We start from the raw sequence: 72089 nt of genomic DNA on the forward strand, positions 1-72089 counted from the left end.
TTATGTGTATTTAGAGCTCAGGAAAACACTTGTAGATAATGACGGTCAACATGGTGAAGTTATCAACAACTCGTGTAATCAGCAGTGTAATCAGTTGACACTTGAGTAATCAGTAACTGATCGATGGATCAAGGCGATTCCACGACAAAACAAATCAGCGAACAACGAACAGTCCTGTGCAAAACCAGGCCTTCCAGCCAACAAGTCAATGCTGACATATGATACCTTACAAAATTCAATTTTACGCTTTCATGGCCTGTTTTCCCAGCCCATTCATGTATCTTTCAAGATGTCTGCCAAATCTGCCACCAATTCCTCTGGTAGCACACTCAAGTCATATGCCATCCTCTGTGCAACGCACCTGCCTCTCACTTATCGTTAAAATTTAATCCATTTTATCTTAAACCTACGTTGTATAGGAATTGACATTGCTAAACTAGGAAAACACTGCAGCTGTACAGTCGAAACGTGCCTCTGCTCCTTCTGCAAACTTCTTTCAGATCGTTCTGTTGGCCTCTGAATTTCAAGTGACAATGAAATGAATTTGCCCAATCTCTCCTTGTGGATAATACATCCCCAACCAGGCAATATCTGGTTTATCTGTAGCCTCACCAAAGCCTCCATGTCACTTCGGTGGAGTGGCAACCAGAACCGTTTGTCATCTTCCAAGTGTGGCCGAATTAAAGTTCGACAGCACGCAAGCTGACTGCATAAAAATTATACGACGTATTTCCTGACTAATGCAGGGAACCTTGTCGTGTGCCTCCTTGATTACCTTACCCACCTGCGTTGCAACTTTCATGGAAAATGCCGATTGTAAGATATGATCGTTCTGCATGTTAACATTCCAAGTATATTTCCCTCCTGCAATCAGCTTTCCAACGTATTCACAAAAGCACAAGTATTCTCATATTCAGAGATACAGTTGCACAAGGACAACTAATTACAACCACTCTCACTTACTCAGTGACACTCACACACAAACACTGTGGCACTGACATCAATAAAAGGACTGAAAATCCCAAAACAAACTTGTTATCACTGCATTTTTATTGATGAATTGTATTCTACATTTTGCAACATCACTTTCAGAAATATTCCAAGTTCATTGAGGATATGTTCATGGAGAGAACATTTCAGTCAATCAACAGCAAAACACTACTTCATACAACTCTTTGACTTGACAAGTTTAAAAGCCTCCTTCATGCGGTATGAGAAAGCAAAGCAATTACACATGGAATTTCCTCAATACCTCATTGACAAACCACAGGACCATCGTCTCCTATTGTGACTTCAAACTTCCACACTGAGAAATGAATTACATAATATATTCACATATAAAAAATAACTCCGATGCACTCTGTTTATACCCACTTTTAACTCATTAAAACACACAGCATGCAATGTTTCAAGTATATTTCAAATGTATATATATTTGCAAATATATACATTTCAATGCCAAAGTAAATGCTGTTCAATTACGACCAATTGCAGCTTATATTGAGAAGAATATTTTGCAGATTCAAAACGATAGTCGGCGACTTCTCGCAATATGAGGATGTCCCATGTTGAAATAGAATCTAAAATCTACCTGAAATGATAAAGAAAATAATTTGAGTCTACGCATTCAAGTCGCCTCTGGCTCTATTCACAGCACTGAATCAACCAATCCTTAGCTGAAGGTCTCACTCCATGGAGGATGGACAAGACTAATTCTGCCTCTGCAATGTCAGACTGATGACGGGCCATTTTTGGAAGGCACATTGACATGTTTCTCTATCTGTGTGTTCAGCCGGATGCAAACGAGAGCCTGGAAATTACTCTGGAGAGTAGCAGAAATGTGTGCAGCAAGTGATCACTGGGCCAATATTTATTCTACAAACAACAAGCTCACTGAAAATATTATGTAATGATTATTGCCTCTGGTTTGTACGAATATTGGCCTGTCAATATCCTAAAATATAGTAGTTATGAAATGTTCAAAAGTATATCATTGGCCATGCACCATCTTGCAGGTGAGATGTTGATTGAAAGTGCAAGATCAACAAATATCTATGGTTTCTTTCCATCTTCCGAAACAGTTTAATAGATTTCTGTGAAACAAGAAAAGTTACTTTCTTCATTAATTGAAACAAGCCTCATGCATGTATTAAATGTTTAACTGAAAAATAAATGTCAAGTTTCCATGATGATTTTCAACATTACATAATGCTCAAGATATTTCAGAATTTTGCAGAAAACCGAGGCATCCCATTCTCTCCTCTGCATCAGAAACATTGGAACTCAGAGGGAAACGCAGCAATTCTAGGTTTGATGCGTATGTTGTAAAATTTTGGATCGCACATCCAGTGCATGTCAACAGTGAAGGCACAACTGATATGCGAGTTATCAGGGGAAGTCAGATGCATTTTCTGATTGGATAACAGAGGTAACAAGGCAATGGCTGTATCATAGTTCTATCGAATCATGCAGTGCAGTGAAGCTCACTTGGCCATTTGTAATCAGAAACAAACAACGGGAATTGCTAGAAAAACTCAGCATGTCTGGACACATGTTTGAAAGACATCAAAGTTAAAGTTACAGGCCCAGTGACTCTTCTTCAAAGAAGCACAGGAGCTTGGTTGTCAGTGTGGTGACTGTTACATGTAGCAGGAGGGTTCTCACAACAGTAATTAAACAACTCTCTGTGAAAAAGGAGAGAAGGTGGAGAATAATGGAAAAGGATAACGGGGAATACCAGGAACATTGGAGCAGTTTTTCTTTTCCAAAAGGCCATTCGAAAACACTAAAATGGTTAAGCAGCTGATCTGATAGTCTGGGTTTCAAAGGCAGCCGTGAGTTCTTGGCATTTGTCATGTTCTGCTTCAGGAGATGTATTAGTCTTCGGGAATGGGTGTGAGTGCAATTCCTGAAAGCATACCACATCAAACGCGCGTCTCTTTGCACATTACAAGTAAAGGTCCTAAGCTCTGTATTCCCTGTGAGCGACAAGAACTAAACCATTCAAAATGTTCAGCACGGAAAACCCCATCTTTCGTATTCTCCATACAGCCGGTTGATGATGCATTGAAACAGCAATTTTGTAGATTGTAATTACAAAATTGGGTGAAGATCAGCGATTCGAAGAACTGACACGACGCAGTGTATGAAGAATAGCATCGAATTCATTTTTTAAAGACGGTTCTTATGCTATTCAAAAAAAAATCGTTCTCCAACAATACATTTCTTTCTTCGTGACTAGCTGTGGAAATAGGGCACAGGTAGCTTTGGGCGTTGTTCCTGGATTTTCAAGTAAATATAATATTATCATGGAATTAAAAAGAGTTATGGCAGTGTGAATGCATAGAAAGGTGGTTAGAGATGTGAGTATCTGTTATTCAACTCACCGAGGGAACAAAGACCACTGTCATCATCTGTAAGTGTGAGGGGTTCATCAGGATCACTGTCCAATTGTAACTTTCCATCATGGGATTCTGCATCTTCAGTCTCAACATCGTCATAATCACCACGAATTCGACCTAGTGGGAAAGATGAGCATCACTAATACAAATTGAAATACACAACAACGATAACTGGAAAACGAGATTACTGCCTCAGATAAGGCAAGTGCTGGAAACTGAGACCAGAAGAGTTAGGTCGGTCATCGTAATTCTGAAGTTACGGAATGAGAAGAGTTGGTGCAATTTGGAATTGTTTTGCCTGGAAATGAGAATGTGAAAGGTTATCTGGTCGAATTATTCAAGACAATAACCCGGATAAGACAGGGTTTGCAAATAAAACTATTTCAACTGATTAGACTATTTTAGCTCGAGGTATTATGCACAGAATTAATGCCAGACCGTTCAGGGAAGATGGCAAGAAAGGATAAAGCTGTACAAGGGCTCGGAAATATATTTCACAAACATTTGCTGATGTCTGATCAACTCTTAATTTTAAATGTGGCCGAGATTACTATTGGTCAAAGGTATTTATGGACATGTTTCAAAGGCAGGGAGCTGGTATTAGGCCACACCATAGTTTGGAATTATCTCATTGAATGCAGGAAGAGTTACGAAGGGCTGAGAGACCTACCGCTGTATCTATCTTGCAATTGACTGACTTGGAGCTGAGCATGCAGAGTTGCTGCCATGGCTGCGATGAGTCATGAAATGATAACGACTGTCGTTGGGGAAGACAGGAACGAACATTTCACTATGGTAGAGAGATCAAAGATCAGGGATCATACATTTCAGAGAAGTGATGGGAGAAGTAAACAGGAAATCTTCCACTCTCTGCCAGGAAGGTTGATAGAGGCAAAACACACTCATAACACGATTCAGTGGTACACTTGCAATGTCAAGACATACAAGGCTGTGGGCCAAGGTGTGCTGGCAAATACGATTAGAATGATAACCTGGTTGTTTTTGGCCGGCACGAGCCGCAGCAACAATGTCCATGACCATGTGTTATCAAAACAGCGGTTTTCACTTTAACTAACACTCCTCATGAAACAGCCAGTGCTCACACTATCCTGTGAACGCAGTCGCCACATTACCTTGTGAGGGTTGCCATCGTGAAATTTTGGGCAGCATAGACAGTGTAGGACAAAAATGAATTGACTGAAAGTGAAGCCAAACACACCTGGAATGCTGTTGGATTTCACCTCAAGATTTTCAGATCCGGGATTATTGTCAGTCAAGTTGTGGCTGGTGTAGTATTCAATGCGATTGAGTGAGTCAATAGAAGCATAAGTTACTAAAAATAAAAATGGAGAGTTATTTTCATGCTCGAATTCCAAGAGAAGCCAAGACCAAACAGATTTAGAATGAGCTGAAAATGTGTTGCTGGGAAAGCGCAGCAGGTCAGACAGCATCCAAGGAGCAGGAGAATCGACTTTTCGGGCATGAGTCCTGAGGAAGGGCTGATGCCTGAAACGTCGATTCTCCTGCTCCTTGGTTGCTGCCTGACCTGCTGCGCTTTTCCAGCAACACATTTTCAGCTCTGATCTCCAGCATCTGCAATCCTCACTTTCTCCTCGAAGATTTAGAATGAGGCAAGTATTCTTCAGCCAGAGGCTTGCGAATCTATGGAACACAGATGGCTATGGAGGCCAATCAGTGTGTATCTTAAAACAGAAATACAAAGGATATTGATTAATAAAACATCGAAGGAGAAGGCAAAGCAAAGTGGTTGAGAAGCACATCAGCCCTTATTGAATGACAGAATAGACTCGATGGGCCAAATGATCTAATCCTGCTCCTGTATGCCGTAGACTTATGGACTGTAGTTGAAGGTTTTATTTTATTAATTGTAGGGTGACAAGAGAAAGTATTGTTCTTTAATCGTGCCCGGAGAAATATCTAGAATAATGTCAAGTGAACCCACTGCGGGAAAGAATATGATATAAGAACTAAGAGCAGGAGTACTCCATCTGGCCGTTCCAGCCAGCTCTGCAGTTCAATAAGATCATAACTGATCTTTTCATGGCTTCAGTTCGACTTGCTCATGATTTTAATGTTCACAACATCATTCACCCCAGCTCTATAATCATCTGATGAGGCAGGGAATTCCATAAATTCTCAATCCTGTGGGTGAAAATGTTCCTCCTGAATTTTGTCCTAAATCTGCTATCTGTACTTTTCAGGCCACTTCCGTTCAAAAGCAGTCATTTCTAATTTTATTCCAACAAAAAATGGATAATTTCACATTTATCATCTACCAGGCATTTTCTTTCCATTAATTTACACTGTATCTGAACACCTGCAACGTTTCAGAGTCATATGCAGACTTTCAGCACCACTCATCTTCTGTGACTCATCATATTTGTTTATACATTGATCCCTCAATTTTGCTTCCACTCTTTGGTGCTGTGTGATCCATACTTATTGCAAAAGTTATATTATTTTAAAGTCAATGACGAATTGATTAGTTGGCCAGCCATCTGACGGGTCTTGGGTGGAACCAGGGTAGAAGTGAAATTGATAGATCTGTTTACATTTTCAACTACATTCCAGAAATAATCTATCAGGAATGTAGGGCAGTGAGAATTATTATATTGAAATTCTTACATCTCACTAAATGCGGACAGAGACACAGTTAATGAGGTAGCTTCCCACACAAGACGACCGTGTTTTAACTGTTAATCAGGTTCATTCAGTCAGTAATCATGGAAGACTGCAAATTGAATGGAAGCTATACTTATCCAGTCACGATTCACTGTACAATAGGAAATATATATACCTGGTCCATGTTTGTGATCCGTCCTCTTGCCAGGGGGAATATTCTCAATTTCTTCATAAATTCCTTGGTACAAACCAAGACTTGAGCCTCTGTCTCCACGGTAAAGTTCTGTTGAATAAATGATATACTGGTCAGCATTTGTAGTTGACCACTCGCAGAAAAAAGATGTTTATATCTGAAGAACCAGGAGAGAGAAGAACGAGTTCACGCAATGCTGGTGACTAGAATCTTCACACAACATGAACTGTTCGCTGAAGGGAGATCATCTTTGAAAAGCAAATGAACAGGCCATGATTAATTTCCATGGAATGTCAGTTACCGAACCCGAGTATGTCAAACAGAAAGAGTGAGATGTTCTTGTTGGTAAAAATATGGATATTTTGTTCTAATTTTTCTGATTCAAATATTTATTCAAGAAAATTCTCAGCTCGCAATGGTGCATGTGAGTCAATATGTTGAGTGCAGAAAAATGAAACTCTTTAATGCAATGAACAAATGAAAATGCCAATAACCTACTTTTTTTAAAACTTGATAACATTGAGGAGATTACACATTAATGCACAAGATGCCGTGGCGCTGACAAAAAAGGTTGATAACTATGTTGTTAGAATTGGACTACTTTCATTAAACAACTGCATTGTTATGACAATTAGTTAAAAACCAAAACGTGAGACGAATGAAATAAGGTGGACCTTGTTGACATTGTTCGTGATAGACTATGAAGTGCATAGTTTTTATGGCTATATGTAAAGGAAAATTAAGAGCATGTGAAAGGATAGAAAATGATTGTTCTTAGTGTTGATTGTCATTGCCAACTCGTGGAACATGGTTCCCAGGCAAACGCTTTTAAATTACTGTGCAAAGTACAGAAGTATTATTTACTCAGTCAAGGGAAGCCAGTTGTTGCCTCACTGAAAGTTCCCTGAAAAGGACCCTTAATCCTTTCAATGATATTGGGTTGTGGTAGCAGCACCGAGACACTGAAGAACCATGAATAAATAGTAACTAATGAAGAAATATTTGGATGCAGTCTGCAAATAACTGAATAAAACGGAGACACATTGCTGCAATCATTGACTTGCTCTGGAATGTCATGTATATTCAATGAAAGATAAGAAAGTGCAGTCTTTATATTTCTTGCCCAATGATAATGACTGGAGTAACTCAACATTATATGTTATTTCAGTTACACTCCAAATATATTGAACGACTTGGTGAATACTTCACACAGTTAGAATATTCTTTTATTTGCTATTTACAGTTTTGATGGATTTTTTCTGAGTGTTTAATAAAACTCAGCGTTTCATTTCGGCAAAGTCCCTCGAAGAAAACAGACAGCCAAGAAATGCCGCACAATCGTGACCATCTCAGTCAAATGCTGCAAAAGTGCAATAAAAATCTACAGCCCCGAGAACATATGCAACAATGAAAGGGACACAGTGTTAGCTCAGTCGGTAGATGTGATGCTTACCTTTCATTTGCAATTTTCTCTGCATGACCACCAGTAATGCGACCAACTCACAGATTAACAAGACTCCCAAAGATGAACAGACGGCAACAGGCATAGAAATAGGTGGACTTCCCTGCCCTTAAAGGATGGAGTACAAATGGGTTTAGCACAGTTAAAGTCTGCCATGGAAAATTGTAAATAACCATCATTAAGGAAACAATGGCACTAGCTTCCAAACCGTGAAAGTACCAACAGCATCAATGTCACTTTTCAGGAAAGTAACGCGAACACAAATACTAATCTTAGTATCAGTCAGTAATACCTGCAGGTGGAGGTGAAGGGGAGGCCGTCACCAACTCGGATCCTGTGGAACAGAAAGTACGAATAATTATGAAGGGAAATTTAACATAGGAAATCAAATAGTTGCCCTGATTTTTGACATGAATGATCACGGACAGGAGCCAGTCAATCAGTATCAATCTTACCAGAACACTTTACACTGGCAATTTCCTTGTGATGACACTTCCTTTTAGCTGGAGCTGCGGAGAGACAGTCAAACAGAGAGAATTCTCTTCCCTTGCACTTCACATCATTCTGCCAGATAACATCTTTCTCCTGGGAGAGAACGGCCGCATCTCGGGCTGATAGAGCAAAGCCGCATCCCAGCTCTCTGCAGACAACATTAGCATCAGTTATATCCCAGGAATCGCCACACAGCGTTCCCCAGCGTTTATCGCACATGATTTCCACTCTTCCAGAACAGTTGCTGCTTCCTCCATGCAGGTGCACACTGTCTTGCGTATCTGTGGTACAGAACTGATTATTAGTGAATTCAGTACAAAGCAGAATCTCCAAGAGTTGGCACAAAGAGAAAGAAGACGCACCTAGTTGTTGATGGCAGTAAGTTGAACTGAGGGTCTGCTCCTTTGTTCTATTGCTCTCTGTTGGAAGGAGAAAGATGCTCAGTCTATTGGAAATTCATGTTTGAAATGACACCCGAACATTGAGAAGGCTTGTCATGTTACCTGAACAAACTACACCAGCATCGTCCCGGTGTTGACAGTCGTGTTGACCCCACGGATCTGTGTGACATTGCCACAGTGTCGACTCGTGGGACAGACACTCCATCTCATCGAGCCAAATAGTTCCCGTTCCTGCTCCGAATGATTGAGCGTCGTATTCAACATACTGCAATGCACCACAGTGCAGCTGCTTACAAATCACTTTGGCATCGTGTGAATCCAATGTGTCTGAACACACTGTTCCCCAGGTCCCATTGTAGAACACCTCCACTCTTCCCTCACAGCGATGTTTCCCATTCACCAGCCGCAGCTCCTTGTGTTCTGTTCAAACAATAACAGATATCCAGATTGTTAGATTGCTCATGTCTCTGGTGTGTCCTGTGATTGCCATAACGAGCAGGATGCATGATAGGAACAAAGGGAATTGCTGGAGGAACTCAACAGAATCTGTGAAGAGCGAAAGCACAGACTAAACTTCAGGTCCAGTGACGCGTATTCTGAATGGAGGAAGCGTCACTGAACATGAAATGTTGACTCCTCTTTGTCTCGACAGATGCTGAAAGCCATATGACTTTTTCCAGAAATTTTCCTTTTTGTTTTAGATTCGCAGCATCCGCGGATCGTTGTGACCAGTTTTCTAAATAAAGCATAATGCAATGAAAAAAGGAATGAACCAAATGTGCATCGTGCATGGAGGTTAGAAAGACTTCACCAAGACACTACTAGAATCTGGCGAACTGTTTGAGAACCCGAAATGCTCGAGAAGCAGAAACTGACAGAAAACAAAAAGCCTGTGTTACAAAGTAAATTGTCCACTTTGCAGAAGTGACGATCCACTGGAACTGGTTCTGATCTCATGGCTGCACAATTTTATATATACATGCAATCAATTTTAAATTTGTATCACCAGGGAAGTTTCAAACTGCTCAGTTTAAAGCAAATTCCGGAATATTTTTACTGTTCTGAAAAATCATGCAAAACGAAAGTGCACAGTAATAAATAGGCAGTACAGGAATGTACAGGAGCGATGTCTAATGCAGGGAAGTCTGGTCAGAAACAGAAAGAGAAAAAAATCACTCCTTCATTTTCGAGTCACAAATAGTTCGATAGACACACAAACAGGTCTCATATTTCTGGTGGCTCGATACAAAAATAAAGATCATAAATTTGGGATGAACTTTTCGTCAACCCTTTATGAAATTCAGGACAATATTGACATCCACTTGGAGGAGTGACAACAGATCAAAGATGACACTTTTCATGACAAACGCGATTTGTATCAATAGATGGTGACAAAAACTGACAGAAAAGCAATTTAGATTAGAGAAACGAATTGCTCTATCACTTTCTGTGAAGCACGTAAGTGTCAGAGATCATTTCTTTAAATTCCTGCCGCTGCTCTACATCCTTTCGAATTCAGTGAACATATGTCAGCATGACGTCTCACCTACAACCTTCGAGCAAAGTAAAAGCATTGAAAAATGGCCTCACCCGAGCACATAATTCTCACATCCTCTTTATGAGAACAGTCGTCTTGGTGACCCAATGGGACTGAAGGGCATTCCCAGAGAAATGATTCGTTTCCAAAACACTTCACATCCTTCCACCAAATGTGGCCTGAGCCCGGTCCAGAGGAGGAAGGGAGTGTCATGTCCAGTGCTTTTCCACAACCCAGTTGTTTACAAACGACTCCAGCGTCGACCACATCCCATAAATCATCACAAACTGAGCCCTATATTCCATTGTAGTAAATCTCCACTCGACCAGCACAAGGGCTTCCACCATCTGACAGCCTTAGCTGAAAGTGTTCTGTGAAACAATTACACATTCAATGTACATTCCCTTCATCACTCAGGGCAACACAGTGGAGAGATGCAGGGAAGACCGTTTTAAATGTTCTCATGAGAAGTACTTAATGTGCTGAAACATAATTTCTGACAAAACTAATCGATCAAGTGTAACCTTTTAGCACGAATGTCCAGCACATAAATGTTTCAAAATATCTAATTGCACTTGGTACTGCCAGGTTCAGTTTCTCTTTCTATGTTGAACATTCAGTGAAATATTTTGCAAACGGTTGCAGTTGTGCTTTCTCTATCTTGTCACTCCGTTTATGTCTGTCCACACGTTACTTTGTCTAATGCTCACCCTATTTTATAGTGCACATAACTGTACGTTCGTCCATTATAAATACCGTCTCAGCTTTCATTCATCAGCGCACATGGGAATACTATACTTTACGAGAATATAACTGAAAGACAACATATATAGTGGAGTGACAGCAATAGCACTTTGAGTAGTTTTAGAAGTGTAAATACTGAAAGAGGACCAAAAGTCATTTCAGGTTATGATCACGTGTACTTAGATATAAAGGTCCAGAACTAATTCACAGAATCACAGATTTAAGAAGTCTTCAGCGCAGAGAATGAACCTTCGGCCCACCAATTCTGTTTCTGTCAAAAACAAGCTCCGAAATATTTTAATCTCATTTCCCAGCACTTGGGTTCGTCCTTAACTCCTTCACATCGCAAGTGCACATCTAAATATATCTTAGATTTCACTAACGTTTCTGCCTCTACCACACTTACAGACAGTGAATTCCAGACGACTGCCCCTCCCAAGTGGATGAAAAAGAATATCCTCAGGTCCCTCTGAACCTTCTGTCCATCACCTTAACTCTATGCCGCAAGGTAAGCAATTGCATAACATAGGGGAAAGATTCCTTCTTGCTTATTATACACCTCAATTCTGCCCATACTCAGTCGCCTCTATTCAAAGGAAAAGAATCCAAATCTGACCAAGTTGTCTTCATAGCTAAATTTTGTTCATCTCAAAAAAATCTCTCATTCGTTTCCCCCTGCGTTGTCTCCATTACTGTCCAATCCATCCTCTGATGTGGATTCCTTAACTGCACACAGTTTTCTGCTCTGGTCTAAATCATGCTTCTTGCAGTTTGAGAATAAATTAAACTGCATCTCCCACCCCTCGGCATTTTTGCCTGTCTGATCAATATCTGTTTGTATTCATTCTCATCAAAATTTCAAATCGTAACGCCAACGTCACTCTCACAAAATTAGAAATGGCTGGTGAAATGCAGGAGGTTTACTGGCCTCTTTGGGAAGTGGTGTTAGCATTTCAAATCGAGTGACTCTTTATTTGAACTAACGCATTCTTTGTGCACGTGTGTCAACTTTTCCTTTGGGTTCAGAAACTGGAATTGTATTACTGATTAGATTAGATTACTTACAGTGTGGAAACAGGACCTTCGCCCCAACAAGTCCACTCTGACCCTCCAAAGAGCAACCAACCCAGACCCATTCCCCTACATCTCACACTACAGGCAATTTAACACGGCCAATTCGCCTATACTGCACATCTTTGGACTGTGAGACGAAATACACGCAGAAACGGGAGAATGTGCAAGCCACTCAGACAGTTCCTTGAAGTGGGAATTGCACCCGGGTCTCTGGCGCTGTAAGGCAGTAGTGCTAACCACTGTTCCAGCAGGCAATCTAATCTAATCTAAGATTAGGTTCCCTACATTGTGGAAAGTGGCCCTTTGGACCACCTGGTCGATACCGACCTTCCGAAATTTAACCCACCCAGACCCATTTCCCTCTGACTAATGCAAATAACACACTGCGCAATTTAGCATAGCCAATTCACCAGACCTGCCACGTAATGCTTGTATCTGACAACAAAGTGGTGTTAATTTTTCATATTCATCCATCTGCACCCGCCGCCCACCTCAGATCTGCTTTCATCCGAGCAATGAATAAATGGTTTGAGTGACACTGACAAACTCAGTGTACTTCTCAATTTACTCAGTAGATGAACATTTGGCTTGATATATCTGAGCTGGTTTAAATGTGAGATTCTACTTACCTGAACAGAGGACACCTACGCCACTGCCTTCGGTGACAGACGAATTCAATGTGTTGGAGATTCTGCAGTCCTGGAGCTGTGATTCATGTCCATGACATTGGACAACATGTACCCACGAACCACCATCACTCTCCCCGTACTTTGAAGAATTATATATTTCTAAGGCATAACCGCATCCCAGCTGTCTGCAGACAACGTTGGCATCATTCTGATCCCACACGGTGTCCTGCACTCCGCCCCAGCTTCCATTATAGTAAACTTCAACTCGGCCATCACAGCGGCTTTCGCCATTCACTAGTCTAAGCGCCCAATTTTCATCTGCAAAGGAAGAGTTACTGAGAACAGCGATTGATATGAACACAGATATTCGAGAACTGACAATCACAGGAAAATGGATGATTTGCAATCATAAAGATATTTTGTCGATTTACGTTTTCAAATACTTTCATCATGTCATCACATTTCTTCTGTAAACAAAATTGAGAGAGGCGGAGAAATAAAAGTGCTGCTATTCTAGCATTCGTTGAATATAAAGTCTCGACCTCATTCATTCAGGCAGATTCTCACTCTGCAGATGCTACTCCTATGCTTTGACCACTTATATGTTGCCACTACTCTCATTGTTGACGGCAGAGCATGTTGCACTGAGCAAATGACCCGCAACATGACTGAGGCAACGGTCAAGAAGATAATGGAGATTGAGGAACAAGTCTGTTTGAGAATTATAACATTCAAAACACTTGTGAAAATTTGGGATAGCTGATAAATTATACAACTTGATACTGTCACTCACTAACGTAACTGCCAATATTAACCATTTTCTTTTGAAAACTGTCTCCACGCTATTGATACGTCAAAATCTTTTATTAGAAGGTACGAATACATCTGATTTTTGCGGCGCCATTTGTGCAGATTCTGATATTCCCTGCCAGGAGTTGAGGGCAGAATGTCATGTCATAAAAATGTTGACACGAGCAATTCAGATGCGTTATGCATTCTCTGGGGGAATGTTGGAAAATGTATGCTCTTGAATTGGAGCCCAGTTTCAGCTCGTGAACAGGGTAACTATGAAGAAATATTGAAAATAAAACCCATGCAGCTCCAAATGTTTGTCAGTAAATCAAATCCGGTTTCCACATTTGATCTGCCCTACAAGGTCTTCAGGCTCATAAAAGAGTGAGAAAATCATAACTAAAGGCCTGTAAAACCAACTTGGTTAAACTGAAATTAGGCATCAGCACAAACCCTGCCCTCACTAGTCACATCTGCGTTCCCTGAAACACTAAGTATCAGAATAATACTCGTTAAAATGTTCGTGAAATATTCCAAATCTAAAACAGTGCAGAGAGTTGAGAAGCACTAACAGAATTAGTAACCCAGACAGAATGGATGCATTTGTGGAGAGAAAGGGGATTGACATTTGAAGAATGCGGCAGTTACATGCAGAGAGTTCTGAAATTAATTATCATCTTGGATGGCATTCAGAATTTTTTTAAAAGGATAATCTACATTTAATACAAATTAACTTCCGAAAACTCAAGTGTTGCATCTCAGAACATCATTGTGCCAAATCAAACATGGCCTCTTGATTTGCAAAGTGGAGGGAGAAATTAAGACCTGGTGGTGCTGAGGGTGCCCGAAATTCCAGAATGGCAGCTGGTAAAGATCAAACTGAGTTAATAGTCTGGAACGGAAAATTAGTCTGAGCGATGGTGGCAGTCAAACGATCATCAATTCTGCTAACAACTCATCTGGCTAATACTTTTCATTGTGGAAGGACATCTGCCGGTCTAACCTTTTCTGACTGACATATGACTGCAGATTATTCACCATATAGTTGAAAGGTAATGACTTCCTGAAGTGAATTTGTGCACCAGTTAAACCGAGATTCATCACAAAAGGCCAACAGGCCATGGGCTCACCAGTAACATTCCATTAAGTTATTAGTAAAATAATTCCAAACTTTAAGTACACAGAAACACTGTCAAGCAAAAGAACAATTTCTATAAAGGACACACCCGAGCAGATGACATTGGCCATATTTCCATGTGAACAGTTGAAGCTTTCCCCATGTAAAACTGGACAGTTCCACAACCGTCGCTCGTTTCCGTGGCATTCATAGTTTTCCTTCCACACTGGACGGGCTCCCCTCCCAAATCGAGCATCTCTCGGGATCGACTTTACAGTCCCGCATAAAAGGTGCTCACAGACCACATTGGCGTCTTGTAAGCCAAAGTAAACACCGCACAGCGTTCCCCACTCCTCTCCATATAGGACCTCCACTCGCCCAGAGCACCTGTTCTCCCCACCAAACAATCGGGGCCCATTGTTTCCTGTTTTGGATCAAACAAAGAAACAAACGTTTGCAAATATCCACGCACTTGTTCAAGATTCAAAAGAGAAAATAAATCGAATCTCATCCTCCATTGCCCAATACACATGCCAGTTACAATGTCTTCAAAATAATTACGATTATTTTATGAAACTCTTTCCACTATTCACAGTTAAACGGTATTCCCAAGACAGTAATTATGATGATTTACCTCAGTCCTGGAAAACATATGAAACGAGGATGTAAAGGTTTACTTGATGCAGTCCATAGTTTGATAACTGCAGTGTACTTTTGGTCCTGATTGCTCGTGAAGGTTAGAATGACTTTTTCAATCATGCAGTAATGCTTAACTCAATTTACTGATAAATATGTGGCTGCATTCTCGTTAGAGAGATGTGGTTGATGGTGATTTAACCTGATGGTCACTATTCGTCAGCCGAGGAATGAGGTCAGAAGTTTAGGACCATTATGGCAACTTCAGATTGTGTGTGTGTGTGTGTGTTGGGGGGGGGGGGCGGGAATGAACCAACGCTGATGGCATTACCTTATATCAAAGACCAGTCATTCAACCCACTGAGGTAGGCGATTCCATCAGGGTGTTACACTACAGTGCAGCTAACGAGGCGAATGTATTAAATGAATATTTTTGAAGGCAATTTCTGAAACATGGGCAACAAATAAGCTTACAAGTTTGAGGCAATTGGAGTAATTACAATGTTAAAAGTTTTTTTGTACAGTAAGATGTTGAGCGTCCAGGTGACCAAATCATGACCAATGCATCAAATGCTGGCTGCAATATGCAGTTTCAAGACTATTAACCTTTATTCTCCCATCGAACCTTCAGTAATGAAATGAATTATAACCTGAGAATGTGTACCGTTTGGTAGAATGTGACATGGACTTTCCCGAATTTGCATTGAGATGCAAAGTAACACTTCAAAATTAGTCACAGGTACCATGCATCAATGTTTTCAAACCATTATTCATGACATCTCCCAATTTCAGTAGAGCATGCAAAGAGAGCAGAACAGGGAAGTAAATGTCAGATGAAACTTTACGCAAAGAAGTTTCAGGCAGTATATTTTGGCAGCCTGGAAAATGAAGTACAACGTACGAGCATTTAGATGTTTTCACCTTTTCCCTCTTCAAGTTGTGAATAAGTGCACTTAGACAGAAGTGCTGGAGCTTCAAAAGCTGAGATACACCAAGTTGACAGAATACTTGGGAGAGTAGTCAGCAATGCAACTGAAACGTAAAATTAAGAATAGAAGAATTTAGGGCAGAAAGAGAGAAATAATTCCTTTGCGTTTGGGAAGATAGGAAAACCTTGTTTATAATTATGTGGAACACATAATTCACAAAGTGTGTCCTGGCTCTTGAGGAGGTGCATACTCGAAGAGATATGCAAAAAGGCTTCTATTTTCTATTGATGTGTATTGGAGAGGTTATGGATCGTATTGAAGCAATGGAGCTGGAACACATAGAGGTATACGAGAATATTACTTGATGAACAAAGCAGCAAACGAAAGAATTACTGGACCTGACTATTGATCATCGAAAGAGTAACAGGCAATAATGTAACGATTTGGGACAAAAGGTGCACAGTATTACATATTGGAATGTACTGAATTAGACTGCTGACAAAGTGCTTATACCATGCAAAATGCAACGTGTTACGAAGGCAAGATAAATTTACAGCAACGTAAATTTATAGAAAGTTCAGATATTGAGAAGGGTCGCAAGTAAGGGACAGAACGGTGAATAAATTACCATGATAATATCTATCAGCCAACGAGTGTTTGTGAGCTGGAACTTCTTGCTGAAAAAGTTGTTGGCAAGAGTGATCTTCAAAGATGTCTCACAGTCTGTTAGTATTGTTAAAAAATATAATTAGGTCAGGGAGATTCAGAAAATAAACAATTGCCTTGTCATAACTTTAATTGTCTGAGGTTCACGTCAATGTATCTGTATCGACCAACGATTCATATTGTCCTTCATGAACGAAGCATAGTCAATGTCCACACTAACGGATATTGACTGTGGACAGTTGAAGAAATGTATTTCCCAATCCAAACGCCAAAGTTTTCAAATGCTTAAATGTTCAATAATTTCGTCTAAATTTTACCTCATCACTGTTGTGCCAGGGAACATGAGAATCTGGAGGATTAGTTGAGATTTGTCACGGTGAAAGCAATGTCAGGAATGCCAGCGACATTACTCTTACACACATTAACTGGAAATGTGTCTTTCTCCTTTTGGTAAGCTTGTACTCACCTGAACATATCAGGGTGACATTGTTGTGTCCATTGCAATCCTGGTGCGTGGTTGAAGACTGTGGGCACTTCTCCAGCTGAGACTCATTGCCCGTACATTTAAACACCTCAGTAGCCGTGAGAACAGCACTGCCTCCCGAATGCATCGAGCTTGAAACAGACACTGCGACTCCACAATGAAGCTGTGCACAGACCACATTGGCGGTTTTCAAATCCCAGTCAAGCCCACACATTGTTTTCCAGGTGTCACCGAACTGGACCTCCAGTCTGCCAAAGCATTGGGAATTTTGAGGTACCAACCTCGGAGCTCTGTGATCTGAGATGTTAGAAGAGCACAGAATCATAGCAACTTGTAGCAACCGCGACTTAGATTATTTTCTGATAAACATTTATGTGATTAATTACAGGTCTGGCATTTCTCGAAATAAATTGTTCCTACAATCAGTTTGCTGCCCTGTCGATCTCATTCATGTTCACCCACAACCCCGACCCTCAGCTAATCTGACAAAAATCAACTTTCAACCTGAAGATAAATGACAGTAAGTGATTCTGCCAGCCAACTCAATGTCGAATCTCAGTGTGCATTAGGTTGTAAATGTGATCATTCCTGCAGCGCAGTTCTCTCAATGTGGCTTCAAGTGACTTCACTATGGACACCTGTCGTGCCCCTTTACCGGATTGGAAACGGTAACGGGAATTCACCTCTCCCATTGTCTTCAAATATTCACGCATTATATTACAGTACCGAATGAATTGGGCGTTTTGTTATTATCATGTTAATAATATTTGGATAGTTGTCGCTCTGCTATCTTATCCCTTTCTGGTTTCAGGCAGCTCCGGCTTGTGATAAAGCTCCAAAGAAATGGCAATAGATTTTTACCTGAACAGACGACACCAGCATCATTGCTGTGTGAGATGCTGTAGTGACCCCATTCCAGTGATTGACACTCCTTCAGAGCGCGCTCGGTCCCGCTGCACTGAACATTCCAGGTCACAATGGGTCCGGATCCTCGTCCAAAGTGAGCCCCGCCCGGGGCAGAGACCGCGTTCCCGCAGTCCAGCTCCCGACACACAACTGCAGCATCCGAAAGGTCCCAAAGATCATGATCAACTGTCCCCCACTGTCCCCTGTAGTGAATCTCCACTCGGCCAGCGCAAGGACTGCCCCCATTCGCAAGTCTCAGCCTCACCGTCTCTGTAAAATATAGAAATGGTAACCAAAGTGAATACTGCGCAATTGTGAAAGCTCCAATTGCTGTCTGCATTCCCACCTCACAATGCAATGGAAGTGATGGCATGGCAAAAAAATGCAGGCTATCGCAATGTAACTCACAATCCGTATTGTGGATGGTGCAATGCCATTTTAGAAGTGATGCTCACTCACAGAGAGCGAGGGTCAGAAAAATGTTTCCACAGAAACAATTCCCCTAAACCGGCCAACGTGAGGAGGTTTTTTTATTGCTCATTAATGACATATGGGCGCAAAGAATGGCGAGAAAAACACAACTGATCCTCACTGCGAACATCTGAAAACGAAACAGTACTTCCGCCTGTCACAGCCCGAAACATTGTGGGATGTATGGTCACGTGAGCACAATGTCACTGCTCAATAGTGAGTGAAATGGTTTCTACACATTGCTGAAAGCAGCACTGTGTGTGTTACTGAATTTTCACAGTTTCTCCATGTGTTGTCTCTATCTGCGAATGGCAATGTGCGTAGGAACTGATCCTTCACCCTCTCCTCCCCAGCAACCCTGAAATGAGAAAACTTCAGAAGTCATGCAGCCCCATTAGTTATGAACAGACAGCTGTTAAACATGAATTTTAAGGCAAGGAGATTCTTAGCACAACTTCGTTCTTGAACGGAATCATCAGAATATCGAGATTTGACTCCATCTGAAAAGAGCATGCAGTTACCTTTACTGTCGGCCTGAGTGTCAGCAGGTCTGCCTGAAATAGAAGGATGAAATAGAAGGATGAAAATTCAATTTAGCACGGACAGATAAATTAGACAAATGCAACAAATGCGGGCAATAATTATCATTAGCTTGCCAAATAATCATATTTTACACAGAGGGTGCAAGCTTATGGAAGAAGGTGCGAGCGGAAGTGATTTAGGCGGGTACAGTAACAACACTTAAAAGATATTCCGACAATTATATGGATAGGGATAGTTGAGAACGATATGAGTCAAGTGAAGAGAAATGGATTTGACATTTGTTGATTAACATTTGATCAGCCTGGACCAGTTTGGGACAAAGTCCCTATGCCCGTACTATGACTCTATATGATATCTGGAAAGTTCAAATTCTCATTTCATGCAATGCTGACAAAAGCAGGAAATATAATTACTGCAATTATGAAATATTGTCTGCTTTCTTCTAAATTTGACCAAATTGTTTCCACACAGACAGATGCGCTGCCAACTGTCTGACTGGTCTGCTCGTCACTGCGTTGCTACCTTCCTCAACATTGTGGTGATCCCCGCAAACAGGGACAATACTCCCCAGTTTCCAAAGCAAGGCACCCCCATACAAAGCTTTCAGCAGTTTAGAAACTTCAGTCGATCAGCAGTACTGAAGTAAACAATGGCTAACAGTGCTTCGTCAGCAACCCGAAAGTATATTTCTTTTTTTCAGTGTTTACCATCTTTAATATACGGCTTTATTATGTTCCTCTATCGACATGGCGACAGCATGACAAGATTCACTCATCAACAATATCCAGCAGGAATTATCCATTTCCCTAAATCTGGAACATGAAGTTTTATGATGGCTTGAAAAACGAAGATCAATATGTAACTGTCCACAAACCATTCAATGGTCACAACACAGGAAGAAGGTCATTCGGTCCAAGGAGCCGATGCTACCTCTTTGAACACACTGCGTAAAGGTTTTCAATCTCTAACGTCATTGCCAACAAAGTATCACTCTCAGTATTTTTAACCCACGTTCAACTGCACTGGGGACAGGATGGTGATGAACCCGCTTTAAACTTTTTGTAAGTGTTTACTGGTCGGCGAACGTAGTGCCACTGTTGAAGAAGGGTGGTAAGGACAAGCCAGGGAACGAAAGGCCAGTGAGCCTGAGGCAGTGGTGGGCAATCTGTTGGAGGGAATCCTAGGAGCAGGATATATATGTATCTGGAAAGGCAAGGACGATTAGGAATAGTCAGCATGGCTTTGTGCGTGGGAAATCATGTCTCACAAATTTGATTTAGCTTTTGGAAGTAACAAAAAGGATTGATGAAGGCAGAGCGGTCGATGCCATCCATATAGACTTCAGTATGGCGTTCGACAAAGTTCTCTATGGGATACTGATCAGCAAGGTTAGATCTCATGGAATACAGGGAGAACTAGCCATTTGGATACAGAATTAGCTCAAAGGTAGAAGACAGTGGGTGGTGTTGGAGGGTTGGTTTTCAGACTGGAGGCCTGTGACCAATGGAGTGCCACAAGGATCGGTGCTGGGTCCTCTACTATTTTTTTGTCATTTACATAAACGATTTGGATGCGAGCATAAGAGGTACAGTTAGTAAGTTTGCAGCTGACACTAAAATTGGAGGTGCAGTGGACAGTGAAGAGGGTTACCTCAGATTACAACAGGATCTTGGCCAGATGGACCAATGGGCTAAGAAGTGGCAGATGGAGTTTAATTCAGATAAAAGCGAGATGCTGCATTTTGGGAAAGCAAATCACAGCAGGACTTTACACTTAATGGTTTAGGTTCAAGGGAGTGCAGTTGAACAAAGAGAATTCGGAGAGCAGGTTCATAGCTCCTTGAAAGTGGAGTCGCAGTTAGGTCGGATAGTGAAGAAGGGATTTGGTTTGCTTTCCTTTATTGGTCATTGTATTGAGTACAGGAGTTGGGAGGTCATGTTGCGGCTGTACAGGACATTGGTTAGGCCACTGTTGGAATATTGCGTGCAGTTCTGCTCTCCTTCCTATCGGAAAGCTGTTGTGAAACTTGAAATGGTTCAGGAAAGATTTACAAGGATGTTGCCAGGGTTGGAGGATTTGAGTTACATTGAGAGGCTGAACAGGCTGGGGCTGTTTTCCCTGGAGCGTCGGAGGCTGAGTGGTGACCTTATAGAGGTTGACAAAATTATGAGGGACATGGATAGGGTTAATTTGCAAAGTCTTTTCCCTGGAGTCGGGGAGTCCAGAACTAGAGATTTAGGGTGAGAGGGTGAAGATATAAAAGAGACCTAAGGTGCAACGTTTTCACACAGAGTGCGGTACATGTATGGAATGTGCAGCCAGAGGAAGTGGAGGAGGTTGGCACATTTGCAACATTTCAGAGGCATTTGGATGGTTACATGAATACGTAGGGTTTGGAGGGATATGATCCCGCTGCTGGCAGATGGGACGAGATTGGGTTTGGATATCTGGTGGGTATGGACGGGTTGGACCGAAGGGCCTGTTTTCATGCTGTCCATCTCTATGATTCAACTGAGTTTGTCCTGTTATTGATGTTACCACAATATATTTTCCCCCTCTCCCGAGCTGATAGAGGCATCGAAATATATTTTCAATTTTAGTTTAGTTAAAATGTCACGCACTGTGTGGTACAGTTTGATGATTTTTAACTTCATGTGAAAACTTTTCCATACAATTTTTATAAATTCTATCAACCTCGAATTGCTTGTTTTCAATCTTAGAATACTATCATGTAAACTTTCAGATATCATGGGTCATCTGTTCATGTGATAATAGACGGTCGCTCACTATGGATTTATTCAATCCCTGATGTACAACATCTCTCATAAACTGCATTCACCTACTTAACTGATCGTTCACGTCTTTATCATGCGTGTGCAATATCCCTACAATTCAATGTTAAATCTTTATTTTTTAATGTAATGCATCACAGAAAATGAACAGGAAAAATCTAAAACAATGTCTTGCACGCTGGCCCAATCATCAGAAGTTTGAAGATCCTTACTCACTGGAGAGCTTTGGAAAACAACAAATACATATCAGATCAGTGGCATCATTGTGAACATTCTAACTGATGGGAGAACTGGTACAAACTAAATCTACTGAAAGACTGTTCATCGCAATTTCAGACACATGTAACTATCGAATAAATCTGTCTGGTATTGAACACGTATGTTCTTGAAGTACTTTTGCAGCATTTACTGGCTCACATGAAATTTCTCTTGCAACATTGCAGAGGACACAACTTTCAACGTGGAATGACGTGAGAGTCGGTACAATTAGTGTTCTACATATTTCACACCGGTATAAGAATATAAGAACGACGAGCAGGCGTGGGCCATCTGCCCCATCAAGGCTGCACCACCATTCAATGAGAACATGGCTGATCTTTTCGAGGATTCCGTTACACTTACCCGCCGATTCTCAACAACCCATAATTCCAGTACAGTTCAATAATCCATAAACCTACGTTTGATTTCATCCAACAAGTTAATCTCAACTGCTTCACTGGGCAGGGAATTCCACAGATTCACAACAGAATGGCTGGAAAAGTTCCTCTTTCCCTCAGTCTGAAACCTGATCCTCCTTAGTTTAAGGCTACTTTGCCAAGTTCTACTTTCACCCACTAGTGTGGTGAACCTCCATGGTTCCATCATATCGACTCCGTTCATTATTGTCTATCTTTCTGTAAGATTCGCCCCTCATTCTTCTAAATTCAAAATACAGTCATAGTCTTCTTAAGCTGTCCTCTCCAGAATCAGTGCTGTGAACCTTCTCCACAACCTGTCCAGTGCCAGTGCATTATTTAGCTAAGACAGATTACTGCCTACTTCAACCTGAATCTCTGCATCGAGGAAGAAGGCAAGCTGATTTCCAGTCTGCTTCAACTTCACATGAGGGACATGAATACCATTTTTTCTTTTACTGAAGCGTTTATTTAGATTTCAAAAAATCTGAATTTGTCTGAAGTTTTGTAATTCAATTAAGTGTCAATCGACACAGTGAATATAAAGAAACAAAATTATTGACAGTAGCAAAAATGCAGAATACTTGACATTTCTGTTTGCAAATTAAATCTGAACGCATATGAATTACTAAATTTAGAAACTAAACGATGCATTCACCTCGCATTTGATGTGACTTCAATCATTCATTTTTCTTTACATAAAGGATCAATTAGATTTTACGGTCTACTCCAGTAGTAGAATTATGTCCCGAATAACAAATTCAAGTCTTAGTAAAATAGAAAACATTGAGTTGAACATGGGTGCCTGGGAGTGATCCTTGCATTTCTTCTTGACTAATATCGAATTTATAAAAGAGCAATAGTGGATTAAGAAGTCAGCTATTCATTACTTCGGCACGAGGTGAATATTGAAGCGGTTCATGCAACTTGCAATTTCATATTTCATGTACTTTCCTAATTAGGGTCATAGAGTCATAGAGATGTATAGCATGGAAAAAAAACCCTTCGGTCCAACCTCTCCATGCTGACCAGATATCCCAACCCAATCTAGTCCCATCTGCCAGCACTGGGCCCATATCCCTCCAAACCCTTCCTACTCATATCCCCATCCAAGTGCCTCTGAAATGTTGCAATTGTACCAGCCTCCTCCACTTCCTCTGGCAGCTCATTCCATACACATACCACCTTCTGCGTGAAAAAGTTACCCCTTAGGTGTCTTCTATTTTTCCCCTCTCACTGTGAACCTATTCCCTCCAGTTCTGGATTCCCCCACCCAGGGAAAAGACTTTGCATATTTACCCTATCCATGCCACTCATAATCTTATTAACCTCTATAACGTCACCCCACAGCCTCCATTGCTCCAGGGAAAACAGCCCTAGGCTGTTCAGCCTCTTCCTATAGCTCAAATCCTCCAACCCTGGCAAATCCTTGTAAATCTTTTCTGATCCCTTTCAAGTTTCATACCATCTTTCCGAAAGGAAGGAGACCAGAATTGCATGCAATAGTCCAAGAGTGGCCGAACCAATGACTTGTACAGCCGCAACATGACCTCCCAACGCCTGTACTCAATACTCTGACCAGTAATGGAAAGCAAAACAAACGCTTTATTTCACTATCCTATCTACCTGCGACTCCACTTTCAAGGAGCTATGAACCTGCACTCCAAGTTCTCTTTGTTCAGCAACACTCTCTCTGACCTTACCGTGAAGTGTAAAAGTCCTGCTAAGATTTGCAGCACCTCGCATTTATCTGAATTAAACTCCTTCTGCCACTTCTCAGACTGTTGGCCCATCTGGTCAAGATCCTGTTGCAAGCTAAGCTAACCCTCTTCACTGTGCACGACAACTCCAATTTTGGTGTCATCTGCAAACTTACTAACTGTACCTCTTATGCTCGTATCCAAATCATTCATGTAAATGACAAAATGTAGAGGACCCAACACCGATCCTTGTGACACTCCACTGGTCACAGGCACCCAGTCTGAAAAACAACCCTCCACCACCACCCTCTGTCTTCTACTTTTGAACCAGTTCTGCATCCAACTGGCTAGTTCTCCTTGTATTCCACGAGATCTAACCTTGCTAATCAGTCTTCCATGAGGAGCCGTGTCGAACGCCTTACTGAAGTGCATATAGGTCACATCTACTGCTCTGCTCTCATCAATCTTCTTTGATACTTCCTCAAAAAACTCAATCAAGTTTCTGAGACATGATTTCTCCCGCACAAAGCCACGTCAACTATCCCTAATCAGTCTTTGCCTTTCCAAATACATGTGAAACCTGCTCCCCAGGATTCCCTGCAACAACGTGCCCAACACTGAGGTCAGGCTCACTGGTCGATAGTTCACTGGCATATCTTTACCGCTCTTCATAAGCAATGGCACCAGGTTTGCCAACATCCAGTCTTCCGGAACCTCACCTGTTCAACAAAGATCGACTAAACTTAATGATGGAGCCTTTCACCATCTCGTGCTCTATCATCTGATCCAAGAATGTTGCTACTTCTCGATAAATTAATATGGGATAAAGCAATCCAATTTGTCTCACTGTTTCACAAATTGAAACGTTTCAAAGCATGCGATGAAACCAAATAGCTTACAAGCAATGCAGAACCTGAGTAAATTTACTTCTCATTCAAAAAGAATTGTCTCATCTTAGGAGCCACTAAGACTGTTGATCTCGAAGTTACACAAACTCACTCAGAAATCTTTCTTTCAATGGTTCTGAGCAACCTCCATTTCTGTGGGAATTTATTCTTGCATCTGTCCCCAATCGGGTCTCCTTCCAACTGAACCCGAAATGCTTTTTCTTAAATTATATGAAACAACGTCAGGTTACTGTTTCTGGACGTCAAATTCACAACGTAAACAATTTTACAAATTAAGCCAAAATAATTGAGACACCAGGCTGATGGTAGAAAAGAAAAGTGCAAACTGAAAATCTGAAACAAATGTGGAGAATGCTGGAGAACCCCAACACATGCAGAGAGAGGAACAGTGTTAAAATTGCCACTATGTTGTGACTCCTTATTTTCTATCCTTCTGTTCTGAGAGATCGTATCAGACTCTAAACATTTCTGTGTTTCACTCTTCATTGATGTTGACAGATCTCCTGATTTCATCCAACATTTTTGAAGTTTCTTTAAGGTATGGCGCGGTTATGCGTACTCCACAAAATTCATGTCAATAAATTTATATTCAACCTCCTTTGTTGCTATATGAGCTTATAAAATAAATTTGAAAGTGAAATCTAGTCTTTGAGCGACTTGAGCAGTGTTGATGTGCATGTCTTATTTTTATCTTCTGCCATATATCTTAGGACAAAACAGACAGCAACGAAACTTTAAAGGAAATAATACCAGTTTAGTCTTCTGGATATAAAATGCAATTCACTCTCAGTGTCACTGTACCCGTGATTTGGGTGTAAATGGATTGACGAAATGCAGTCCATCAATAGACTCTAGGCACACCAGTTACTCTAACCCGTCATTTCGAGAGGCTGATTTCACTGCCGTGATATGGTTTATGAAAATAATCCACAAGATTCTGATTCAAGCACTTAATTCATTAATGTACATGGAAATACGTACATGGGAAGAATGAAAAACAAGGCTTCAATATCTTGGATAATTCATGTCACTGGATAAATAGGAGAAAATTTTCCAGATATTAAGAAACCCAATTTACCAAAAAGCAATACATTTCTGTGTACATGAACTCTCTTAACATACTACGCCATAGCATAGACAGAATCTTTTTTAGCTAGACTTTCTACGGAGTGGAAACAGGACAAATGGCCCAAAAAGTCCATCTGACCCTCCGAAGAGCAACCCACCCAGACCCATTTCTCTCTGACTAATGCACCTAACGCAGTGTGGACAACTTGGCATGGTCTGCACAGCTTTGGACTGTGGGTGGAAACCGGAGCACCTGGAGGAGAGCCACATCTACACAGGGACAAGTTGCAAACATCAAACAGTCACTCGCCCGTGGCTGGAATCAACTGAGCTGACATGCTGCTCAATATAATAATCTGAACCGGGATGCCCATCCTTTCACTACAAGTGGAGAACAGGTGCCAGATTTTCAGCATTATTCACTTTCTGACTCCTGAAGAGTAATAACTGTGAGCAACACACAAACCAGCGATATTAACAGACAGACATTCGCTGCTTACATTGCTGCATTAAACTGCAACATACACTCACAAGCTGGAAGGCACTTCGCACAAAGTAATCGGCTTCATTTACACACCGCCCATTATCTGAACAACTTGAAGCATTCACCACCAAGATTCAGCCACAGATGTTGCGCCATCAATGTTAACGGCAACAACTCAGCTAACCACCTTCACACAACCGAACAAAACTGCACCCGCACCAGCTAACAAGGTGCACAGAAAATGGAAATTACCAACATCTGCAAATTCCCATCCTGATTGGAATGGTGTCGTTGTTCCTTCACTGATACTTGATCCTGATTCTGTACTTCTCTCCTCACACATGATGATGTACTGAGCCTCAACTAATGCAGTGGACCATGAGTTCAGGTCACCGCCGCCTGGTTGGCTTTTCTGTAACATTGACCAAACCAGACATTCCCACAGTTTTGAACAAAAAGAAAAAGTGTCGTGAAATAAATATCCTAATAATGATTGTCATTATTTGTCACTAAGAATAAAGTTTAGTGAGGAATTTTTTTGAATATTTCATTTTTTAAAGGCTTGCGTGAAGAAAATTGTGATGTAAAACAATATCGAGGTAAACATATAAGTTCCACATCAAATAGTGGAAAAAAACTCGAATGCGGCGAACGTGAATAAAGTAACATATGTAAAAATCACAACTCCAGGTTATAATTGATCCAATTTATTTGGAAGCACTAGCTTGTGGAGTGCTGCTCCTCTGTCAGCACAACGACATGATGAAGGGGCAGCGCTATGAAAGCTCGTGGTTCCAAATAAACCTGTTGGACTCTAACATGATGTTGTGTGATTTTTAACTTTGTCCACCCCAAACCAACACTAGCACCTCCACATAAAAGTCACCTCGTTCCATGAATAATATCACAAAACGGTCACACAGACCATTGGAATAGTCTGAGAGTATAATCCATTTGTGCGTGAGTTGAATCAATGGTGACACAGTGTTGACTGGTGTGTTACTGACACCATATTCACTGTTATCCCAGAATCCGGTGCACTCAAATATAACAGACAACCGTTACAGCTGTTCAGAATTTCTTGAGAAGATTGAAAATTTCTTCCTTCTTGGCTTTCCTTCAGTAATAACACCGTCAGCAAAACAAAATTTCAAACCAAGATAAGACGCCTAAACTGCCTCCACATTCTTATTCAGATCATGTCTGAAAGTAAGTCTGTCACAACTTTCATCAGAGAATGGGTACAACTCTCACCAGAGAATACGAGATACGTTTAAAGTGAGTTCAAATTTTCAAAGCGTTCACTCTGCCAACAAAATGATATTACTGTCAGCCCTGCCTCAATTTGCAGCTCTCTTGCTCCGACACAGAAAGGTAATTGTCTAATCCCGATTCCACCGGTTTGAGCATTATGTCAGCGCTGACGGAGCAGTTTGGTTCACGGGTCAGTTGGTGCACGTTTCTTCACGTCCTCGATTCTCTGTGGGAAAAGGAGAGGGCGGATCCTGTCGGGTTGCTCACTCAGCAGACTGTCCAAGTCATTTGGCAGAATGCTTCACCATTAGAACGTTCTAACAAGCAGGAAGATATCACTTGGGAAGGGCACAAACTGCGAGATCTCTCATGTTAACCTAGCTGGTCTGTGGCTACCCACACTGCTGTCTCAGTGAATGCGGGGTTTGGAAGGGTGGCGGGGACACCGGTAGGGACTTAAAACATATCCTTCTGGAATGGTCCTTTGCAAAGGATGTCTGGAGAAAGATGTCGTACTTTCTGTCGAGGCTCTTCACATGCAGCTCTTTGACTCAGGACACAGTGCTCTACGGTCAGTTCCCCATGACACACCCCAACACTGAAACAAACAACTGCACCTGGAAGGACACCAAATCGCTGAAACATGCACGTTTGTTGCCATTAAACTCTTTGGTATTCCAGAGCAAGTATTTGATCCCGAACGAGGGTTGCACAGTGGCATTTCCAAGGACCATGACTAAGTGTTGAGGGATGTATTAAACGTTGGGGAAGCTGCCACTAAGGCAGTGGAGAAAGACCACTGTCTTAGTTCTTACTGCACAAGCTATATGGGGGTCCGTTCAGTTATCAGACCCTCCTGATGTCTCAAGTATACATATAGTTACAATCTTGTCCATGTAAGACATGCCTTTAGAGTGTTCTGTAGAGAGTCAAATTCCAGTGTTTGTTTGTCCTTCATACAGGATTGTGCAAAAGTAGGAGAAAGTGAGGATTGCAGATGCTGGAGATCAAAGTCAAAAAGGGTGGTGGTGGAAAAGCACATCTGGCCGGGCAGAATCCGAGGAGCTGGAGAGTTGACTTTTGAAGCTTAAGATCTTTATCCTGATGAAGATTTTATGCTCGTAACGTCGAACCTCCTGTTCCTCGTATGATGCCTTACCGGCTCTGCTTTTCCAGCACCACACTTTTTAACGACGGTACAGTAGTGACCTGTTTCAGTGACTCGGTATTTAATTAAATGTATTTTATAAATACAGTTTTTATTTGGAGAGAGAAAAGAAGCATCTTTCTGTAAAATAAGTTTACAATAATTAAACTGAATTTCTTCAACAACTTTCCAAGTACAACAAGAAGAGCTTTTGATACTTGCCTGGCCATTGCCAAACATTCGACCAAATTCTGTGAATAACAAAACTGGCTAACAAAGGAACCGTGTATGTTGGAAATCAGAAACAAAGGAGAAATTGCTGGAAATACTTCGCAGATCTAGCAACATTTGCAGACAGAAAGCAGTATGGATGTTTCGCTTTGGTTATGTGAAGATGACTAGTTAACTGTGCCTTTTATTAGAACGACAATTCTAACAAATTTCTCGGAATAAATTCTGTAATTTCCAAAATTACAGAGACGTCTCAACAATAAAATGTAACAAATTAACACACAGCGCCTTTGTTCCACTGAGAATGTGAACGGCTAACTGCGCCCTTTATCACAGCAATGTTTCTTACACTTTCCTCAGAGGAACTTGCCTGTCGCGTTTCCATAATTACACAACTGCCTCAACAACAAAATGTACCAAATTGGCCCAGAGTCCCTTTGTTTCACTGACATTGCAATGGCTCTGTATAAATGCATCAGTATCGAGAAAGCTTTGGAATATAAAAAGAAGAAATAATAACTAAAATCAGTTGCAAATCAAGCTCCTCGAAACGCAAACATATTCAGTTTCTATTTTACTCTCTCCCAAATATTGACGAATAAATTAGGTAGATATTGTTCAGCAGGTTTCCCCACTACACACACTGTCAAAGCAGCGATGGGCACTGTTTCCAAACACACCCGAATTGTCTGAGGAGGTTTTCAACTCTGTGAGCTGTACGGAAACAACGGATAAGTGCAAGGATTTGGGGTGAATAGAGGTTGTGGTTGGGGAGCTCTGGAGCCTCAGAAACAGTTCCATCAAAAGTGAGAGAATAATGAAGACAAACTGGTTTTCATTTCTTATCATGCCACTATTTTATCTCGCATAGACTGATCATTATATTTTTGCCACATGTATGTTACTAATCATTGAACTATCAATGGTTAAGAAAATGTATTCAAGAGACCATAACTCACAGTTCAATAGCTGCAGAAGAAGTAAGTTCACCAGGGTTACAAACATCGTCCCAGCTGGTGGTTCCAGATCAAATCTGAACATTTGCTGAATGCTGTCTCACATGCTGTCTCACAGACACTGAGCAGCAGTTCACATACCAAGTGACTCCTCGATTTCTCTAACAGTTGGTTCCTTCACCAATACTTGTCCAGGGGCTCGTGTTTCTTTCCATCAACCAATAGATTTTGACGTGAGCGGACTATGAAGTAAACTCTGTCCTCTCCACCAATGAGAAATGATGTGACCATTAATGGGTACAATGAAACCGGTTTCATCTTAACAGATCAATGACGTTTCCGATTTTGACTTGGAAGCGAGTCCCCACTCCAGAATCCATACCACAGAATCACACAACCACAGGAGGTTATTGGTCTCAGATTCTTTGAAGATACTCTGCAACTCAGCATCTCCACGAGCAGCTGGAGAAAGAGCTCAATTTCCGTTTCGTCACTTGACACTCTTCAGGACTAAAAATGGAGACTAACAACTTCAGAGCTGAACCTCTACCCTTCCTTTAGATAACAAGTAACTCCTTTCCTCCCTTATATATTCCTGTCCTGTCGACATTCGTCTCAGCACAGCAGACCCATATTCATCCCATTCCCCGCAATCCTGACACCTATTCTGAGTCATAATTCTGTCCATTACTATAACTATCAGTCCGTTGTCTTATCCTCTGAGCACGCAGACCGCCTGTTTCAGTCTCTTCTCCTCCCCCATTTGTCTACAGTATTAAAAACTGTCATTACCCAGAATAATCACATTTGATTCAAAAAATTTACTCGCTTTGTGTGTCCACACATGCTGCTCAACTTGTTGTTTTATTCAAATGTTGGTCTTGTTTCTTTATAAAATCAGCTTTCCATTATTCTAAAAGTGTTAACCATTGAATTAACTTTTAGAATAACTTAAATAAGTCCACAAAAATCTTATCTTATTTTTACTACAGTTCGTATTTTCTATGTCTCTTCTGCAAACTTCTCCCCTCGTCTCCATCACTATACCTTCCAATATTTAACTCATCAGGATCATTCGGAAGAATTTGTCCAACCCAGTTGCGAGAGGAAATCATTGATTTCTTTTCCTCTTCCTCTGCCAAACCTGCTCAAATTTCAAATCATGTTGATTTCCCTCCTTGGATTGTTATCTCTTATGGGACGGATACAGTGCAATACAACAATGTTTCGCAATTATTCAAATTTGCCAAATAGCAAATTTCCTCTTGATATGCCTCATCTTTCAAACTTGCAGGGCCTGACATCATGGCAACTGTGACTGTACATGTAGAGTATAGAACGTAGAATATCGAACATTTCAGCGCAATACAGGCCCTTTTTTCCCTCCATATTGCGCCAACTTGTGGAATCAATCGGAAGCCGACCTGTGGAATCAGTCTATCGTACAGGAGTCCATTTTCATCCATAAGTCTGTCTAATGACCATTAAAATGCCCTTAAAGTTGTCGGCTCTACTACAGTTACAGGCAGTGCATTCCACGTCATTACGACTCTCTGAGTAAACTAAGTTATACAAAAATGGATCAAGTTTGTCACTTCATCAGAGAAAGGGAGGACTGTAGATTATGGAGATGAGAGTCGAACAGTGTGGCGCTGGAATACCACAAGAGGACAGACACCATCCGAGGAGCTGAAGAATCTACGTTTCAGACTGAAGGCTTTCATTGGGAATTTGTGGAGCCTGATACACTGCATTTTTTGCCAGTAACTGAGAGAGCAATAGATTTAATACATGTTTTGGTTTGTCACAATGCAAAAGTTTCCAAATTCTCAAAAAGAAACAAGTCTGGAAGAATGGGAATGGAAAATATGAACTGTCTGTTCTAAATTCGAGGAAGGGAGAAACAGGGATGTACAGGCTGACGGATTAATTGCAATATTCTGAACATGATAGTGTCCACCATAACCAATGTGATAACAAGCATCAATTGGGGCAGAAAAAATTGAAATTAATTATGGAAAAGAAGTCGTGGTTTGAGAACTCCACAATATTTTGATGGGCTAACTGTTATATTGAATATGGGAAAATCGGTCCATATGGTATCGACAGATCTTTGAACACTTTTGATAAAATCTAACGCAAGAGGTTGGTGTACAGAACTGAAGCCTGCGCTATCATATGTGACATACAGGCCAGGATAGAGAGTTGTCTCACAGAGAGAAAAAGTTGTTCATTTTCAGTGGAAGGAGGTGATAAATGGAGTGTATGGGAAATCGAAGTTGGGACATTTTCAATGTACAACGCACTTCAACGATTTTGCGTGAGGGCATCAAATGTGACTTTGAGAGGTTTGCTGATCAAAACCATACTCACAGGCTTCAAGGCCTTCTGGACAAGTTGAGTCAAAGAGCAAATGCGTGAAAGATGCCATCTAACTAGGATCAGTGTGAGGTTAACGACATTGGACAGAAAACAGGAAAGAATAGAACACCAGTGAGTAAAATAAATATTTAAAGTTATGTTAGTGATAATGAACAAAGATAAACATGATGACCCGGTACACAATTAACTAAGAGCAAAAAAAAACGGCCGGGACTGAAAGGTACGTGCGAAATTGACCTGTGAAAAACACGTTCAGCCCAAAAACAAAGGTTTTTTTTTAAAAGAAGTACTTCTCCAGAAGATTGCAGAGACCGTTGAAGTATTAGGTGCCGTTGTGATCGCCTTGCCTAAGATACAGTGCCTTGCATTGGAATCACTGCAATGAAATCCACCAGATTGATTTCTATCATAGCAGATGTGTCCTGGAAGGAAACATTGTATTCATTGTGTCCACAATCATTGGTGAGGATCTCATTGAAACGCAAATAATTCTAACGGCCTTGACATGCAGGATGCAGGTTTGATGTTCGTCTGGCTTATGGTATCAAGAAAAATGGGTCATGGTCTTGGGTTACAGATTTGCCATTTCGTCGGGTTGCTCAGAGATTTTGTCACTCAGGGAATTGTGAGTGGAATTCTCCAAAAGATTGGGATGTCATTGGGTACACTCAAGAATAAAACCATCAGTTACCTGCCAGCGTGAAAACTGTGGAAGCTAAATGTAAAAGGTAAAGTTAGAACATAGAAGAATACAGCGCAATCAGGCCCTTCGGTCGGTCCTCGGTGTTGCACCAACCGGTGACCTACTCTTAGTTCGTCCCCCTACACTATCCCAAAATCATCCATGTGCTCATCTAAAGATTGTTTAAATCTCCCTAATGTGGCTGAGTTGACTACATTAGCAGGTAGGGCACTCCACGCCCTTACCACTCTCTGCGTAAAGAACCTGCCACTGGCATCTGACTTAAATCTATCAACCCTGAATTAGTAGTTGACTCTTTCATTGCACTTTGTGACATGTGGAGCAGAAAGAGGGATAATCCAGATATTCTAGTGTAATCAATTGTGAAATGGAATACAGATCATGATCTGAACCTCAGACCATTTCCCTGTAATCAACTTCACAGGTTCTGTTTAAAATTCTATCACTGGATACGGGCAGCGCTCTCTCTGCCAGCATTTATTACCCATCGCTTTTTTCCCCTTGAGAAATTCGTCATGAACTGGGTTCTTAAAACTTTAACACGAAATGCTGAAGTTAGACCGACAATGGCGTGAGGAAGGTATTTTCCAGGATTTTGACCCAACGACAAGGAAGAAATGTCGACATACTTCCAAGTCAGGATAATGAATGGCATAGTTGGGAACTTGTTCTGTTCCACATATCTGCCGGCCTTATTCTCTGGGTAGAATGTCTCGTGAGTTTGTAAACTGCTGTCTGGGGCACCTTGGTCAATTTATTCAATGTCTTTTGAAAATAGTGTACATTGCTGTTCCTGAGCAATGGTAGTGAATGTTTGTGGATGTGGTCACAGTCACTTGGCTGCTTTGTTCCGGATGCTTTCAAGGTTATTGAGTTTTGTTGGAGCTGCACCAAGTCCGGCATTTGTGGATTATTCCATCACTATGTTATTCGGTCCACAGATGCAGCGAGACATGGTGAGATTTGCAGCATGTTTGGTGCTTGAAAAAGAGATAAGTGGCCCTGGTGGAACTCAGACTGGGAATCAGTGCGCAGTCTATTGCCATGTGGTACCTGTTTGACAGCATCGTTAATGACCCCTTCAATCACAAGACTACTGACTGAGAGTAAACGGGTTTCGACAATATTTGGCCTGGTTGGATTTGTCCTGTGGTTAACACAAGAACACATCTGGCCCATTTTCCGCTCTACATCTGGACATGAAAAGTGCAGAGACATTGATATAAAGTCATCGTGTCAAATTACCCTTTTGCAGGTGGCCACTTCTTATGGAAGTGTAGATCACAAAATACGTGAAACAAAATTGGATGATCACAGAATGCAAAATGAAGTTGTGGAAGTGTGTGTTTTATTTTCTCTTCCTGAAAGTTCGTGATCAATGTTGTTACAACAGCATCAGTGCTGCAACTCAGTTATTTGTAATATACATAAGTGTTTTGGATGAAACTGTATGTGCTCTGATCAGTGACGTCCTGATCGTCACACTTATCATCAATACCGATTTAGAATCCACATCGCTCCTTTACTGCTATAAGGCCCGTCTCTGTCTTATTCTCTGCTTACTCTCCACATCTCTTTCCCTTGAGCATCTCAGATGAACTGCACATAAATCAGCATTATCCAGCCCTCTTCAAGTCGGAATAACAGTCAATGGAATCGAAATATTAAAATCATATTTATCCCCAACTTTCTGCAGTTCTTCTGTATTCTTAATTCAGATTGCCTACATCATCAGAACTTTGATCGTGCGTCCCTGGTTTCGAAACTGGGTCTAGTTTAGCGTTATTGACTACATTCATTCACATTATCAACAATTTCCATTTTATCCTGTGCTGTTTTGAACTATTCATCTACAAGACAGCGCCTGAGCCATGTCTCACAGATGCGCTGCAGAATGTCACATCATATATGGGTTGTGTTGCGATACAGGGCAAATTGCCAATCATCTGAAGAAATCTGATCTTTCAGACAGAGGCGAAATGCATGAACGTGCATTTTGATATCATAATTGCCGGACATTACCAAGGAATTAATTGCATCGAAGAGCCGTAGCATGATGTTAGAAAACACGCAGAAGCATATTTTACAACAGATTATAATTTGGAATTTGTCAAGATTTATTAAAGGTTCAGTGTATGAAAAGACAGCTTCTCAGTCTGCAGAACCACAGAACCGTCACTGCGCGTCTTGCCTTTCTGTTCAAACAACAGGAAACACCTGGTACCGTGGTAAATTCTGTCCTCTAATGTTGTCGCCTGTTTCTCCTTTAAAAAAAAATCAAATGGAGAAAAGCAGTAAATTCGGAATTAGAGTAGAGACTCTACAGAATCTCAAAGGGTGCTTCATCATGGAAGAGCACATCTCAGCTCCATGCTCATGTCAACTGGGAATCTATAAATATGTTAACACCTTAAATCCTGAACGGTCGCACAAAATTTCTGTAATCGACTTACTGGTAAACAAACGTCTAACAGAATGATTCAGCGTGACAGAAAAGATCAATTTGAGATCCAATCAGTGGGAACATAAGTGAATTAGGGTCAAAGACTGAGGCTATACGTTTGAAGACAGTCTGTCTGTCACAGAATCACTGAGTTGCAATTGCTTTCCAGACTGGAATGAGTTTGTTAGGCCAATCGTGTCTGTACTGGCTGTTCAAACACTCATGATTACCTAATGCTAGTATCCTGTCTTAATCGGATAATCTTACATAGACTTGCTTCCATATTCATCTAATGCTGTGTCAAGTTTCAATCTGAATTCCCCAAATTACTCAAGCAGTGCCTTCCATATCTTGACGTCCATCTTCGCTGCTTTTGCAGATCTCTAAACTATTGTTGTCACCTGCTTGTCCCATTTGTTTTCGGGAATGCTTTCTCCCGATCTACCCTGTCCAGATCTCTTAGGCAGGCAGGAGGGGATATGAAGCATGAACAATACTTAGAAATCATTACCATCGAAATACGCAGAAGAGGGAAAGTTGCACTATGTCAGAGCAGGGATGAAACAATGGGAATTAGACAGAGAAAGACATTGAGCACTGATGTCACTGAATTATATGATCACAACATAGAACATAGGACAGACCTCCAAAGGAACTGACATTTCTGCACAATATGCTTGTGTCCACCATGATGCTGTTCTAAACTGATTCCATTTGCTTGCATATGGTCTGCTTCTCTCTCTATCCTCTACCTGTTCATTCAACTGTCGAATTCATGTTGCTTGTCATCTGCGTGTGTGGCTACGAAGGACAACTGGTCATGTCGTTTCGTGGTTAGTTGGTGTTCATGGATGCGGATCGTTAGCTGTCTTCCTGTTTGTCCTATGTCCAGCAACATGAATTCGACTGGGACAACAATATAATAGGACAAGCCAAACAGAGAACAGCCAGGGAATTCCTAGAGGCATGGCACTCATCCACAGTTTCAATCAATAAGCACATCGATCTGGACCCAATATACCGGCCACTGCAATGGACAGCTGGAACTGACAACCGGAAGTGGCAGATTCAATCCATTACAAATGCCGGAAAAAAGATCACAGAAGCGCTTCACAAGAGGCTCCCAAGCAGTGAGGATGTCACCTGGACAGGGGACGAAACGTCTGCAACACAAATTCCCAGCTCGGCGAAAAGAACCAAAACAATTCTTCAATTTGTGCAGTATTCGGCTAATTTAAACTGGGTCTAATTCTAACGGTAGGTAAGATGTGTGGCTGAAGAGATGAAATAGTTTTATAATTGGTGAATTCGCTGTTCAAAGATCACTCTGTGACTTCATCGATAAAAAATATATTTCTGCATAATACAAAAATAACACCCATCTTTCCTCCACTTCAGATGCAATGTTCTCAAACAAGGACTACACAGAATGTGTTTTCATCACATGGTTGCGGACAATGTAAAACAAAACGCGATATTGAAAAAGGCATTCCCATTCTGTCGATAATTTCTTCTTGTCGTGATTTCTGGTCTCCTTGTCCAGGTTTTATTTCAATCGTAAAAAAAATATACTTTTACAAGAACTTGGTTTGGCAACACGTAGAATGTTGTGTTCAATTTTGGTTACCACATTACAGGACGGATGTGGAGGTTTTGCAAAGGGTTCAGAAAAGGTTTACCAGCATGCTGACTGAATTAGAAGGAACTAGAAGGAGAGGCTACTAATACTTGGCTTGTTATCTCTGGAGTGGCAGATGATGAGAGACACTTGATAGAAGTCTGTACAGTTATGAGATGCATAAATAGGTTTGATGATCACAATCTTTTTTCCCGGAATTGAACTGGATCAAACTCGGGAAATGCATTGAAGATGAGATAGGGAAAGTGCAAAAGATATGTGAAAAGCAGGTTTCTCACACAGGGTGGTCGGAGTGTGCAACTGGTATATTGCCACCTATTTAAAATCATCGTAAATGTCATGTTAAGCGTCATCAACAGTGCTATCAAGCAGTGCCTGACAGCATTAACCTATGCAGTTACTCCCAGCTTGAGTTCCTCCAGGTTCAAACAGGTTCTGACCTCATTACTGCCTTGGTTCAAACATAAACAAAAGATCTGAATTCCAGAATTAAGGTGAGAGTGATAACCGTTGATATCAAAACAACATTCTCGCGAGTGTAGAATCAAGGAGATCTTGCAAAACTGGAATCAATGGATATCTGGATCCAACTCGCCATTATTGGGCCATGACTGACATGTGGGAAAATGGTCATGGTTTATGGACGTGTGGCATATCACCTCAAGCAGCTCTGCGGGAAATACTCAGGGAGAGAGAGGAAGAGGGACAGGGCAGACAGGAACATGAGAAAGTGAAAGAGTGAGAGACAGTGAGGGATTAGAAGGAGGAGAGGAAGGCTTAAAGATGGGGCAGAGGGTGTGGAGAACGGGAAACATATAGAGAGTCATGAAGCAAGGGAGAAATGAAGTAAGAGCGAGGTGAGAGTGGGGCAGGGAGAGAGAGAGAGAGGTGGAGGAGTGAAGAGGAATGAAAAGAAGGCAGAGAGAGAAAGAGGCGAAGAGAAATGTCTCTGTATCAATTGCTCCCTCGTGTTAAAAGTGATACAACGCCACCCTCTGCTGGCCGACCAACGCCACTGCACAGGAGATGCTGCAGCTTGAAATCCATCAAGCTCCCAGCAGAGAGAGAGATGCAGGCATACAGATATGTGCACACTAGTGAGATGATTGCAATTGTACTTCGGGTTCCCTCAGAGTGGAAGATGTTTATGTTGAGAAAATCTATGAGTTTCTTCTGCAATGTCGAATTGATTTATCTTTCGGCTGATTCCTGACATTGTACACATTAAATCGAACATTTGCTCGCAACTGCATTCAGGCACCTCCCAGTGAATTGTTTTTATTTGGAGACACGATTAATTTTCTTCCACGTTGTGCAATTTACAATTCTATGTCATTTATTGAGTCAGATTCTAAGTGACGGAAGAATTTAATATTTGAGAGGGTCAGGCCAACACTGGGTCTGTTCATCTCCTTCTGCTCATATCTCGGGGCACGATCGATTGAACAAAATTTCTACAAGAGCAGGGTTTGAAGGAGAAAGAATCAATGTAACCTGGGAAATTCAGAGGCCTGAATGCTTTAGCCAAGAAAAAAAATCTGTCCGCTTATGGACTGGTATTGGTTGGCATTGTCTCATTTGGAATACAAGAGGAGGACAGGGTTGGGGGAGGGGGTAGAGAGAGAAAGCGAGAGAACGTCCAAGCCTTTGACTCTCGCATTTTTTAGTTTATTGTTTCATTCAAACTTCCCTCCCGGATAAAGCGTATCACATTTCGGGCAGGTACAGACACACAGGTACAAACACAACAAAATGCAAATACACACAAATGGAAACTCGCATCAACATGACCATCAGTGTTATATCACTTTGAACAAAAGGGACAACTGAGAGAAAGTGGGGAATGGCTTAACCCTATTTCAACAGATTCAACATCAAAAATGAACAGAGACTCCACTGCACAGAGACACAGTCACAGATATCGTCTCCGGATGTGTTCTCTAGTTTATAATTTCTGTCCCTTCCTTTTCGTTCTGTCGTTCTCACCCACCACTCCCTGCTTGTTTACACATTAAAATATTACCCGACACATTTCTGACTCTAAAACATGACGTGCCTCAAATCATAGCTTTCCAAAGTTTCCTGCGTTGCTACTTTTACAGAAAAGCAGCTTGTAAACCACGATCCTTCTGTATGTTAACTTTCCCAGTTCCCCTCCATTTCCAGTGTACTTCCTTCCTGCAATCAGCTTTCCAAAGTACTGGCAGAAGCACAAGTATTCTCATATTCAGAGATGCAGTTGCACAAGCACGGCTAATTACAACCACTCTCACTTCCTCACTGACACTCACACACATACACTGCGGCACTGACATCAACAAACGCACTCATAATCCCAAAACAAACTTGTAATCACTGCATTTTTATTGATGAATTGTATCCTACATTTTGCAACATCACTTTCAGAAATATACCCAGGTCATGGACAGAACATTTCATTGTATAAACAGCAAGACAGCACTTCATAGAACTCTGGCTTGACAAGTTTAAAATCCACCTTCATGCGGTATGAGAAAGCAAAGCAATTACACATGGAATTTCCTCAATACCTCATTGACAAGCCACAGGACCATCGTCCACTATTGTGACTTCAAAAATCCACACTGAGAAATGAATTACATAATATATTTTGACATAAAAAATAACTTCGATGCACTCTGTTTATACCCACTTTTAACTCATTAAAACGCATAACATGCAATGTTTCAAGTTTTTTTCAAATGTATATATATTTGCAAATATGTGCATTTCAATGCCAAAGTAAATGCTGGTCAATTACGACCAGTTGCAGCTTTTGTAGAGAAAAATATTTGGCAAATTCAAAACGATAGTCGGCGACTTCTCGCAATATTAGGACGTCCCATGTTGAAATAGCTTCTAAGTTCTACCTGAAATGATAAAGAAAATCATTTGAGTCCACGCATTCAAGTCGCCTTTGGCTCTATTCACAGCACATGAATCAATCAATCCCTAGCTGAAGCTCTCACTCCATGCAGTAGGGACAAGACTAATTCTGCCACTGCAATGTCAGACTGATGACGGGCCATTTTCGGAAGGCACATTGACATGTTTCTCGATCTGTCTGTTCAGCTGGATGCAAACGAGAGCCTGGAAATTACTCTGAAGAGTAGCAGAGATGTGTGCAGCAAGTGATCACTGGGCCAATATTTATTCTACAAACAACAAGCTCACTGAAACTATTACGTAATGATTATCGCCTCTGGTTTTTGCGAATATTGTCTGGGCAATATCCTAAATTATAGTAGTTATGAAATGTTCAAAAGTATATCATTGGCCATGCACGATTTTGCAGGTGGGATTTTGATTGAAAGTGTAAGATCAACAAATATCTATGGTTTCTTTCGTTCTTCTAAAACAATTAAATAAATCTCTGTGAAACAATAAAAGTTGCTTCCTTCATTAATTGAAACAATCCTCCCGCATGTATTAAATGTTTAACTGAAGGCCATTCGAAAACGCTAAAATGGTTAAGCAGCTGATCAGACAGTCTAGGTTTCAAAGGCAACCGTGAGTTATTGGCATTTGTAATGTTCTGCTTCAGGAGACATATTCTTCTTCGGGAATGGGTGTGAGTGCAGTTCCTGAAAACAACCACATCAAACGCACGTCTCTTTGCACATTACAAGTAAAGGTCCTAGACTCTGTATTCCCTGCGATCTACAAGAACTAAACCACTCAAAATGTTGAGCACGGAAAACCCCATCTTTGGTATTCTCCATCCAGCCAGTTGATGACGCATTGAAACAGCGATTTTGTAGATTTGTAATTACAAAATTGGGTGAAGATCAGCGATTCGAATAACTGACACGACGCAGTTTATTATGAATAGCATCGAATTCACTTTTTTAAAGACGGTTCTTATGCTATTGAAATAAAAATCGTTCTCCAATAGCACATTTCTTTCTTTGTGACAAGCTGTGGAGATAAGGCACAGGTAGCTTTGGATGTTGTTCTTGGATTTTAAGTAAATATAATATTATCAGGGAATGGAAAGGAATTATGGCAGTGGTTAAAGATGTGAGTATCTGTTACTCAACTCACCGAGTGAACAAAGACCACTGTCATCATCTGTATGTGTGAGGGGTTCATCAGGATCACTGTCCAATTGTAACTTTCCATCATGAGATTCTGCATCTTCAGTCTCAACATCGTCATACTCACCACGAATTCGACCTAGTGGGAAAGATGAGCATCACTGATACAAATTGAAATACACAATAACGATAACTAGAAAACGAGATTACTGCCTCAGATAAGGCAAGTGCTGCAATCTGAGACCAGAAGAGTTAGGTCGGTCATCGTAATTCTGAAGTGACGGAATGAGCAGAGTTGGTGCAAATTAGGATTGATTTCTCGAGAAATGAGAAGGTGAAAGGTTATCTGATCGAATTGTTCAAGATAATAACACAGATAAGATAGGGTATACAATGAAAACTACTTCAACTCATTAGACTATTTTAGCTCGAGGTGTTATACACAGAATTAATGCCAGGCCGTTCAGTGAAGATGTCAAAAAAGGATAAAGCTGTACAGGGTTTGGAAATATATTTCACAAAACTTCGCTGATACCTGATCAATACTTAATTTTAAATGTGGCCGAGATTACTGTTGGTCAAAGGTATTTATGCACATGTTTCAAAGGCAGGGAGCTGGATTTAGGCCACACTATAGTTTGGAATTATTTCATTGAATGCAGGAAGAGTTACGAAGGGCTGAGAGACCTACCGCTGTATCTATCTTGCAATTGATTGACTTGGAGCTGAGCATGCAGAGTTGCTAGCATGGCTGCGATGAGTCATGAAATGATAACGACTGTAGTTGGGGAAGACAGGAACGAACATTTCACTATGGTGGGGAGATCAAAGATCAGGGATCATACATTTCAGAGAAGTGATTGGAGAAGTAAACAGGAAATCTTCCACTCTCCGCCAGAAAGTTTGATAGAGGCAAAAGACGCTCATAATTCAGTGGTGCACTTGCAATGTCAAGACATACAAGGCTGTGGGCCAAGGTGTGCTGGCAAATACGATTAGAATGATAACCTGGTTGTTTTTGGCCGGCACGAGCCGGACAGACAATGCCCATGACCATGTGGGATCAAAACAGCGGTTTTCACTTTAACTAACACTCCTCATGAAACAGCCAGTGGTCACACGATCTTGTGAACGCAGTCGCCACATTACCTTGTGGGGTTTGCTATCGTTAAATTTTGGACAGCATAGACAGTGTAGGACAAAAATGAATTGACAGAAAGTGAAGCCAGACACACCTGGAATGCTGTTGGATTTCACCTCAAGTTTTTCAGATCCGGGAGTATTGTCAGTCAAGTTGTGGCTGGTGAAGTATTCAATGCGATTGAGTGAGTCAATAGAAGCATAAGTTACTAAAAATAAAAATGGAGAGTTATTTTCATGCTCGAATTCCAAGAGAAGTCAAGACCAAACAGATTTAGAATGAGCTGAAAATGTGTTGCTGGGAAAGCGCAGCAGGTCAGGCAGCATCCAAGGAGCAGGAGAATCGACGTTTCGGGCATGAGTCCTGAGGAAGGGCTGATGCCTGAAACGTCGATTCTCCTGCTCCTTGGTTGCTGCCTGACCTGCTGCGCTTTTCCAGCAACACATTTTCAGCTCTGGTCTCCAGCATCTACAGTCCTCACTTTCTCCTCGAAGAGTTAGAATGAGGCAAGTATTCTTCAGCCAGAGGCTTGCGAATCTATGGAACACAGATGGCTATGGAGGCCAAGCAGTGTGTATCTTAAAACAGAAATACAAAGGTTATTGATTAATAAGGGGATAAAAACATCGAAGGAGAAGGCAAAGCAAAGTGGTTGAGAAGCACATCAGCCCTTATTGAATGACAGAATAGACTCGATGAGCCAAATGATCTAATCCTGCTCCTGTATGCCGTAGACTTCTGGACTGTAGTTGAAGGTTTTATTTTATTAATTGTAGGGTGACAAGAGAAAGTATTGTCCTTTAATCGTGCCCGTAGAAATATCTGGAATAATGTCAAGTGAACCCACTGCGGGAAAGAATATGATATAAGAACTAAGAGCAGGAGTACTCAATCTGGCCGTTCCAGCCAGTTCTGCAGTTCAATAAGATCATAACTGATCTTTTCATGGCTTCAGTTCGACTTGCTCATGATTTTAATGTTCACAACATCATTCACCCCAGCTGCTATCTGTACTTTTCAGGCCACTTCCGTTCAAAAGCAGTAATTTCTAATTTTATTCCAACCAAAATGGATAATTTCACATTTATCATCTACCAGGCATTTTCTTTCCATTAATTTACACTGTATCTGAACACCTGCAACGTTTCAGAGTCATATGCAGACTTTCAGCACCACTCATCTTCTGTGACTCATCATATTTGTTTATACATTGATCCCTCAATTTTGCTTCCACTCTTTGGTGCTGTGTAATCCATACTTATTGCAAAAGTTATATTATTTTAAAATCAATGACGAATTGATTCATTGGCCAGCCATCTGACGGGGTTTGGGTGGAACCAGGGTAGAAGTGAAATTGATAGATCTGTTTACATTTTCAACTACATTCCAGAAATAATTTATCAGGAATGTACGGCAGTGAACATTATTATATTGAAATTCTTACATCTCACTAAATGCGGACAGAGACACAGTTAATGAGATAGCTTCCCACACAAGACGACCGTGTTTTAAATATTAATCATGTTCATTCAGTCATTGATCATGGAAGACTGCAAATTGAATGGAAGCTATACTTATCCAGTCACGATTCACTATACAATAGGTAATATATATACCTGGTCCATGTTTGTGATCCGTCCTCTTGCCAGGGGGAATATTCTCAATTTCTTCATAAATTCCTTGGTACAAACCAAGACTTGAGCCTCTGCCTCCAAGGTAAAGTTCTGTTGAATAAATGATATACTGGTCAGCATTTGTAGCTGAACACTCGCAGAAACAAGATGTTTATATCTGAAGAACCAGGAGAGAGAAGAACGAGTTCACACAATTCTGGAGATTAGAATCTTCACACAACATGAACTGATCGCTGAAGGGAGATCATCTTTGAAAAGCAAATGAACAGGCCATGATTAATTTCCATGTCACGTCAGTTCCCGAACCCGAGTATGTCAAACAGAAAGAGTGAGATGCTCTTGTTGGTAAAAATATGGGTATTTTGTTCTAATTTTGCTGATTCAAATATTTATTCAAGAAAATTCTCAGCTCGCAATGGTACATGTGAGTGAAGATGTTGAGTGCAGAAAAATGAAACTCTTTAATGCAATGAACAAATGAAAATGCCAATAACCTACTTTTTTAAAAACTTGATAACATTGAGGAGATTACACATTAATGCACAAGATGCCGTGGCGCTGACAAAAAAGGTTGATAACTATGTTGTTAGAATTGGACTAGTTTCATTAAACAACTGCATTGTTATGACAATTAGGTAAAAACCAAAACGTGAGACGAATGAAATAAGGTGCACCTTGATTACATTGTTCGTGATAGACTAAGTGCATAGTTTTTATGGCTATCTGTAAAGGAAAATTAAGAGCATGTGAAAGGATAGAAAATGATTGTTCTTAGTGTTGATTGTCATTGCCAACTCGTGGAACATGGTTCCCAGGCAAACGCTTTTAAATTACTGTGCAAAGTACAGAAGTATTATTTACTCAGTCAAGGGAAGCCAGTTCTTGCCTCACTGAAAGTTCCCTGAAAAGGACCCTTAATCCTTTCAATGATATTGCGTTGTGGTAGCAGCACCCAGACACTGAAGAACCATGAATAAATAGTAACTCATGAAGAAATATTTGGATGCAGTCTGCAAATAACTGAATAAAACGGAGACACATTGCTGCAATCATTGACTTGCTGTGGAATGTCATGTATATTCAATGAAAGATAAGAACGTGGAGTCTTTCTATTTCTTGCACAATGATAATGAGTGTAGCAACTGCACATTACACGTTAATTCAGTTTCTCTCCAAATATATTGAACGACTTGGTGAATACTTCACACAGTTAGAATATTCTTTTATCTGCTATTTACAGTTTTGATGCATTTTATCTGAGTGTTTATTAAAACTCAGCGTTTCATTTCGGCAAAGTCCCTCGACGAAAACAGACAGCCAAGAAATGCCGCACAATCGTGACCATCTCAGTCAAATGCTGCAAAAGTGCAATAAAAATCTACAGCCCCGAGAACATATGCAACAGTGAAAGTGACGCTGTGTTAGCTCAGTCGGTAGACATGATGCTTACCTTTCATTTGCAATTTTCTCTGCATGACCACCAGTAATGCGACCAACTCACAGATTAACAAGACTCCCAAAGATGAACAGACGACAACAGGCATGGAAATAGACGGACTTCCCTGACCTGAAAGGAGGGAGTACAAATGGGTTTAGCATAGTTAAGGTCAGCCATGGAAAATTGTAAATAATCATCATTAAGGAAACAATGGCACTAGCTTCCAAATCGTGAAAGTACCAACAGCATCAATGTCACTTTCCTGGAAAGTAACGCGAAAACAAATACTAATCATAGTATCAGTCAGAAATACCTGCAGGTGGAGGTGAAGGGGAGGCCGTCACAAACTCGGATCCTGTGGAACAGAAAGTACGAATAATTATGAAGGGAAATTTAACATAGGAAATCAAATAGTTGCCCTGATTTTTGACATGAATGATCACGGACAGGCGCCAGTCAGTCAGCATCAATCTTACCAGAACACTTTACACTGGCAATTTCCTTGTGATGACACTTCCTTTTAGCTGGAGCTGCGGAGAGACAGTCAAACAGAGAGAATTCTCTTCCCTTGCACTTCACATCATTCTGCCAGATAACATCTTTCTCCTGGGAGAGAACGGCCGCATCTCGGGCTGATAGAGCAAAGCCGCATCCCAGCTCTCTGCAGACAACATTAGCATCAGTTATATCCCAGGAATCGCCACACAGCGTTCCCCAGCGTTTATCGCACATGATTTCCACTCTTCCAGAACAGTTGCTGCTTCCTCCATGCAGGTGCACACTGTCTTGCGTATCTGTGGTACAGAACTGATTATTAGTGAATTCAGTACAAAGCAGAATCTCCAAGAGTTGGCACAAAGAGAAAGAAGACGCACCTAATTGTTGATGGCAGTAAGTTGAACTGAAGGTCTGCTCCTTTGTTCTAATGCTCTCTGTTGGAAGGAGAAAGATGCTCAGTCTATTGGAAATTCATGTTTGAAATGACACCCGAACATTGAGAAGGCTTGTCATGTTACCTGAACAATCTACACCAGCATCGTCCCGGTGTTGACAGTCGTGTTGACCCCACGGATCTGTGTGACATTGCCACAGTGTCGACTCGTGGGAGAGACACTCCATCTCATCGAGCCAAATAGTTCCCGTTCCTGCTCCGAATGATTGAGCGTCGTATTCAACATTCTGGAACGCACCACAGTGCAGCTGCTTACAAATCACTTTGGCAACGTGTGAATCCAATGTGTCTGAACACACTGTTCCCCAGGTCCCATTGTAGAACACCTCCACTCTTCCCTCACAGCGATGTTTCCCATTCACCAGCCGCAGCTCCTTGTGTTCTGTTCAAACAATAACAGATATCCAGATTGTTAGATTGTTCATGTTTCTGGTGTGTCCTGTGATTGCCGTAACGAGCAGGATGCATGATAGGAACAAAGGGAATTGCTGGAGGATCTCAACAGAATCTGTGAAGAGAGAAAGCACAGACAAATCTTCAGGTCCAGTGACGCGTATTCTGATTGGAGGAAGCGTCACTGAACATGAAACGTTGACTCCTCTTTGTCTCGACAGATGCTGAAAGACATATGACTTTTTCCAGAAATTTTCCTCTTTGTTTTAGATTCGCAGCATCCGCGGATCGTTGTGATCAGTTTTCTTAATAAAGCATAATGCAATGAAAAAAGGAGTGAGCCAAATGTGCATCGTGCATGGAGGTTAGAAAGACTTCACCAAGACACTACTAGAATCTGGCGAACTGTTTGAGAACCCGAAATGGTCGAGAAGCAGAAACTGACAGAAAACAAAAAGCCTGTGTTACAAAGTAAATTGTCCACTTTGCAGAAGTGACGATCCACTGGAACTGGTTCTGATATCATGGCTGCACAATTTTATATATGCATTCAATCAATTTTAAATTTGTATCACTAGGGAAGTTTCAAACTGCTCAGTTTAAAGCAAATTACGGAATATTTTTACTGTTCTGAAAAATCATGCAAAACGATAGTGCACAGTAATAAATAGGCAGTACAGGTATGTACAGGAGCTATGTCTAATGCAGGGAAGTCTGGTCAGAAACAGAAAGAGAAAAAAATCACTCCTTCATTTTCGAGTCACAAATAGTTCGACAGACACACAAACAGGTCTCATATTTCTGGTGGCTCGATACAAAAATAAAGGTCATAAATTTGGAAGGACCTTTTCGCAGACATTTAAGACATTCAGGACAATATTTACATCCACTTGGAGGAGTGACAACAGATCAAAGATGACACTTTTCATTACAAACGCGATTTGTATCAATATAAGGTGAAACAAACTGACAGAAAAGTAATTTAGATTAGAGAAACGAATTGCTCTATCACTTTCTGTGAAGCATGTAAGTGTCAGAGATCATTTCTTTAAATTCCTGCCGCTGCTCTACATCCTTTCGAATTCAGTGAACATGTGTCACCATGACGTCTCACCTACAACCATCGAGCAAAGTAAAAGCATTGAAAAATGGCCTCACCCGAGCACATAATTCTCACATCCTCTTTATGAGAACAGTCGTCCTGGTGACCCAATGGGACTGAAGGACATTCCCAGAGAAATGATTCGTTTCCAAAACACTTCACATCCTTCAACCAAATGTGGCCTGAGCCCGGTCCAGAGGAGGAAGGGAGTGTCATGTCCAGTGCTTTTCCACAACCCAGTTGTTTACAAACGACTCCAGCGTCGACCACATCCCATAAATCATCACAAACTGAGCCCCATATTCCATTGTAGTAAATCTCCACTCGACCAGCACAAGGGCTTCCACCATCTGACAGCCTCAGCTGAAAGTGCTCTGTGAAACAATGACACATTCAATGCACATTCCCTTCATCACTCAGGGCAACACAGTGTATAGATACAGGGAAGACCGTTTTAAATGTTCTCATGAGAAGTACTTAATGTGCTGAAACATAATTTCTTCCAAAACTAATCGATCAAGTGTAACCTTTTAGCACGAATGTCCAGCACATAAATGTTTCAAAATATCTAATTGCACCTGGTACTGCCAGGTTCAGTTTCTCTTTCTATGTTGAACGTTCAGTGAAATATTTTGCAAACGGTTGCATTTGTGCTTTCTCTATCCTGTCACTCCGTTTATATCTGTCCACACGTTACTTTGTCTAATGCTCACCCTATTTTATAGTGCACATAACTGTACGTTCGTCCAATATAAATACCGTCTCAGCTTTCATTCATCAGCGCACAAGGGAATACTATACTTTACGAGAATATAACTGAAAGACAACGTATATAGTGGAGTGACAGCAATAGCACTTTGTGTAGTTGTAGAAGTGTAAATACTAAAAGAGGACGAAAAGTCATTTCAGGTTATGATCACGTGTACTTAGATATAAAGGTCCAGAACTAATTCACAGAATCACAGATTTAAGAAGTCTTCAGCACAGAGAAAGAAACTTCGGCCCACCAATTCTGTTTCTGTCAAAAACAAGCTCCTAAATATTTTAATCTCATTTCCCAGCACTTGGGTTCGTCCTTAACTCCTTCGCATCGCAAGTGCACATCTAAATATATCTTAGATTTCACTTACGTTTCTGCCTCTACCACACTTACAGGCAGTGAGTTCCAGACTACTCCCCCGCCCCAAGTGGATGAAAAAGAATATCCTCAGGTCCCTCTGAACCTTCTGTCCATCACCTTAACTCTATGCCGCATTTTAAGCAATTGCATAACATAGGGGAAAGATTCCTTCTTGCTTATTATGCACCTCAATCCTGCCCATACCCAGTCGCCTCTGTTCAAAGGAAAAGAATCCAAATCTGACCAAGTTGTCTTCATAGCTAAATTTTGTTCATCTCAAGAAAATCTCTCATACGTTTCCCCCTGCATTGTCTCCATTACTGTCCAATCCATCCTCTGATGTGGATTCCTTAACTGCACACAGTTTTCTGCTCTGGTCTAAATCATGCTTCTTGCAGTTTGAGAATAAATTAAACTCCATCTCCCACCCCTCGGCATTTTTGCCTGTCTGATCAATATCTGTTTACATTCATTCTCATCAAAATATCAAATCGCAACGCCAACTTCACTCTCACAAAATTAGAGATTGCTGGTGAAATGCAGGAGGTTCACCTTCCTCTTTGGGAAGTGGTGTTATTATTTCAAATCGAATGACTCTATCTGAAATAACGCATTCTTTGTGCACGTGTATCAACTTTACTTTTGGGTTAAGACACTGGAATTGGATTACTGATTTGATTAGATAACTTAGAGTGAGGAAACAGGACCTTCGGCCCAACAAGTCCACACCGACACTCCAAACATCAACTAACCCAGACACATTCACCGACATCTCACGATACAGGCAATTTAACATGGCCAATTCAACTATCCTGCACATCTTTCGACTGTGAGAGGAAACATACGCAGAAATAGGGAGAAAGTGCTCGCCACTCAGACAGTTCCCTGAAGCGGGAATTGAACCCGGATGTTTGGCGCTGTGAGGCAGTAGTGCTAACCACTGTGCCAGCGAGCAATCGAGTCTAATCTAAGATTAGGTTCCCTACATTGTGGAAAGTGGCCCTTTGGACCAGCTAGTCGATACCGACCTTCGGAAATTTAACCCACCCAGACCCATTTCCCTCAGACGAATGCAAATAACACACTGCGCAATTTAGCATAGCCAATTCACTTGACCTGCCACGTAATGCTTGTATCTGACAACAAAATGGTGTTAATTTTTCATATTCATCCATCTGCACCCGCCGCGCACCTCAGATCTGCTTTCAGCCGAGCGATGAATAAATGGTTTGAGTGACACTGACAAGCAAGTGGTGTACATTCTCAATTTACTCAGCAGATGAATGTTTGGCTTGATATATCAGAGCTGGTTTAAATGTGAAGAGTCTACTTACCTGAACAGAGGACACTGACCCCACTGCCTTCGGTGACAGACGATTTCAATGTGTTGGAGATTCTGCAGTCCTGGAGCTGTGATTCATGTCCATGACATTGGACATCATGTACCCACGAACCACCATCACTCTCCCCGTACTTTGAAGAATTATATATTTCTAAGGCATAACCGCATCCCAGCTGTCTGCAGACAACGTTGGCATCATTCTGATCCCACGCGGTGTCCTGCACTCCGCCCCAGCTTCCATTATAGTAAACTTCAACTCGGCCATCACAGCGACTTTCGCCATTCACTAGTCTTAGCGCCCAATTTTCATCTGCAAAATAAGAGTTACTGAGAACAGCGATTGAAATGAACACAGATATTCGAGAACTGACAATCACAGGAAAATGTATGATTTGCAATCATAAAGATATTATGTCCATTTACGTTTTCAAATACTTTCATCATGTCATCACATTTCTTGTCTAAACAAAATTGAGAGAGGTGTGGAAATAAAAGTGCTGCTATTCTAGCATTCGTTGAAAATAAAGTCTCTTCTTTAGCTCGCGACCTCATCCTTTCAGGCCAATTCTCAGTCTGCACATGCTACTCGTATGCTTTGACCATTGATATGTTGCCACTACTCTCATTGTTGACGGCAGAGCATGTTGCACTGAGCAAACGACCCGCAACATGACTGAGGCAATGGTCAAGAAGATAATGGAGAATGAGGAACAAGTCTGTTTGAGAATTTTGACATTCAAAACACTTGTGAAAATTTGGGATAGCTCAACAATTTTAAAACCTGATACTGTCATCACTAACGTAACTGCCAATATTCACCATTTTCTTTTGAAAATTGTCTCCACGCTATTGATACGTCAAAATCTGTTATTAGAAGGTACGAATACATCTGATTTCTGCGGCGCGATTTGTGCAGATTCTGGTATTCCCTGCCAGGAGTTGAGGGCAGAATGTCATGTCATAAAAATGTTCACACGAGCAATTCAGGTGCGTTATGCATTCTCTGGGGGAATGTTGGAAAATGTATGCTCTGGAATTGGAGCCCAGTTTCAGCTCGTGAACAGGGAAACTATGAAGAAATATTGAAAACAAAACCCATGCAGCTCCTAATGTTTGTCAGGAAATCAAATCTGGTTTCGTCATTTGATCGGCCCGACAAGGTCTTCAGGCTCATAAAAGAGTGAGAAAATCATAACTAAAGGCCTGTAAAACCAACTTGGTTAAAGTGAAATCAGGCATCAGCACAAACCCTGGCCTCACTGGTCACATCTGCGTTCCCTGAAACACTAAGTATCAGAATCATAATCGTTAAAATGTTCGTGAAATATTCCAAATCTAAAACAGTACAGAGAGTTGAGAAGCACTAACAGAATTAGTAACCCAGGCAGAATGGATGCATTTGTGGAGTGACAGGGGATTGACATTTGAAGAATGCGGCAGAGAGTTAGGAAATTAATTATCATCTTGGATGGCATTCAGAATTTTTAAAAAAAGATAATGTCATTTAATACAAACTAACTTCCGTAGACTCAAGTGTCACTTCTCAGAACACCATTGCGCCAAATCAAACATGGCCTATTGATTTGCAAAGTGGGGGTAGAAATTAAGACCTGGTGGTGCTGAGGGTGCCCGAAATTCCAGAATGGCAGCTGGTAAAGATCAAACTGAGTTAATAGTCTGCAACGGAAAATTAGTCTTTGCGATGGTGACAGTCAAACGATAATCAATTCTGCTAACAACTCATCTGGCTAATACTTATCATTGTGGAAGGACATCTGCCGGTCTAACCTTTTCTGACTGACATATGACTGCAGATTGTTCACCATATAGTTGAAAGGTAATGACTTCCTGAAGTGAACTAGTGCACCAGTTAAACCGAGATTAATCACAAAAGGCCAACAGGCCATGGACGCACCAGTGACATTGCATTAATGTAAAAATAAAATAATTCGAAACTTTAAGTACACAGAAACACTGTTTAGCAAAAGAACAATTGCTATAAAGGACACACCCGAGCAGATGACATTGGCCATATTTCCATGTGAACAGTTGAAGCTTTCCCCATGTGAAACTGGACAGTTCCACAACCGTCGCTCGTTTCCGTGGCATTCATAGTTTTCCTTCCACACTGGACGGGCTCCCCTCCCAAATCGAGCATCTCTCGGGATCGACTTTGCAGTCCCGCATAAAAGGTGCTCACAGACCACATTGGCGTCTTGTAAGCCAAAGTAAACACCGCACAGCGTTCCCCACTGCTCTCCATGTAGGACCTCCACTCTCCCAGAGCACCTGTTCTCCCCACCAACCAATCGGGGCCCATTGTCTCCTGTTTTGGATCAAATAAAAAAAAAAGTTTGCAAATATCCACGCACTTGTTCAAGATTCAAAAGAGAAAATAAATCGAATCTCATCCTCCATTGCCCAATACACATGACAGTTACAATGTCTTCAAAACAATTACGATTATTTCATGAAACTCTTTCCACTATTCACAGTTAAAGGGTATTCCCAAGACAGTGATTATGATCATTTACCTCTGTCGTGGAAAACCTATGAAACAAGAGTGGAAAGGTTTACTTGATGCAGTCCATAGTTTGATAACAGCAGTGTACTTTTGGTCCTGATTGCTCGTGAAGGTTAGAATGACTTTTGCAATCATGCAGTAATGCTTAACTCAATTTACTGATAAATATGTGGCTGCATTCTCGTTAGAGAGATGTGGTTGATGGTGATTTAACCTGATGGTCACTATTCGTCAGCCGAGGAATGAGCTCAGAAGTTTAGGAACAGTATGGCAACTTCAGATTGTGGGGGGGAATGAGCCAACGCTGCTGGTATTACCTTATATCAAAGACCAGTCATTCAACCCACTGAGGTAGGCGATTCCATCAGGGTGTTACACTGCAGTGCAGCTAACGAGGCGAATGTATTAAATGAATATTTTTGAAGGCAATTTCTGAAACATGGACATCAAATAAGCTTACAAGTTTGAGGCAATTGGGGTAATTACAATGTTAAAAGTTTTTTTGTACAGTAAGATGTTGAGCCTCCAGGTGACCAAATCATGACCAATGCATCAAATGCTGGCTGCAATATGCAGTTTCAAGACTATTAACCTTTATTCTCCCATCGAACCTGCAGTAATGAAATGAATTATAACCTGAGAATGTGTACCGTTTGGTAGAATGTGACATGGACTTTCCCGAATTTGCATTGAGATGCAAAGTAACACTTCAAAATTAGTCACTGGTACCATGCATCAATGTTTTCAAACCATTATTCATGACATCTCCCAATTTCAGTAGAGCATGCAAAGAGAGCAGAACAGGTAAGTAAATGTCAGATGAAACTTTACGCGAAGAAGTTTCAGGCAGTATATTTTGGCAGCCTGGAAAATGAAGTACAACGTACGTGCATTTACATGTTTTCACCTTTTCCCTCTTCAAGTTGTGAATAAGTGCACTTAGACTGAAGTGCTGGAGCTTCAAAAGCTGAGATACACCAAGTTGACAGAATACTTGGTAGAGTAGTCAGCAATGCAACTGAAACGTAAAATTAAGAATAGATGAATTTAGGGCAGAAAGAGAGAAATAATTCCTTTGCGTTTGGGAAGATAGGAAAACCTTGTTTATAATTATGTGGAACAAATAATTCACAAAGTGTGTCCTGGCTCTTGAGGAGGTGCATACTCGAAGAGATATGCAAAAAGGCTTCCACTTTCGATTAATGTGTATTGGACAGGTTATGGATCGTATTCAACCAATGGAGCTGGAACAGATAGAGGTATACGAGAATATTACTTGATGAACAAAGCAGCAAACGAAATAAATTACTGGACCTGCCTATTGATCATCGAAAGAGTAACAGGCAATAATGTAACGATTTAGGGCAAAAGGTGCACAGTATTACATCTTGGAATGTACTGAATTAGACTGTAGACAAAGTGCATATACCATGCAAAATACAACGTGTTACGAAGGCAAAATAAATTTACAGCAACGTAAATTTACAGAAAGTTGAGAGATTGAGAAGGGTCGCAAGTAAGGGACAGAACGGTGAATAAATTACCATGATAATATCTATCAGCCAATGAGTGTTTGTGAGCTGGAACTTCTTGCTGAAAAAGTTGTTGGCAAGAGTGATCTTCAGTTATGTCGCACAGTCTGATAGCATTGTTAAAAAATATAATCAGGTCAGGGAGATTCAGAAAATAAACAATTGCCTTGTCATAACTTTAGTTGTCTGAGGTTCACGTCAATGTATGTGTATCGACCAACGATTCATATTATCCTTCATGAGCGACGCTTAGTCAATGTCCACACGAACGGATATTGACTGTGGACAGTTGAAGAAATGTCTTTCCCAATCCAAACGCCAAAGTTTTAAAATGTTTACATTTTCAATAATTTCGTGTATATTTTACCTCTTCACTCTTGTGCCAGGGAAGATGAGAATCTTGAGGATTAGTTGAGATTTGTCACGGTCAAAGCAATGTCAGGAATGCCAGCGACATTACTCTTACACACATTAACTGGAAATGTGTCTTTCTCCTTTAGGTAAGCTTGTACTCACCTGAACATATCAGGGTGACATTGTTGTGTCCAGTGCAATCCTGGTGCGTTGTTGAAGACCGAGGGCACTTCCCCAGCTGAGTCTCATTGCCCGTACATTTAAACACCTCAGTAGCCGTGAGAACAGCACTGCCTCCAGAATGCATCGAGCTTGAAACAGACACTGCGACTCCACAATGAAGCTGTGCACAGACCACATCGGCGGCTTTCAAATCCCAGTCAAGCCCACACATTGTTTTCCAGGTGTCACCGAACTGGACCTCCAGTCTGCCAAAGCATTGGGAATTTTGAGGTACCCACCTCGGAGCTTTGTGATCTGAGATTTTAAAAGAGCACAGAATCATAGCAATTTGTAGCAACCGCGACTCCGATTATTTTCTGATCAACATTTATGTGATTAATTACAGGTCTGGCATTTCTGGAAATAAATTGTTCCTACAATCAGTTTGCTGCCCTGTCGATCTCGTTCATGTTCACCCACAACCCCGACCCTCAGCTGTTCAGACAGAAAGCAACTTTCAACCTGAAGATAAATGACAGAAAGTGATTATGCCAGCCAACTCAATGTCGAATCTCAGTTTGCATTGGGTTGTAAATATGATCATTCCTGCAGCGCAGTTCTCTCAATGTGGCTTCAAGTGACATCACAATGGACACCTGTCGTGCCCCTTTACCGGATTGGAAACGGTAACGGGAATTCACCTCTCCCATTGTCTTCAAATATTCACGCATTATATTATAGTACCGAATGAATTGGGCGTTTAGTTATGATCATGTTAATAATATTTGGATAGTTGTCGCTCTGTTATCATAACCCTTTCTGGTTTGAGGCAGCTCCGGCTTGTGATAAAGCTCCAAAGAAATGGCAATAGATTTTTACCTGAACAGACGACACCAGCATCATTGTCATGTGAGAAGCTGTAGTGATCCCATTCCTGTGATTGACACTCCTTCAGAGCGCGCTCGGTCCCTCTGCACTGAACATTCCAGGTCACAATGGGTCCGGATCCTCGTCCAAAGTGAGCCCCGCCCGGGGCAGAGACCACGGTCCCACAGTCCAGCTCCCGACACACAACTGCAGCATCCAAAAGGTCCCAAAGATTATCATCGACTGTCCCCCACTGTCCCCTGTAGTGAATCTCCACTCGGCCAGCGCAAGGACTGCCTCCATTCGCAAGTCTCAGCCTCACCGTCTCTGGAAAATATCGAAATGGTAACCAAAGTGAATACTGCGCAATTGGGAAAGCTCCAATTGCAGTCTGCATTCCCAGCTCACAATGCAATGAGTGTGATGGCATGGCAAAAAATGCATGCTATCGCAATGTAACTCACAATCCGTATTGTGGATGGTGAAATGCCATTTCAGAAGTGATGCCAACTCACAGAGAGTGAGGGTCAGAAAAATGTTTCCACAGAAACAATTCCTCTAAACTGGCCAACGTGAGGAGATTTTTTTATTAGTCATTCATGACATGTGGGCGCAATGAATGGCGAGAAAAACACAACTGATCCTCACTGCGAACATCTGAAAATGAAACAGTACTTCCGCCTTTCACAGCCCGAAATATTGTGGGATGTATGGTCATGTGAGCACAATGTCACTGCTCAATAGTGAGTGAAATAGTTTTTCTACATTGCTGAAAGCAGCACTGAGTTTGTAACTGAATTTTCACAGTATCTCCATGTGTTGTCTTTATCTGAGAATGGCAATGTTCGTAGGAACTGATCCTTCACACTCTGCTCCCCAGCAACCCTGAAATGAGAGACCTTCAGAAGTCATGCACCCCCATTAGTTATGAACAGACAGCTGTTCAACATGAATTTTAAGGAAAGGAGATTCTTAGCACAACTTCGTGCTTGAACAGAATCATCAGAATATAGAGATTTGACTCCCTATGAAAAGAGCATGCAGTTACCTTTACTATCGGCCTGAGTGTCAGCAAGTCTGCCTGAAATAGAAGAATGAAAATTCAATTTAGCACGTAGAAATAAAATAGACAAATGCAACAAATGCGGGCAATAATTATCATTGGCTTGCCAAATAATCATATTTTACACAGGGGGTGTAAACATATGGAACAAGCTGCGAGCGGAAGTGATTTAGGCGGGTACAGTAACAACCCTTAAAAGATATTCGGACAATTACATGGATAGGGACAGTTGAGAACGATATGAGTCCAGTGAAGAGAAATGGATTTGACATTTGTGGATTTCCATTTGATCAGCCTGGACCAGTTTGGGACAAAGGCCCTATGTCCATACTATGATTCTATATGATATCTGGAAAGTTCAAATCCTCATTTCATGCAATGCTGAAAAAGCAGGAAATATAATTACTGCAATTATCAAATATTGTCTGCTTTCTTTAAAATTTGACCAAATTGTTTCCAAACAGACAGATACGTTGCCAACTGTCTGACTGGTCTGCTCGTCACTGCGTTGCTACCTTCCTCAACATTGTGATGACCCCGTAAAGAGCGACAATACTCCCCAGTTTCCAAAGCAAGGCACCCCCGTCCAAAGCGTTCAGCAGTTTAGAAACTTCAGTCGTTCAGCAATACTGAAATAAACAATGGCTAACAGTGCTTAGTCAGCAACCAACCCCCGAAAGAATATTTACTTTTTTCAGTGTTTACCATCTTTAATATACGGCTTTATTATGTTCCCCTATCTACATGGCAAAAGCATTACGAGATTCACTCATCAACAATATCCAGCAGGAATTATCCATTTCCTTAAATCTGGAACATAAAGTTTGATGATAGATTGAAAAAAGAAGATCAATACGTAACTGTCCACAAACCATTCTATGGTCACAACAGAGGAAGAAGGTTATTTGGTCCAAGGTGCCGATGCTACCTCTTTGAACACACTGCTTAATGTGTTTCAATGTCTATCGTCATTGCCAACAAAGTAACACTCTCAGTATTTTTAACCCACGTTCAACTGCACTGGGGGCAGGATGGTGAGGAACCCGCTTTAAACTTTTTGTCAGTGTTTCAAGTTTCACACCATCTTTCCGATAGGAAGGAGACCAGAATTGCACGCAATATTTCAAGAGTGGCAGAATAAATGTCTTCTACAGCTGCAACATGATCTCCCAACTACTGTACTCAACACTCTGACCAGTAAAGGAAAGCAAACCAAACGCTTTTTTCACTATCCAGCTCCCTGCGACTCCACGTTCCAGGAGCTATGAACCTGCACTCCAAGTTCTCTTTGTTCAGAAACACTCTCTCGGACCTTACCGTGAAGTGTAAAAGTCCTGCTAAGATTTACAGCACCTCGTATTTATCTGAATTAAACTCCATCTGCCACTTCTCAGCCCATTGGCCCATCTGGTCAAGATCCTGTTTCAACCTAAGGTAACCCTCTTCACTGTCCACTACACCTCCAATTTTGGTGTCATCTGCAAACTTACTAACTGTACCTCTTATACTCGTATCCAAATCATTAATGTAAATGACAAAAGGTCGAGGACCCAGCACCGATCCTTGTGAAACTCCACTGATCACAGGCCTCCAGTCTGAACAACAACCGTCCACCACCACCCTCTGTCTTCTACCTTTGAACCAGTTATACATCCAAATGGCTACTTCTCCTTGCATTCCATGAGATCTAACCTTGCTAATCAGTCTTCCATGGGGAACCTTGTCGAACACCTTACTGAAGTACATAATAATCACATCTACTGCTCTGCTCTCATCAATCTTCTTTGTTACTTCGTCACAACACTCAATCAAGTTTGTGAGACATGATTTCTCACGCACAAAGCCATGTCAACTATCCCTAATCAGTCCATCCCTTTCCAAAGACATGTGAAACCTGTTCCTCAGGATTCCCTCCAACACCTTGCCCTAACTGAGGTCAGGCTCACTGGTCTATAGTTCACTGGCATATCTTTACCGCCCTTCTTATACAGTGGCACCAGGTTTGCCAATCTCCAGTCTTCCGGCACCTCACCTGTTCAACAAAGATCGACAAAACATAATGATGGAGCCTTTCACCATCTCGTGCTCTATCATCTGATCCAAGAATGTTGTTATTTCGAGATAAATTAATATGAGATGAAGCAATCCAATTTGTCTCACTGTTTCACAAATTGAAAAGATTCAAAGCATGCAATCAAACAAAATACTGTACAAGTAATGCAGAACCAGAGTAAATTTACTTCTCGTTCAAATTTATTGTCTCATCTTAGTAGGCACTAAGACTGTTGATCTCGATGTTACACAAACTAAACTCAGAAATCTTTCTTTCAAAGGTTCTGGGCAGCCTCCATTTCTGTGGGAATTTATTCTTGCATCAGTCCCCAATCGGGTCTCCTTCCAAATGAATCCGAAATGCTTTTTCTTAAATTATATGAAACAACGACAGGTTACAGTCTCTGGACGTCAAATTCACAACGTAAACAATTTTACAAATTAAGCCAAAATAATTGAGACACCAGGCTGATGGTAGAAAAGAAAAGTGCAAACTGAAAATCTGAAACAAATGTGGAGAATGCTGGAGACCACCAACACATGCAGAGAGAGGAACAGTGTTAAAATTGTCACTATGTTGTGACTCCTTATTTTCTATCCTTCTGGTCTGAGCGATCGTATCAGACTCAAAACATTTTTGTGTTTCACTCTTCATTGATGTTGACAGATCTCCTGATTTCATCCAACATTTTTGAAGTTTCTTTAAGGTATGGCGCGGTTATGCGCACTCCACAAAATTCATGTTATTCAATTTATATTCAACCTCCTTTGTTGATATATTAGGTTATAAAATAATTTTGAAAGTGAAATCTAGTCTTTGAGCGACTTGAGCAGTGTTGATGTGCATGTCTTTTTTTTAATCTTCTGCCATATATCTTTAGACAAAACAGACAGCAACTAAACTTTAAAGGAAATAATACCAGTTTCGTCTTCTGGATATAAAATGCAACTCACTCTCAGTGTCACTGTACCCGTGATTTGGGTGTAAATGAATTGTCGAAATGCGGTACATCAATAGACTCTTGGCACACCAGTTACTCTAACCCGTCATTTCGATCTCGAGAGGCTGATTTCACTGCTGTGATATGGTTTATGAAAATAATCCACAAGATTCTGATTCAAGCACTTAATTCATTAATGTACATGGAAATACGTACATGGGAAGAATGAAAAAGAAGGCTTCAATATCTTGGATAATTCATGTCACTGGATAAATAGGAGAAAATTTTCCAGAGATTGAGAAACCAATTTACCACAAAGCAATACATTTCTGTGTACGTGAACTCTCTTAACATACTACGCCTTAGCATAGACAGAATATTTTTTAGCTAGAATTTCTACGGAGTGGAAACAGGACAAATGGCCCAACAAGTACATGCTGACCCTCCGAAGAGCAACCCACCCAGACCCATTTCCCTCTGACTCATGCCCCTAACGCAGTGTGGAGAACTTGCCATGGTCTGCACAGCTTTGGACTGTGGGTGGAAACCGGAGCACCTGGAGGAGAGCCACACATAAACAGGGACAATGCGTAAACACCACACAATCACACGCCCGTGGCTGGAATCAACTGAGCTGACATTTTGCTCCATATAATAATCTGAACCGGGATGCCCAGCCTTTCACTACAAGTGGAGAACAGGTACCAGATTTTCAGCATTATTCACTTTCTGACTCCTGAAGAGAAATAACTGTGAGCAACACCCAACCCAGCGATATTAACAGACATTCGCTGCTGACATTGCTGCATTAAACTGCAACATAAACTCACAAGCTGGAAGGCACTTCGCACAAAGCAATCGGCTTCATTTACACACCGCCCATCATCTGAACAACTTGAAGCATTCACCACCAAGAGTCAGTCACAGAAGTTGCGCCATCAATGTTAACAGCAACAACTCAGCCAACCACCTTCACACAACCGAACAAAACTGCACCCGCACCAGCTCATGATTACCTAATGCCAGTATCCTGTCGTAATCGGATAACCTTGCATATACTTGCTTCCATGTTCATCTAATGCTGTGGCAAGTTTCAATCTGCATTCCCCAAATTTCCTGGCAGTGCCTTCCATATCCTGACGTCCATGTTTGCTGCTTTTGCAGATCTCTAAACTATTGTCGTCACCTGCTTGTCCCATTTGTTTTCGGGAATGCTTTCTCCCGATCTACTCTGTCCAGATCTCTCAGGCAGGCAGGAGGGGATATGAAGCATGAGCAAGACTTAGAAATCATTACCATCGAGAGGCTCAGAAGAGGGAAAGTTGCACTAAGTCGGAGCAGGGATAAAGCAATGGGAATTAGAAAGAGAAAGATATTGAGCACCGATGTCACAGAAATATCCGATCACAACACAGAACATAGGACAGACCTCCAAAGGAAACTGCGAGTTCTCTCATGTGCACCGAGCTCCTGTGCGGCTACCCACACTGCTCTCTAAGTGAATGCGGGGTTTGGAAGGGGGTCGGGGACACGTGAAGGGACTTAAAACATATCCTTCTGGAATGGTCCTTTGCAAAGGATGTCTGGAGAAAGATGTAGTAATTTCTGTCGAGGCTCTTCACGAGCAGCCCTTTGACTCAGGACACAGTGCTCTAGGGTCAGTTCCCCATGACACACCCCGACACTGAAACAAACAACTGCACCTGGAAGGACACCAAATCGCTGAAAAATGCACGTTTGTTGGCATGAAACTCTTTGGTATTCCAGAGCAAGTATTTGATCCCGAACGAGGGTTGCACAGTGGCACATTCCAAGGACCAGGACTAATTGTTGAGGGATGTATTAAAGGTTGGGGCAGCTGCCACAAAGGCAGTGGAGAAAGACCACTGTCTTCGGTCTTACTGCAGAAGGTATATGGGGGTCCGTTCAATTATCAGACACTCCTGATGTCTCAAGTATACATAGTTACAATCTTGTCCATATAGAAATGCCTTTAGAGTGTTTCTGGAGAGAGTCAAATTCCAGTGTTTGTTTCTCCTTCATACAGGATTGTACAGAAGTCGGAGAAAGTGAGGATTGCAGATGCTAGAGATCAAAGTCTAAAAGGGTGGTGGTGGAAACGTACAACTGGCCGGGCAGAATCCGAGGAGCTAGAGAGTCGACGTTTGAAGCATAAGATCTTTCTCCTGATGAAGATTTTATGCGATTAACGACGAACCTCCTGTTCCACGTCTGCTGCCTTACCTGCTCTGCTTTTCCAGCACCACACTTTTTAACTACGGTACAGTATTGACCTGTTTCAGTGACGATGTATGTACGTAAATGTATTTTATAAATACAGTTTTTATTTGGAGAGAGAAAAGAAGCATCTTGCTCTAAAATAAGTTGACAGTAATTTGACTGAATTTGTTCAACAACTTTCCCAGTACAGGAAGAAGAGCTTTTGATACTGGACTGACCAGTGCCAATCATACGACCAAATTCAGTGAATAACAAAACTGGCTAACAAAGGAGCTGTGTATGTTGGAAATCAGAAACAAAGGAGAAATTGCTGGAAATACTTCGCAGATCTGGCAACATTTGCAGACAGAATGCAGTGTGAATGTTTCACTTAGGTTATTTCAAGATGACCAGTTAACTGTGCCATTTATTCGAGCGACAATTCTAACAGATGTCTCGGTATAAATTCTGTAATTTCCAAAATTACAGAACCGTCTCAACAATAAAATATAACAAATTAACACACAGCGCCTTTGTTCCACTGAGGATGTGAACGGCTAACTGCGCCCTTTATCACAGCAATGTTTCTTACAGTTTCCTCGTAGGAACTTGCCTGCCACATTTCCAAAATTACAGAACTGTCTCAACAACAAAATGAACCAAATTGGCCCAGAGTCCCTTTGTTTCACTGACAGTGCAATGGCTCTGTATAAATGTATCAGTATCGAGAAAGTTGTGGAATATAAAAAGAAGAAATAATACCTAAAATCAGTGGCAAATCAAACTCCTAGAAAAGCAAAAATATTCAGTTTCTATTTTACACTCTCCCAAATATTGACGAATAAATTAGGTAGATATTGTTCAGGAGGTTTCCCAACTACACACACTGTTGAAGCAGCAATGGGCACTGTTTCCAAACACACCCGAATTGTCGGAGTAGGTTTTCAACTCTGTGAGCTGCACGGAAACTACGAATAAGTGCAAGTACTGGGGGTGAATGGGGGTTGTGGGTGGGGAGCTCTGAAGCCTCAGAAACAGTTCCATAAAAAGTCGGAAAATAATGAAGACAAAATAATTTTCATTTCTGATCATGCCACTACTTTATCTCGCATAGACTGATCATTATATTTTTGCCACATGTATGTTACTAATCATTGATCTATCAATGGTTAAGAAAATGTATTCAAGAGACCATAACTCACAGTTCAATAGCTGCAGAAGAAGTAAGTGCACCAGGGTTACAAACATCGTCCCAGCTGGTGGTTCCAGATCAAATCTGAACATTTGCTGAATGCTGTCTCACAGATATTGAGCAGCAGTTCACATATCAAGTGACTCCTCGATTTCTCTAACAGTCGGTTCCTTCACCAAGACTTGCCCAGGGGCTCGGGTTTCTTTCCATCAACCAATAGATTTTGACGTGAGCGGACTATGAAGTAAACTCTGTCCTCTCCACCAATGAGAAATGATGTGACCATTAATGGGTACAATGAAACCGGGTTCATCTTAAAAGATCAATGACGTTTCCGATTTTGACTTGGAAGCGAGTCCCCACTCCGTAATCCATACCACAGAATCACACAACCACAGGAGGTTATTGGTCTCAGATTCTTTGAAGATACTCTGCAACTCAGCATCTCCCCAAGCAGCTGGAGAAAGAGCTCAATTTCCATTTCTTCACTTTACACTCTTCAGAACTAAAAATGGAGACGAACAACTTCAGAGCTGAATTTCGACCCTTCCTTTAGATTACAAGTAGCCCCTTTCCTCCCTTATATATTCCTGTCCTGTCGACATTGGTCTCAGCACAGCAGACCCATATTCATCTCATTTCCCCCAATCCTGAGGCACCTATTCTGAGTCATAATTCTCTCCATTACTGTAACTATCAGTTCGTTGTCTTATCCTCTGAACACGCAGACCGTCCATTTCAGTCTCTTCTCCTCCCCCGTCTGTCCACAGTATTAAAAACTGTCATTACCCAGAAAAATCACATTTGATTCAAAATATTAACTCGCTTTGTGTGTCCACACATGCTGCTCAACTTGTTGATTTCTTCAAATGTTGGTCTTGTTTCTTTATAAAATCAGCTTTCCATTATTCTAAAAGTGTTAACCATTGAATTAACTTTTAGAATAACTTAAATAAGTCCCCAAAAATCTTATCTTATTTTTACTACAGCTCGTATTTTCTATGTCTCTTCTGCAAACTTGTCCCCTCGTCTCCATCACTATACCTTCCACTATTTAACCCATCAGGAACATTCGGTAGAATTTGTCCAACCCAGTTGCGAGAGGAAATCATTGATTTTTTTTCCTCTTCCTCTGCAAAATCTGCTCAAATTTCAAATCATGTTGATTTCCCTCCTTGGATTGTCAGCACTTATAGGATGGATACAGTGCAATACAACAATGTTTCGCAATTATTCAAATTTGCCAAATATCAAATTTCCTCTTGATATGCCTCATCTTTCAAACTTGCAGGGCCTGACATCATGGCAACTGTGACTGTACATGTAGAGCATAGAACGTAGAATATCGAACATTACAGCGCAATACAGGCCCTTTTGGCCGTCAATGTTGTGCCAACTTGTGGAATCCGTCCGAAGCCGACCTGTGGAATCAATCTATCCTACAGGAGTCCACTTTCATCCATAAGTCTGTCTAATGACCATTAAAGTGCCCTTAAAGTTGGCGGGTCTAATACACTTACAAGCAATGCATTCTACGCCACTACGAATCTCTGAGTAGACTAAGTTATACAAAAATGCAACAAGTTTGTCGCTTCATCAGAGAATATGAGTACGGTAGATTATGGAGATCAGATTCGAACAGTGTTGCGCTGGAATAGTACAGGAGATCAGACAGCATCCGAGGAGCTGAAGAATCGACATTTCAGACTGAAGGCTTCCATTAGGAACGAATCGTGGAGACTGGTAAACTGCATGTTTTGGCACTAACTGAGATGGCAATAGATTTAGTACATGTTTTGGTTTGTCACAATGCAAAAGTATCCAAATTCTGAAAAGGAAACACGTCTGGAATAATAGGGATGGAAAATATGAACTGTCTGTTCTAAATTTGAGGAAGGGAAAAACAGGGATGTACAGGCTGACGGATTATTTGCAATATTCAGAACATGGTAGCATCCACCATAAACAATGTGACAACAAGCTTCAATTGGGGCAGACAAAATTGAAATTAATTATGGAATAGAAGTCGAGGTTTGAGAACTCCACAATATTTTGATGAAGTAACTGTTCTATTGAATATGGGAGAATCGGCGGAGTTTGGAACACTTTTGATAAAATCTAGAGCAAGAGGTTAGTGTACAGAACTTAAGCCTGCGCTATCATATGTGTCGTACAGGCCAGGACAGAGAATTGTCTCACAGAGAGAAAAAAATGTGCATTTTCTGTGGAAGGAGGTGATAGATGGAGTGCATGGGAAATCGAAGGTGGGAGATTAGCATTGTAAAACGCACTTCAGCGATTTTTGATGAGTGGATTAAATGTGACTTTGACAGGTTTGCTGATCAGAACCATACAAGCAGGCTTCAAGGCCTTCTGGACAAGTTGAGTCAAAGAGCAAATGCGTGAAAGATGCCTTCTAACTCGGATCAGTGTGAGGTTAACGACATCGGACAGAAAACAGGAGAAAATAGAACACCAGAGAGTAAAATAAATATTTAAAGGTATGTTAGTGATAATGAACAAAGAGAAATGGATGATCCGCTACAACATTAACTGAAAACAAGGAAGCAACTCCGAGACTGAAAGGTAAGTGCTAATTTGACCTTCTTTGAAAAAACGGGTTCAGTCCAAGAACCAAGATATTTAAAAAAGAAATACTTCTCCAGAAGATTGCAAAGCCCGTTGAAGTACTATGTGCCGTTTTGATCCCCTTGCATAAGATACAGTGCCTTGCATTGGAATAGTTGTAATGAAATCCACCAGATTGATTTCTATCATAGCAGAGGTGTCCTGGAAGGAAACATTGTATTCATTGTGTCCACAATCCATGGTGAGGATCTCTTGAAACGCAAATAATTCTAATGGCCTTGACATGCAGGATGCAGGTTTGATGTTCGTCTGGCTTATGGTATCGAGAAAAATGGGTCATGGTCTTGGCTTACAGGTTTGCCATTTCGTAGAGTTACACAGAGATTTTGTCACTCAGGGAATTGTGAGTGGAATTCTCGAAAAGATTGGGATGTCATTGGGTACATTCAAGAAAAAAAGCATCAGTTACCTACCAGCGTGAAAACTGTGGAAGCTAAATGTAGAAGGTAAAGTTAGAATACAGAACATTGAACAATACAGCGTAGAACAGGCCCTTCGGTCCTCGGTGTTGCGTTGACCGGTGAACTATTCTCAGTTCGTCCCCCTACACTATCCCAAAATCATCCATGAGCTCAACTAAAGATTGTTTAAATTTCTGTAATGTGGCTGAGTTGACTACATTAGCAGGTAGGGCACTCCACGCTCTTCCCACTCTCTGCTTAAAGATCCTGCCACTGGCATCTGACTTGAATCTATCACCCCTCAATTAGTAGTTAACTCTTTCATTGCACTTTGTGACATGTGGAGCAGAAAGAGGGATAATCCAGATCTTCTAGTGTAATCAATTGTGGAATGGAATGCAGATCATGATCTGAACCTCAGACCATTTCCCTTTAATCAACTTCACAGTTCTGTTTAAAATTCTATCACTGGATACGGGCAGCGCTGTCTCTGCCAGCATTTATTACCCATCGCTTTTTTTAGCCTTCAGAAATTCGTCATGATCTGGGTTCTTAAAACTTTGAACTCGAAACGCTGACGTTAGACCGACAATGGCGTGAGTAAGGTATTTTTCAGGATTTTGAAAAAAATGTACATTGCTGTTGCTGAGTGATGGTATTGGATGTTTGTGTATGTGGACACAGTCACTTCGCTGCTTTGTTCTGGATGCTGTTTAGGTTATTGAGTTTTGTTGGAGCTGCACAAAGTCTGGCATTTGTGGAGTATTCCATCACTATGTTTTTCAGTCCACAGACGCAGCGAGACATGGTGAGATTTGCAGCATTTTCGGTGTTTGATTAAGAGCTAAATTGCCCTGTTGGAACTCAGACTGGGAATCAGTGTGCAGTCGATTGCCGTGTGGAACCTGTTTGACAGCATCATTGATGACCCCTTTCAATTACAAGACTACTGACTGAGAGTAAACGGGTTTAGACAATATTTGGCCTGGTTGGATTTGTCCTGTGGTTAACACAGGAACACCTGTGGCCCATTTTCCGCACGACCTCTGGACATGAAAAGTGCAGAGACATTGATATAACGTTATCGTGTCAAAATTACCCTTTTGCAGGTGACCACTCCTTATGGAAGTGTAGATCACAAAATACGTGAAACAAAATTGGATGATCACAGAATGCAAAGTGAAGTTGTGGAAGCGTGTGCGTTATTTTCTCTCCCTGAAAGTCTGTGATCAATGTTGTTACAACACCATCAGTGCTGTAACTCAGTTGTTTGTAATGTACATAAGTGTTTTGGATGAAACTGCAGGTGCTCTCATCAGTGATGTCCTGATCGTCACACTTATCATCAATATCGATTTAGAATCAACATCGCGCCTTTACTCCTGAACGGCCTGTCTCTGTTTTGTTGTCTGCTTATTCTCCACATCTATTTCCCTTGAGCATCTCAAATGAACTGCACATAAATCAGCATTATCCAGCCCTCTTCAAGTCTGAATAACAGTCAATGTACTCGAAACATTAAAATCATATTTATCGCTAAGTTTCTGCAGTTCTTCTCTGTTCTTAATTCAGATTGCCAACCCCATCAGAACTTTGATCGTGCTACCATAGTTTCGAAACTGGGTACAGTTTAGCGTTATTGATTACATTCATTCACATTATCAACGATTTCCGTTTTATCCTGTGCTGTTTTGCACTATTCATCGACAAGACAACGCCTGAGCCATGTCTCACAGATGCGCTGCAGAATTTCACATCATATATGGGTTGTGTTGCGATACAGGGCAAATTGCCAATCATCTGAAGAAATCTGATCTTTCAGACAGAGGCGATATGCATGAACACACATTTTGATATCAGAAATGCTGGACATTACCAACAACTTAATTACATCTAAGAGCCGTAGCATGTTGTTAGAAAACAGGCAGAAGCATATTTTACAGCAGATCATAATTTGGAATTTGTCAAGATTTATGGAAGGTTCAGTGTATGAAAAGGCAGCTTCTCAGTCTGCACAACCACAGAACCGTCACTGCACGTCTTGCCTTTCTATTCAAACAACAGGAAACACCTGGTACCATGTAAATCCTGTGCTCTAATGTTGTCGCCTGTTTCTCCTTTAAAATAAACAAAAACATATCCAGAAAAGCAGTAAATTCGGAATTAGAGTAGAGACTCTACAGAATCTCAAAGGGTACTTCATCATGGAAGAGCACATCTCAGCTCCAAGCTCATGTCAACAGGGAATCTATAAATATGTTAACACCTTAAATCCTGAACGGTCGCACAAAATTTCTGTAATCTAGTTACTGGGAAACAAACGTCTAACAGAATGATTCAGCGTGACAGAAAAGATCAGTTTGAGATCCAAGCAGTGCTAACAAACATGAATTAGGATCAAAGACTAAGGCTATAGGTTTGAAGACAGCCTGTCTGTCACAGAATCACTGATTTGCAATAGCGTTACAGACTGGAATGAGTTTGTTCGGCCAATCGTGTCTGTACTGGCTGTTCAAACACTCATGATTACCTAATGCCAGTATCCTGTCTTAATCGGATAACCTTGTATATACTTGCTTCCATATTCATCTAATGCTGTGGCAAGTTTCAATCTGCATTCCCCAAATTTCCAGGCAGTGCCTTCCATATCCTAACGTCCATCTTCGCTGCTTTTGCAGATCTCTAAACTACTGTTGTCAGCTGCTTGTCCATTTGTTTTCGGGAATGCTTTCTCCCGATCTACTCTGTCCAGATCTCTCAGGCAGGCAGGAGGGGATATGAAGCATGAAAAAGACTTGGAAATAATTACCATCGAGAGACGCAGAAGAGGGAAAGTTGCACTAAGTCGGAGCAGGGATAAAGCAATGGGAATTAGACGGAGGAAGACATTGAGCACTGATGTCACTGAATTATATGATCACAACATAGAACAAAGGACAGACCTCCAAAGTAACTGGCCTTTCTGCCCAATATGCTTGTGTCCACCATGATGCTGTTCTAAACTGATTCCATTTGAATGCATATGGTCTCCTCTCTCTATCCTCTACCTGTTCATTCATCTGTCCAATTGATGTTGCTTGTCATCTGCGCGTGTGGCTACGAAGGATTGCTGGTCGTGTCGTTTCGTGGCTAGTTGGTGTTCATGGATGCGGATCGTTAGCTGTCTTCCAGTTTGTCCTATGACAAGCAACATGAATTCGACTGGGACAACACTACTATTATAGGACAAGCCAAACAGAAAACAGCCAGGGAATTCCTCGAGGCATGGCACTCATCCACAGATTCAATCAATCAGCACATCGATCTGGACCCAATATACCGGCCACTGCAACGGACAGCTGGAACTGACAACCGGAAGTGGCAGATTCAATCCATTACAAATGCCGGAGGAAAGATCACAAAAGTTCTTCACAGGATGCTCCCAAGCACTGAGGATGTCACCTAGACAGGGGACAAAACGTCTGCAAGACAAATTCCCAGCTCGGCGAACAGAACCACAACAATTCTTCAATTTGTGCATTATTCAGCTAATTTAAACCGGGTCTAATTCTAACGCTAGGTAAGATGTGTGGCTGAAGAGATGAAATGGTTTTATAATTGGTGAATTCGTTGTTCGAAGATCACTCTGTGACTTCATCAATAAAATATATATTTCGGCATAATACAAAAATAACACGCATCTTTCCTCCATTTCAGACGCTATGTTCTCAAACAAGGATTACACAGAATGTGTTTTCATCACATGCTTGCGGACAATGTAAAACAAAGCGCGATATTGAAAAAGGCATTCCCATTCTTTCGATAATTTCGTCTTGTCGTGATTTCTGGTCTCCTTGTCAAGGTTTTATTTCAATCGTAAAAAGAAATGCATTTTTACAAGACCTTGGTTCAGCAACACGAAGAATGCTGTGTTCAATTTAGGTTACCACATTACAGGACGGATGTGGAGGTTTTACAAAGGGTTCAGAAAACGTTTTCCAGCATGCTGCCTGAATAACAAGGAAGGAGAAGGAGAGGCTAGTAATACTTGGCTTGTTATCTCTGGAGTGGCAGATGATGAGAGACACTTGATAGAAGTCTGTACAGTTATGAGATGCATAAAAAGATTTGATGATCACAATCTTTTTTACCGGAATTGAACTGGATCAAACTCGGAAAATGCATTTAGGGTGAGATAGGGAAAGTACAAAAGAGATGTGAAAGGCAGGTTTCTAACACAGGGTGGTAGGAGTGTGCAACTGGTATATTGCCACCCCGTAAGCCTACTTCCAATCATCGTAAATGTCATGTTAAGCGTCATCAACAGTACTATCAAGCAGTGCCTGCCAGCATTAACCTACGCAGTTACTCCCAGCTTGAGTTCCTCCAGATTCAATCAGGTTCTGACCTCATTACTGCCTTGGTTCACACATAAACGAAAGAGCTGAATTCCAGAAGTAAGGTGAGAGTGATAACCGCTGATATCAAAACCACATTCTAGCGAGTGTCGAATCAAGGAGCTCTTGCAAAACTGGAATCAATGGATATCAGGGGCCAAACTCGCCATTGTTGAGCCATGACTGATATGTGGGAAAATGGTCATGGTTTATGGACGTGCGGCATATCACCTCAAGCAGCTCTGCGGGAAATACTCAGGGAGAGAGAGGAAGAGGGACAGGGCAGACAGGAACATGAGAAAGTGAAAGAGTGAGAGACAGTGCGGGATCAGAAGGAGGAGAGGAAGGCTTAAAGATGGGGCAGAGGGTGTGGAGAACGGGAAACATGGAGAAAGACATGGAGTAAGGGAGAAATGAAGGAAGAGCGAGGTGAGAGTGGGACAGGGAGAGGGAGAGAGAGAGATGGAGGACTGAAGAGGAAAGAAGAAGAAGGCAGAGAGACAAAGAGGCGAAGAGAAATGACTCTGTACCAATTGCTCCCTTGTGTTAAAAGTGATACAACGCCGCCCTCTCCTGGCCGATAAACGCCACTGCACAGGAGATGCTGCAGCGTGAAAGCCAGCAAGCTACCATCAGAGAGAGAGATGCAGGCAGACAGATATTAGCACACTTGTGAGATGATTGCAATTGTACTTCGGGTTCCCTCAGAGTGAAAGATGTTTATGTGGAGAAAATCTATGAGTTTCTACTGCAATGTCGAATTGATTTATCTTTGGGCTGTTTCCTGACATTGTACACATTAAATCGAACATTTGCTCGCAACTGCATTCAGGCACCTCCCATTGAATTGTTTTTATTAGGAGACTCGATGAATTTTCTTGCACTTTGTGCAATTTACAATTCTATGTAATTTATTGAGTCAGATTCTAAGTGACGGAAGAATGTAATATTTGAGGGGCGTCAGGCCAACACTGGGTCTGTTCATCTCCTTCTGCACATATGACAGGGGCAAGATTGATTGAACAAAATTTCCACAAGCGCAGTGTTTGAAGAACAACGTTTCAATGTAACCTGGGAA

The 72089-nt window shown here is 41.3% G+C and overlaps 2 protein-coding genes and 1 long non-coding RNA gene across 3 annotated transcripts; all 3 read right to left on the reverse strand.

Moving 5' to 3' along the window:
* Positions 1-1533: 1533 nt before the first annotated feature.
* On the reverse strand, positions 1534-8461 carry LOC140460151 (scavenger receptor cysteine-rich type 1 protein M130-like). The gene is made up of 7 exons (XM_072554545.1): positions 8155-8461; positions 7992-8033; positions 7691-7807; positions 6220-6327; positions 4621-4734; positions 3387-3518; positions 1534-1591 (listed from the first exon to the last, which is right to left on the reverse strand). Exons 1-7 carry the CDS (start codon positions 8408-8410, stop codon positions 1581-1583), a joined length of 780 nt encoding a protein of 259 aa, XP_072410646.1. The 5' UTR covers positions 8411-8461; the 3' UTR covers positions 1534-1580.
* Positions 8462-8647: 186 nt separating this feature from the next.
* Positions 8648-56547, reverse strand: LOC140461065 (scavenger receptor cysteine-rich domain-containing protein DMBT1-like). Its single transcript, XM_072555849.1, has 12 exons — positions 56130-56547; positions 55251-55565; positions 50671-50988; positions 48273-48590; positions 46786-47103; positions 30338-30391; positions 19099-19131; positions 18062-18376; positions 17183-17497; positions 14595-14909; positions 12577-12894; positions 8648-9012 (listed from the first exon to the last, which is right to left on the reverse strand). The coding sequence occupies exons 1-12, from the start codon at positions 56545-56547 to the stop codon at positions 8648-8650; spliced, it is 3402 nt and encodes a 1133-aa protein (XP_072411950.1).
* LOC140460152 (uncharacterized) lies at positions 44317-46127 on the reverse strand. Its single transcript, XR_011953888.1, has 3 exons — positions 46083-46127; positions 45782-45898; positions 44317-44421 (listed from the first exon to the last, which is right to left on the reverse strand). It is a non-coding gene; the product is annotated as an uncharacterized lncRNA (long non-coding RNA).
* Positions 56548-72089: the final 15542 nt, after the last annotated feature.

This window comes from Chiloscyllium punctatum, chromosome 36 (genome assembly GCF_047496795.1).
Source record: "Chiloscyllium punctatum isolate Juve2018m chromosome 36, sChiPun1.3, whole genome shotgun sequence".
NCBI lineage: Eukaryota > Metazoa > Chordata > Chondrichthyes > Orectolobiformes > Hemiscylliidae > Chiloscyllium > Chiloscyllium punctatum.

Coding starts and splice junctions, on each gene's coding strand:
- LOC140460151 (XM_072554545.1), bottom strand. CDS start 8,410: ATGTGCGATAAACGCTGGGGAACGCTGTGTGGCGATTCCTGGGATATA. Junction 8,034..8,154: donor TGCCAGTGTAAAGTGTTCTG/GTAAGATTGATA, acceptor TCTGTTCCACAG/GATCCGAGTTGGTGACGGCC. Junction 6,328..7,690: donor GAGAAAATTGCAAATGAAAG/GTAAGCATCACA, acceptor TTTATTCAACAG/AACTTTACCGTGGAGACAGA.
- LOC140461065 (XM_072555849.1), bottom strand. CDS start 56,547: ATGCCATCACACTCATTGCATTGTGAGCTGGGAATGCAGACTGCAATT. Junction 50,989..55,250: donor TGTCACCCTGATATGTTCAG/GTGAGTACAAGC, acceptor CTTATTTTGCAG/ATGAAAATTGGGCGCTAAGA. Junction 14,910..17,182: donor TGTCACCCTGATATGTTCAG/GTGAGTACAAGC, acceptor GATCCAAAACAG/GAAACAATGGGCCCCGATTG.